A 72,089-nucleotide genomic window follows, 5' to 3' on the forward strand; every position below is an offset into this window, starting at 1 on the left:
TTGGCTTAGGTAATAGGACATATTCTGTCCTCTTCCATTTTTATTACTTTTTTCGTTTCTTCTGCTTTCTTTCTTTTTTTTTGTACTGTCTACTTTTCTTTAGCCGGGGGTTTAAATTTTCAAAACGAAAAATATGGTACGTTTTATCTCGTTAAATGCTCAAGGGTTGAACAGTCCTCAAAAAAGATCTTTATTACTCAAATTAATAAAAAAGGAAAAAATCGATATATGTTTCCTACAAGAAACGCATTGGTCTAATTCTTGTAATGTTCCTTTAAAAAGTAAAAATATATCATATACAATTGCTTCCTCTTTACAATATAAAAAAAAGAGAGGTGTCGCTATAATTATTTCTACTGACATAAAATATGAAATTTTATATCAAGATACTGATGTGATCTATATGACACCTGGAGAGTGTTTAACCCAACTGCCAACGAATTTACCCATTTTTCCGCGCCTCATGCCTCGTATGCGCGCATAGATCTGATGTTAGGAAATTGCTCCCTAGTGAACAAAATAAAAAAAATCTTGATTAAAGATATAATATGGTCAGATCATAACGCTATTATCTGTGAGACATTATCTAACTATTCCAAGAAAGTCCCACGAGATTGGAGAATAAATAATATGATACTAGATAAGCATCAACATGTAGAATCCCTACGGAAACTAATCAAACTCTATTTTCAGGAGAATGATGATGAATCGATATCTCGTGTAACTCTCTGGTGTGCTTTTAAAAGTGTTATTCGAGGATATTTAATCAAAATTGGAAAAATAGAAAATAGAAAAAGAGGTCCAGAGTTACCTACTCTCTATATAAATCTATATGACCTCACTAAACTGAATAAAATATCCCCAACAAAATTTAGATCTACTAAGATCCAGCAATTAAAAAGAAAAATAAGAGACTTGGAATTCAATAAGATTAGTACAAATCTAGAAAAATTAAAACAACAGTGGTATTTTAAGAATAACAGAGTGGATAAATCGCTAACCAATAGGCTTAAGAAAAAACAAGCTAAAAACCGTATCTATAAAATTATTGAAAATAACAGCATATGTACTTCTCCAGAAAGTATAGGACGGGCATTTAATCAATATTACGCCTCCTTATATAATATAAATAATAAAACCCAACAGGAGGAAATTATAAAATATTTAAAAACTCTGCCCATACCTAAATTGAATGAGGTCCAACTGTCTCAATTAAATAAACCTATAGAAGAATCTGAAGTGTTAAAGATTATACATAAGATTAAAAACGGCAAAAGCCCAGGCCCGGATGGATTTAGTGGCCTTTTCTATAAAAAATTCAACTGTGAGACTGTTACATACTTAACTGCTTTATTCAATGAATTAATGGATAAAGGCCATGCTCCAGAAGAATTGCTAAGAGCCAATATCATACCCATACTAAAACAAAATAAAACACCAGAAGAGATAATTAATTATAGGCCGATTTCACTTATCAATGAAGATATGAAACTATTCGCAGGAATTCTAGCAGAGAGACTGAAGCAAGTAATTTCTTTATTAATACATCCTGATCAAATAGGATTTGTCCCCAATAGACTTGCCTATAACAATATTAGACGCATAATCGATACTATAGATCTTGCTAATGTTGAAAAAAGACAGATCTGTTTGTTAGCGCTAGACGCAGAAAAAGCGTTCGATCGTATTAATTGGAACTTTATGTTCCAGACCTTGCAGTCATATGGAATGGGGGGCAATTTCCTGTCATCAATAAAGGCCTTATATTCAAACCCTACGGCTAGGATTGTAGCACATGATATTAAATCTGAATGGTTTCACATTAATAATGGAACACGACAGGGATGTCCATTATCCCCAATGTTGTATATATTAACCATGGAGATTCTAGCAATTATAATAAGGGAAAATGAAAAAATTAAAGGCATTACATTAGGACAAGAAGAATTAAAAATGTGCCTATATGCAGATGATGTTCTCCTTACAATAGAAAATCCATCAAAGTCTATTAGAGAACTAATGATAATTATAAATAAATATTCAGAAATTTCCAATTATAAACTTAATATAGGAAAATCAGAAATTCTTTTCATAAATACTTGTGCTCAAATTAAACAATCAATACTACAGGAATTTAAACTTAAAGGCGTAGTACAAGAGTTCACTTATTTAGGTCTCAAAATAACAGCGAAAGTACAGGATATGATGGAAAGAAACTTTCTCTCCTGTTTTCAAGAGACCAATTACCTGCTGAAAAATTGGAAAAATAATATATTATCATGGGTTGGCAGAATAAATGTAATAAATTCTTATATTCTACCTAAATGGACTTACATCTTCAGACATTTTCCTCTAAAAATGCCAGCCCCATGGCTGAGTTTGATACAAACCTCTTTTAATGGATTTATTAACAACGGTAGAAAATCAAGATTGGGAATTAAACTCCTATCACAAAAAATGAATAAAGGGGGTTTGAGCTATCCTAGGATTGTGCGCGCATACGAGGCATGTATGGTAATACATATATACAATTTACAATTAGAATCTAATAGGAACCAACCATGGTTTAAGATCGAGCAACACCTTTCTGGAATTAGGAATTTATCATCTTGTGTGTGGGAATTTCAATCTAAGTTTAAGATAAAGACCCACACAATAAATAATATTATAATTAAAGATACCATAAAGGAATGGTTTAAAATCAAGAAAAAACTGGGGCTTAAAGACAAAATTCTGGATACAGCGCAGCTAGATATTGTAGAACTTAATTTAGCAGATATATCTCTGTTAAAATGGAAAAGGTCGGGCATTGAAAATCTTAAGGATATTCTGATTGATAATCTTGTAAAACCATATGATCAATTAGTCGACCAATTCTGTTTACCATCTACAGAAGTTTTTCCCTATTTAAGGATAAAAAATTTCCTTAGATATGCACTTTATAACAATGATGCAAACATTCATTCAAAATTAGGCCACATTTTCAACCGAAAAGAATCCAAGAAAATTTTGACAAAGATACATGAGGTAATAGAAAAGATAGACGGAGTAGACCACTCTAACACCATTTCTAAATGGTCTAAAGCGACACGGACACAGATTACAAAGAAAAATTGGCAAAATGCAATATCTTTAACTCATAATATTATACATTCTATTTCAATTAGAGAAAATTATTTTAAAGTTCTAAATTACTGGTATTGGATTCCGTCTAAGTTATGCCTAATGTTCCCTGGAGCATCAGAGATATGTTGGAGATGCAATAGGGAAAAAGGCGATTACATACATATATGGTGGTCATGTGGGGTGGTCAGTCAGCTGTGGGACATGGTCTTTGATCTTCTTACAAAATTGGCAGTAGATAAGATAAATACCGTATTGGCTCGAATATAGGCCGCACTTTTTTCCCCCACTTTAAGTTTTTAAAGTGGGGGTGCGGCCTATATTCGGGGTCTAGCGCCCGCCACCCGGGACATGCAGTCCCGGGCGCCGGGCAGGCAGCGGGGTTAAGATACAGATCCCCCGCAGCGGTGCAGGGGACCCGTATCCTACTCCCCGATACGCTCAGACAGCCTCCCCTGCCAGCACTTCCCACGGGGGGGGTGCCGGCACGGGAGGTTATCTAAGCGTTTTACCTCTGCCCACCCCCGACTTACCGGAGCAGACTCCCGGGTGTCTTGCGGGGCCGGCGGGAGACATCTACGCAATACGCGCATGCAACTTCCGGTATCGGTACCGGAAGTTGCATACGCGTATTGCGTAGATGTCCCTCGCCGGCCCCGCAAGACACCCGGGAGTCTGCTCCGGTAAGTCGAGGAGGGGGGGCAGAGGAGGACAGCGGCAGCGTATCGCGGGGAGGGAGGACAGCGGCAGCGTATCGCGGGGAGGGAGGACAGCGGCAGCGTATCGCGGGGAGGGAGGACAGCGGCAGCTTATCGCGGGGAGGGAGGACAGCGGCAGCGTATCTCGGGGAGGGAGGACAGCGGCAGCGTATCTCGGGGGGGGACAGTGGCAGCATATCTCGGGGGGGAGGAGGACAGTGGCAGCATATCTCGGGGGGGGACAGTGGCAGCATATCTCGGGGGGGGGAGACAGAGTGGCAGCATGTTTTTTTTGGTGCTTTTTTAAAGAAAAAAAACTTTTTCTTTAAAAAAGCACCAAACTTTTAGGGTGCGGCCTATATACGGGGGCGGCCTATATCCGAGCCAATACGGTAAGTCCCCTGATGTTGCTCTTCTTCATCTATTTCCATCCCCTCTTTCAATTGATAATAAAATTTTATTAATACACTCTTTTTCGGCAGCTAAAATTTTGATTGCCAGGTTTTGGAAACATAATCATTTCTTTCAATGGTCGCAACTGAAGAAACAATTATTATACCAACTACAAATGGAAAAAGGGCTAGGATGGGTTAGTCAGACTCACCTTAGAAGAGTAGTAATTTATGAGGACTGGATTTCAAAACTAAATAATGTTTAAGCATACCTACAATAATTATAACACCCCCGGCTTCTTTCTCTTTCTCTTTTTTTTTTTTTTTTTTTCTTTTTCTTTTTTGTTTTCTTTGCTAGATTATTAGACATAATTGCTTGTTTGATAATAAGTATTGATACTGCTGCTGAAAAATATTTGTATTTATGAATTATGGCATGTCCCCCTTCCTTATTTCTCTTCTGTTATCCCTTATTTTGCTTAAAAAAATCTTAAATAAACATTTGAAATAAAAAAAAAAAAAAAAAAAAAATAGAAACAGCTGGGTTTACTAACAAAGGTGCAAGCAGAGTTGACTCAGAAACTATACACTTGTAATTCTGGTGTTCATTAAATACTGTCAAGATGCAGTCCACCTTTGCCAGTTGCAAAATTATTTCCCATCAACACCTCAGTGCTACAATATAACTACGAAGGTGACAAACATTGAAGGAGAAAATGCTTTGAAAAAAAAATCCATGTTCAAATACCATACGCAAAACCAGATAGGCCCAATGGGCCCAATTAGTTAACCAGTCGCTATTGACAGGAACAGACAGGGAGGTGAAAATTGGTGTGGGCACTGTAGAACTAGAAGCAGATAAAGGACATATGTACCTACATGTTGGATACACGTAGCTACAAGCTATACTTCACTGTTTGCTTTTGCAGCATATAAGACCACACACATCCAGCAGGTAGCCACACACTAAAGCATTGTATTGGCAGCATCACTGGCCATAAAGGTAAGTGGGGGGCTACTCATCACAGCCCACCAGGTATTTTCCCAGTTTGACCTATGGCCAGTATGGGCCTGGACAGGAGTAGTTTCAGAAGATTGGAAGCTTGCAAATGTAGTACTGATCTACTAAAATGGTTTTCGGGAAGTCTCTGCCAACTATAGACTAGTAAGTCCTATGTCTGTAAACTGGGAAGCTATGCTAATGGAAATAAATGTTTGTTGCTGAGATATTTTGTGAAACTGATCTAACTGGTTTCTTTTGATTGGGTAATTAAAATATACCAGACGGTCTTCTATGTCCCTCATAGAAGACTGATAAAGATATTTCAGTAGATGTTAAAATTGCTGAGTAGATAAGTCAATGGTGAGAGGTATACTTAGAACATTTGACACACAGGGCTGATTTTTTTAACAACTCCCCCATATATGAAGAATGGCATGTGATCCCCCTAGGTGCTGTCAGCACTTGAGCAGCAAGACCAGGAATAGGCATGGACATGGTTCTTACTGGACAATTTTACTGGACTTCCTGAATGACAGTATAATTTTTTTTAATTTAAAACAATACTAAATAACTCCTAGGTTAAAAATGTGATCAAATGATTAATTTTATTCCCTTTAAGCCAACAATCGAAGTAGTAATAGATAGACTATCAAGATACACACATACACACTTGTCCTTATACACGCACATATTCATCCTTGTCCTTACATATGCTCACTTGCCCTTACATAGACACGCTTATCATATCTCTCTTCTCTCTCCCTGTATCTTCCCATTCTCTTCTTTGCTTTCTACGCTTGTGGTCCCCATGGGTGTGCATGGCTTCATGACATATGACATCATATTCTGGCGCTCAGAATCAATAGCCCACGCACACTGAAACAAAGGTCTATAGAAACAAAGCTTAGGCTCCCTTAACCTTGGGCCAGTTAGAAGGAGATGAATGATCTCTCCCCCGCTCCTTCGTGGGGGGGGGGGCTACAATCAGAGCAAAAGAAACACATAATTTTACAACAGATAAGAATCGTTTGGCCTATCTAGCCTGCCCATTTCTCCCTCATGCAAGGACAAACCTTAATACGTAGAGATCTTAGAAAAGAAGAGAGGGGATGTGTGCAATAGAAACATTTTAATACTTAAAGGGATTTAACAAAGTACAGGAGGCAAGCTGATTTGAAAGGAGGAGCAATGTTAGAACAAGAGGTCATGATCTAAAACAAGAGGGTCAGAGGTTTAGATGTAATGTAAGGAAGTTCTAATTTTAGAGGGTAGTCGATAAATGGAACAGTCTGCCAGCAGAAGTGGTGGAGGCAAATACAGTGAGGGAATTTAAACAGGCATGGGACAGACATAAACTTTCCCCAATATGGGACCTGACCAAAGACTGATTTAACTAGACTTGGGTGCTGATGAAGTCTTCATATTCTACGAATATTCCCAGTTCCCGTGTTCGTTTTGGGCAAATATTCATATACATTCTTTGCATCCATTTTTCTCTTAGTTTTGTGCCGGTTTTCTAGCCTATCTTAAGTCTTCCGTAGTATAGCAGGGGTTAATACGAGAATCCGTAAGAGTGACTCTTTTGGTCGCCGGCAGGGGGCTTGTCTGGCATCAATCAATGAAGAGGAGCTGCCCTTTCCCATTCACACTAAAGCTGATTACCCTCATGATGTTTGCGTCATCACACATGCAATGTTTCAGTAATTAGATACAGAGCAAGCACCTTGATGTCAACAAGCGGATATATGAAATATCAGCATTATTTGTGCCGGCATCAGCATTCGTGTAGGAGGTTTTGAGAAAAGTAGAAAACAATTTATTATTAATTCAATCATGTCTAACGCTACAAGTTGGTTTCAATACACAACCTCATTATCTCATAATAAAATACCTATTTATTGAAGAATCTTCAATATATTGTTTATTTGTCCTCAACTAGCACCTGCAATAAAACTAATATATGTTTACTACTATATTTTTTTGTTAGAAATATTGATAAGGCTAACCATGAATGCAGCTATAGCTAACATTTTGCCAAGGGTTAATGGTTTACTGTAGAGTAATAAACATTTTATTTATTTGACTTAGATTTCTGGGGGTGAGTGTAGTAAGTTTTATGGTGTAATTTTATTAAGTGTAACCCCTCCGAGGATTACTTTAATTGCTGCTGTGTCACCGACTCACCTGCAGTTCTGGTGGAGTGACCAGCAGATGGCGAACTGCAAAGCACGTGGCTGAGGTTATAAAAGGGGCCATCGAGAGGAGTGCAGTGCCGGGAAGGTGAAGGACGGTTGTGTCACAGTGGTTGAGTCCTGGTTAGAATTCCCATGCATTTATATATTTGATCTATACCTCCAATCCTGAGCTAGCTTACATATGATTTTTCAGTTGATCTGTACCTGCAAGTTTGGGTTTATGTGTTCTTCAGTTGCCCTATACATGCAATGTTTCCATGGGTTAATTATTTAATCTAGAACTGCAAATAAAGTGTGGACATTCTTTTGTAACAGGAAAATAATGTGCACACGATTTCTGTGCACAGAGCCGGCCTTAGGTGTTCTGGCGCCCTGTGCGGACTACTCGTCTGGCGCCCCCCCCATCCCAAAAAAAGAAAGGAATCAAAACTTGTAACAAAACCCCAATCACTATATACTGCGCCAAACATTGATGTGGTGTAGGCCTACCACTTCATTGTCTGGCTTAGTAGTAGGGATGCACCGAAACGAATTCTGGACTGAAACCAAAAGTGCAGCATTTACCTGGCCGAAACCGAATATGACCCCCCCACACACACACCATAACACATAACAAAACAATTAAATAACAATATTTATATATATATATATATATATATATATATATATATATATATATATATATATATATATATATAATTAACAGCAATCACATTCTTATCATGCCTGCAGATTCCAGGATGTACTCGTAGACTACTTGGCATGATAGGAGTATGATTGCCCTATGTACCCCGTCTCACTCCATTCTCCCTATCTACCCCCTCCTAACTATCTACCCTCTCCCTCTTTGAAGTTCACTTACCTTTCAGAAGTCCTGCGGTGAGGGTGCAAGGCCTCTGCCTCCCAGCTCTGCCACTGTATGGAACAGTATAGAGTGATGGGAGTTATGATGTACTTTAGAGCATAATTATATAATGAAAAATACATTGGAAATGGTACAGCATAACACCCATCACTCTCACACCCTTACCAATCCACACACATACACCAATCCACACATATATACCAATCCACACATATATACCAATCCACACACACATACACCAATCCACACACATACACCAATCCACACACATACACCAATCCACACATATACACCAATCCACACATATACACCAATCCACACATATATACCAATCCACACATATATACCAATCCACACATATACACCAATCCACACATATATACCAATCCACACATATATACCAATCCACACACACATACACCAATCCATACACATACACCAATCCACACATATACACCAGTCCACACATATACACCAATCCACTCCACACATATACACCAATCCACACACATACACCAATCCACACATATACACCAATCCACACATATACACCAATCCACACATATACACCAGTCCACACATATATATACCAATCCACACACATACCAATCCACACATATACACCAATCTAATCCACACATATACACCAATCCACATATATACACCAATCCACACACACATACCAATCCACACATATACACCAATCCACACATATACCAATCCACACATATACACCAATCCACACATATATACCAATCCACACATATACACCAATCCACACGCATACCAATCCACACGTATACACCAATCCACACGTATACACCAATCCACACATATATACCAATCCACACGCATACCAATCCACACGCATACCAATCCACACATATACACCAATCCACACATATATACCAATCCACACATATACACCAATCCACACATATACACCAATCCACACATATACACCAATCCACACATATATACCAATCCACACATATATACCAATCCACACATATACACCAAACCACACATATACATCAATCCACACATACACCAATCCACACATATAAACCAAACCACACATATACACCAAACCACACATATACACCAATCCACACATACACCAATCCACACATATAAACCAAACCACACATATACACCAAACCACACATATATACTAATCCACACATATACACCAATCCACACATATATACCAAACCACACATATATACTAATCCACACATATACCAAACCACACATATATACCAAACCACACATATATACTAATCCACACATATACCAAACCACACATATATACCAAACCACACATATATACTAATCCACACATATACCAAACCACACATATATACCAAACCACACATATATACTAATCCACACATATACACCAATCCACTCTCACTGTCACTCTATGCTTTCCTACCTTTCCTCTTTCAGTTTCTTTGCCTCCTCTTCGCTCTTCGTCTTAGTTCTTCTGTCTTCTCTTCTTCCGGGTCAGAGGGCACGGAGACCGGTGGGCGCGGCTTCAGTGCTGTGCGCCGGGATCTGACAGCAAACCCCGGCGCACAGCAGCTGTTGCCGCGGGGATCACAAGGGAGCGGTATCGGAGGTCTGTTAAAGACCTCCGATACTGCTCCCTTGCGAGCCTGCTCCTCCAGCGGCGGACATTACTGTCCGTCTCTGGAGGGGTGCCGGGTGCCCCCATACTGGCGGCAGCGGACCCCGCGGCGGCAGGGGCGTCGGACCCCGCGGCGGCAGTGGCGTCGGACCGCGCTGCGGCGGCGGCGGCGGACCCCGCGGCGGCGCCCCCTGGAGTGTGGCGCCCTGTGCGGTCGCACAGGTCGCACACCCCAAAGGCCGGCCCTGGTCATCTGTTATCTACAGCCAACTTCGAAAAATAAAATAAGTGCAGAGAAAAAAGGTCCAAAACGGAGGAGGATATTAATTAAAAACACAAACTTAGAACTTTGATTTCAATACATAAAAAAAATGTTATCCACAATGCTCCCAGTGAATGAAATGGGGTTTAATCCTACATGACCCAATAGGAAATATTACAACAATATATCAAAACAATTTTAAAGATTCATTTGAGTTTTCAGTTAAATATAATTAGCTGTACAAGTGCAACATAGATTCCTCATAAAGCCATATTTTCTGAAATTCACGTTAATCAATATTTTGTTCTTTAATTTACATGCCATCATTATTTTCAATTCTTGTGTTTTACAATAGCTTTTTATAATATTTCCCTTGAAAATGTTACAGGACAATAAGATATAATATCATACATATCATAGCTTAACAGAGGCTGAGTTTTTTCTTTTTCCTGAAGAAGGCTAAAATTAGACAAAGCTCAAAATGAATTGAGTTTAATTAATTTTCTGATGCAAAATGACAAGATAGTATTTAATAAAATTATTCAATTGCTACTATATGACATTTTTTCTCATGAAAACGTCAATTCTATCAACTCCAGCTCGCTGTACAATTTAACTGTTTTGTGTGGGGGCGACACAGTAAATCTTTATCATTTGTTTCTATCGCTGGCAATCTGTCAAATTAGGTCAGGCACATAAATGTAGTTTCTAAATGTTGTTTGTTTATTTTTAATGAGTTTGAGGTCAAGGACTGATTAAGACCTGAGTCTTACATGAGGAAAAATGGACAGACTGGATGGTTCTTATCTGTCAAATTCTATGTTTCTAAGTTGTCATAATTCAAAAAGTCATACAATGTAGATAACTTACAAAAAAATGTTAGGGCATTGCCACATTGTCTTCTGCCAAAGGCATATTGTGGATTAACTAAAATGCAGTAGGATTTTTTTGTATTAAATGTATTTTCATAGCCCTATACAATTGAAGCAGGGGATAAATCATTTGCTTGCTTGTGGCTTTCATGTCCTAATACTATCATTACATAGGTAGAGCATTAGCTCAGAAGACAGCGCCGAGTCAAGTTTTCCACCATCTAACCATTTGGTAGACTAGGTAACCTGACGTGGGACTCCTTTCAGATACTGTCTCATTAAACGAGTAAAGAACAAACATAAAGTATTTAATAATAAAAGAAAAAATGCATATTCAATTAACGTGAATACTTGAATATGTGTTCTTTAAAATGAAAAAATTAAAAGACTTCCCTAAGCTCCCTCATAGTCTGATGATTCTCACTACTGATTGGCTGCATATGTGTCTTGTTAGAACCAACAAGCATCCTTTACAGTTTTTTATAAAGAGAGACATATACTGTTCAGGCTTTCTAGATGAGATCACAGATATAGGAGCTGCAATATTTTCTTCAGTCACACATTATTCCATGGATGAAAACAAACCTGAGAAGGTTTTTTTTTTCTATCGCACATATAATAAAATAACCTGCAAATTACTTTTACTGTTCACTGCAGCTTACATTTTGAATTTAGTAAAAAGATAATTTGACAATTTCGTAAATAGTTTGCTATTCAGATTCCTCATAAATGATAAAGTTCATATATTTGTATTTTTTAAAATGTATTCCATGAGTTCCATCATATTATTTCAGTGACGGCTAAAATGATCCTCAGTATAGACTGCTTGGTGTCATGTATGTACTGTCAGCGATTTGTGAGATTCTTTCTCACTGTCCTTTCTGATGTAACTCTCTGTTGCTTGGTAAGTTTTATCATCCATTTGGACAGACAAAAAGAGAAAAACCCTGTGCAGAAATCTTTGTAGGAAGCCCAAAATTATGAAAATGATGCACAGCTGTTTTTATAAATTGTTGTCATCTGGGAGTTGCATTATTACAGCCGCTGATTACTGGCAGTTGTTAGGAAATACAGATGGTCATGTCAGTTTAATTGGACAATTTCCTAATAATTAATATAATAATGGAGCATGAATTCCATATGAATTATGTCTTCAGAGGAACGTGCTCTTCTGCAAATTATGGAATGATTCCTACATAATACATAATATTTGAAATACTGTTCCCAAAAGAAAAAAATATATAGGAATAAGAAAACACCATCAAAGGCTTACTACAGTATAGCTTTGTGTTGGATGTCACAACGTGACGTAAATTGAGTTTACTTTTGAGGAACCCTGAAGCATAGCATTTTTTTATATATTCTAGGTAAACTGTAGACAAATCCAAATGTTTGAACATCATTTCGTGATTCAGTCCTTTTGTTTGGGAGAAATATACAGTATTGTTCGCAACTGGGAGATGCATCGCTCTACTAAAAGGGGTCATTTTGTACAACAATAAAAAAAGTCACCCAAATGTGTGGTTGTGAGGGCATAAGCCTGGGATTTATGTTTTTATGCTGACATACTATGCACAGCTACGTTATCCAAGACAAATAGCATGTTTTTTTGTATCTCAAGCCATGCTGGGTGGGAAACGTTGATGTACAGCAACCATTGGCAGGATGCTCATAAAATAAACCAAGTTGTCAGCTTCTTTTGGCCTACAAGCCACAAGACCACCTACTAGATTCAGTGGCATTACTCAATACTGGGAAGTACCCCCAGAAAAAGAGTACCCTCTTTATCACTTCATGGTTCTTTTGGAGATATCAAGATTTACAGAAGACTCCAGTCATAATCTATACACGCAACCGAACAGTATGTCCAACGGGTAGCTTTTGTGATTTCTACATAAGCTGTATGTACGCCAAGCATTAAGGAAATTACAGTTCCAAACGGTTTGAGCCATGGACACGTGGCATGAATATTTAAAATGCCCCAAAAATCTCTTATTACCAACTATAATATTCTAAAAATATTTTGTGGAGAAAAATGAATAGCATAAAGTGTGGAAAATTATGTTTATACTGAGACGTAAGTACAAAACAGCTGGTGCACACAAAGCCTTCCCAAACATGCCTATTAAATTGTACAGTTCCAAGTAGACCAAAATTCACTCATAACTATAAATAAATACTGTAACACCTACTTGGGGAACTAATAAGAAAGAAACAATATACTGTTCACCCACTCAGTGTATATTTTATTTGAAATAGTATGCATGGAAAATCATGTACTTCTGGAATCTCATTTGTGTCTTGATTGTCAGTTCTGGTATACATGTATAGAAATAATAAAATATGATCTTCTCCCTGTGCAATGTAACAATGAGCATTGTATTCTTCAAAGGAACGGCACACCACGTAACATCCTTTCATTTGTCTACATACCGGCAGGTTTAATAGTGTACCTTGGGATGATGCTTGGAGCATTTGTGTGGGGTGGTCTGGCAGATAAACTCGGAAGAAAAAAATGTCTTGTCATCTCACTCATCATCAATGCAGCCTTTTCATCCATCTCCTCCTTTGTGCAAGGTTATGGACTGTTTCTCTTCTGCCGCCTTATATCTGGGTTTGGGTAAGTATTTAGCTTGTAAGCCAATGACATTACATATGACATCACATACTTTATAACCTTTAGCATGTGTTGCTTATTAGACAACCACAAGAACTATATTTACTAAATAGACATTTGTGATTTGTGTAAGTCAACATTTTTATGTGATGCCCTACTTTTAATGCCCTGTTTACCCACTGTACAGTACTGTGCAATATAAAGTAATATTAATACATATTAAACATATTTACTTATTTAATATGCTAGTATGCTATTTCTTATTTGCAACGTTATTCATTAAAATATTAACAATGTTTCTTATAACATTAATAAAATGCGATTTTTGTTCATTTTGGTTATGTGTAGCAACACACCTAAACCCATGAGCATTTCCCCTGTGGTTTATAGCTCTTTGCTTGTTTTGTTTTTGTGCAGCATTGGGGGGTCCCTTCCCATCGTGTTTGCCTATTTCTCAGAATTTTTAGCTCGCGAGAAAAGGGGGGAACACTTGAGTTGGCTCTGTATGTTTTGGATGATTGGAGGAATCTATGCATCAGCAATGGCTTGGAGCATCATCCCACACTATGGTAAGACACTTTTAAGCTCTCAGATGTTATCCTGTTAACTTCAGAATTGTTAACTCCAATGCTATAGGTCCCGTACTGTATTAATCTAAGAAGAATGGATTAGTCCAAAATTGCTTAAGTGTTGAGAACCAAGAATGCCAAAAGAATAAATGAATTGGTAGAATGTAATCACTGTAGAGAGAATGAGAACCACACAAAAGTTGTATCCCAGACACAAACAAATTAGAGGATGTGGAAGAACAATATGGCCACCTGCTTCAAATACATATAGATCAAGATTGGCTAGCAGCAATATTTGACAAAAAGCCACCCTTGCCTGCAGGTGAATATAGTATCAGTAGGTTGTTTGAGGAGGTCAAGGATTTATTGGTGAGTAAGAAGATGTGGTGCAAGCAAATGGCTTGCATGCTTGTTAGGACCCCAGTAGCAGAGGGCTTCCATATATTCAGCATCTAAATTTATTACTTAGTGGTTAAGGTGGGCCAGGACTGGACTGAGGATTAAAATTGTCCAAAGTGTGGTACAGAAGAAAAACTGCTTCACAACTGAGATTGAAGAAATATAACTAACCAGTACAAAAACAGGGTATAGCTAGTGTGAGCTTCCCACTACAAGTAGACATTGACCTGACATTATGTGATTCTTAAAATCATTGTCTCACAGTTTTTCTTTAGTCCCATAATCAGAGAATAACTGGGTTATTTTGGAGGGTCTCTAATTGATTCTATCCTACCTGTTTATAGGATGAAAGGCAGATTGTACTCTAAAAGGTCATATTTTATTTGCATAGTTACTCAGGCAAGCATCATGGTCTGAAACGGGTTGAATCTCAGCCATGAGCTGTTAATTACCTAATACTACATTAGACTATCCCATCCAGATATTGTATATATGCCCAACTTGGATCACATCTGAAAAAGAAAGTTGACCCTTTAGCTATATCAGGGATGTATTATATTTAGTACTGTCATTTTGAGAGATTTTCTACACATAGATACATGAAGTAGTCTCCTCAACACATTCCATGAGCATTGCACAAAATATATTTAGCCAATTAATCCCACTTAAACATATTTCAAACTGGGAAAATGAGAAACAGATTTGGCTCATACTCATTAAAACTGGAAATAAAGTCGGTTTGTATTTGTATGGTTTATTTTATGTTTGTTCTCACAGGCTTCTGTGCACGTCAGAGCTAATATTTATAGAAAGTTAAACTGTGACATAAATCTTGAGTCTATATATGATAGCTAAAGCCAAAAGCATTGGCTACACACACTGTGCCATAAATCATATACTTTTTTTTAGGATGGGGCTTCAGTATGGGGACAAACTACCATTTCCACAGCTGGAGAGTGTTTGTCATTATTTGTGTCCTTCCGTGTACAGCTTCTATCATTGCAATGAAGTTTATGCCAGAAAGTCCACGCTTCCTACTTGAGGTGAGAACAATCCCTTAAATTACCCAATATTTAGATTATAAAATGAAGTTTTGCAACAGGCATATGGTAAAAAGATATGGTGATCCAAGGCACATGTACTGTAAACTTCTACAAAATATGCTCTATTTCAATACAGACTTAGTAGAAGTCAGCATGGTTTTGTGAAAGTCTTTTCAAACACACCTAATAGCATTCTATGAAGATGTCAATAAAAACAATATTCTAGGAGTGGCTGTTAATGGAAAATGTTCAAACTGGACCCAGGTATTTAGTGGAGTAGCTCAGGGGTCTGTCCTGGGCCCTCTTCTTTTTCATTTGTTTATTAATGATCTCCAATATTGCTTTGAGAGCCATGTCTAAGTGTTTGATGAAGACACAAAATTAGGTAGGATAATACAGAATAACTTTGATGTTGCTTCTCTACATGAGTATTTAGAAAGAGTGGGAGACTGGGCAGGCACATGGTAAATTAAGTTCCATACAGACAGAGTTATGTATTATAGGAAAAATAATAATCCAACATAAATGGTATCTTTCTTGAAAAAACTACTAAGAAGAAGGATTTAGGAATAATAGTAGAGAACAGGCTTAGCAACAATTCACAATGCTAGTCAGCAGCTGCAAAGGCTAATAAGAAATTGGCATGTATACAACAGAGTATTCATTCACAGGAGGAACATATCAGTGGTAAGACCTTTCATTAAATATGCAGCTTTATTCAGGGCAACTGTCATTTAAAAGGACATTATGGAGCTAGCTACAAAATTCCAAAATTAATAAGGGGATTGGAAGATCTTAGTTTTGAAGAGAAACTAAAAAGGTTTTAGAGGGAGTATTCTAACGTTGTATAAATACGTGTGAAGCCATATAAAGATGTCTCCAGTGACCTATTCATTAACAGAAATGTACAAAGAGCAAGAGGTAATCCTCTGAGACTGAGAGTGAATATTTCAGACAATAAAGGAAGGGGTTCTTTACAGTAAGGGCAATAAAGGTATGGAATTGACTGTTAAGACTATCAAATACAATGGATGCCTGCATAAATCATTTATAGAGTAATATAGTATATAGTAATATTTAAACCTTAAATAATAAATATTCATATTTGCTTTTTTGCCTTCTTTTGGATCAGAAGCAGGAAGGATAGGTAGAAGGGTTGAACCTTATTAGAAACTATAGGAACTATATTAGTCCAATCCAAGCCATACCAGAACAGTCCTAAAGTCAGCAGTGAAATTGAAGCATACAGCGAGTGAAATGTCAAGTGAGGAATAAAGTGGTTGCCTCTCATTTTACGGTAGGTTTAAGTGTTCAAGTGCCACAGCTATCTCCAACATGTTATAATCAATATTACAAAGGCACTTGTAATTAACAGCAAGATGTGTGGTTCAGATATAACAGTAGCATTTTTATTTGGACTAATATACAGATGGGTAAGCATGATGAAGCTTGGATGATACTCAAGAAGATTCATGATACCAACATGCGGGCAAAAGGAGAACCAGAAAAAGTCTTCACAGTAAGTACTTTATTTCACCGTCACATCTACTGGTAACCTAAGAGCATGGTCTGCTATATTTTCATTGTTTTAGCAGATTGTATTTAATTAACTTTCTTCAAACCAGTTTTGCAAAAACTTAATATTACCTCTTTGTGCTGTAGTATGTTGTTTTTTTGTGTGGGCATCATATATATATATATATATTCCGTTCTCACCCTATTGGGAATTTGAGGGTTCTGCAAGGTATCTTAGCTGTTCGTAGCAATGAACTCTTCTAGACGGAGTGTTCTGATGTGGTTCCTGGAATCTTAGGAGTCACAGCCCGAGTGCTCATATGATCACTGGAACCACTTTGGCCTTCACTCTCCCCATCTTCTCAAGTTCTTCTTTCAGGTCCTAGTAGTTCTCCAGGATCTCCTACTTCTTCTTCCTGATGTTGCTGTCACTTGGCACTGCTGTCTTATGGTCCTTGTCTACCACTACGATGTCAGGTTGATTGGCCAGTAACCGTTTGTCCGTCTGGATCTAGAAGCCCCACCGGATCTTAGCCTTGCTATTCTCCACAAGCTTCTGTGGAATCACCTATTTGCACTTGGGAGGGTTTAGCCCATGTTCCATGCAGATGTTCCTGTACACAATTCCAGCTACCTGGTTGTGCTGTTCAGTGTACGCTGTTCCTGTGAGCATCTTACACCCACCACTATGCGTTGGACTGTCTCAGAAGCCTCTCTACACAGTCTGCACCTTGGGTCCTATCTGGTGCGGTAGATGCCTGTCTCAATGGATCTAGTGCTTAGTGCCTGCTCTTGTGCTGCTATTATCAATGCCTCAGTGCTGTTTTTGAGTCACTGCCTCAGTGCTGTCTTGTTCAGCCACTGGTATGATTTACCTATGTCAGCAACCTCAGCTATTTTCTGATGGTACATCACATGCAGGGTCTTGGCGTGACATGGTATTTCCTCTACTTAATCTTCCTTCCACATCTCTTGCTGGTTCAGGCATTCTCTCAGCAGCTCATGTTTGAGTGCCACCTTACTGATGTACTCTCAGACACACTGGGTTTCATCCATGACAGTGGTGTTGAGACTTACCAGACCCTGCCCACCTTCTTTTCAGGGGTTTACAGTCTCTGAGAGGTGGAAACATCTGTACATTGTGAGGAGCTTCCAGGACTTCACATCGGCAGCTTCCATGTCCTCCTTTGGCCAGCTCACTAGGCTGGCAGGGTATCTGATGACTGGCAGAGTGAATGTGGTGATGGCAAGAATCTTGTTCTTATAATTGAGTTGGCTCTTTAGGATCTACCTTATCCTTTGATGTTACTTGAATGTTGCTTCCATCCTTGCCTCCTTATCGTGGTCCCCATTTGACTGTTGGATGCCAAGGTAATTGTAGCTGGTCTGTATGATTCATATGCACTCTGCTGGTGGTTTCATCCCATCAGTCTTAAGTATCTTCCCTCTTTTTACTACAACATGTTGAGTGTAAATTCGTGTCAGGTTGATGTCTTCCATGTAGATGAGGTGGCTGATGGTAGTTCCACTCTTGAACCGTATCCAGTCCTTGTGATTTGCTGGCTGAGGGGGTTCAAGACTATAGAGAACAGCAGGCGGGACAGTGCATCACCTTGGTATTTGCTGCACTTGATGGTCATTGGGGAATTGTGCTAGCTGTCATGAGTTGGCTTCCAGTGTTATCTTCCAGACTCAAATTGAGTTGTTGATGAAGGTCCTTAGTGTCCCTTTGACTTTGTATTCACAAAGTGTCCCTTTGACCAGGCATTCACAGATTAATGTGTGTGGAATTAAGTTGTAGGCTTTCTTGTAGTCAATTCAGACTGTGCTCAGGTTAAAACTCTTCCAAATGGGGCGCACATCCACATAGGGGAAACAGAGATTTTTGAAAAAAATAGTGTGACTCTGTATGCAAATGAGGCTTAGCAGTATTGCAAGTAAGTAGTGCACTCACATTTCCAAGGACATCAATGCGCTCATCATAAAATATTCTTTAATTCTTTGTAGCTAAAAAATATAAAAACACAGCAGCAATGGCACAGTATCACTTGGTCATGTGGATAAGGTAAAATATTGCACTTACAACAGAAGAAATGTACAAAAGCGTGTACAAGGTAATCAGCTTTTAAACCAGGCACAGGAAAGTCCACCGTCCAGCAGCAAGAACTTCCCAATATATCCCTCTCTCTCAACGCGTTTCACCGGACAACCGGCTTCCTCAGGAGATGAATCAGGATTTTCTTTTGCAGCTTGCCCGAAGATCTAACATAGACCACCTTCCTTATGACTCAACAAATCCAGAGGGGTCACGTTAGTCTGTGTAGAATTTGAGTCTTGGGTGACTGCTCTGTCCATGGGCAACTGGTGCTTGGAGCCTCTAGTGTTGTTCTCATTAGCCTTCTGAGCTGTGCTTATGTATTGGCCCATATGGTCCTGTAGCTTGGTGGCTATGATGCCTGATAGGACTTTCCATGTTGTGGGGAGGCAGGTTATTGGACGGTAGTTGGAGGATGTTGTCTTTCATAATCAGCGCTGTCCTTACTTGTGTGTCCTTCCCAGTCTGGGTGGGAGCCTGTTGCTAGCAGGTGCACTGCCAGGTGTTGACATACTGCTGTCAGTTTCTTCAGCCAGCAGGTATGGTCATGTCAGGGTCCGAGCCCCGGACCATGACAAGGCCACCAGATCCCGCGACGTATCCCCCGAGTGGAGCTCAGTGCTCATTTACTGTCCCAAGTGTAGCGCCCACTTGTGAATTTCTTCTGTCTACAGTTACCGATCCTGGCTATTCCATTGACCTTGCTGCCTTCTATTGTCCCGACCCTGGTCTACTTAACGGCTTTCCCCATCTCCTGTGTACCGACCTTGGCTTTGTTATTTGACCACGCTGCTCTCCGTGAGCCTGAACCTGGCTTGTATACTGGACTATGCTACTCTCTGTAAACCTGAACCCGGCTTGTTTACTGGTCTACGCTGCTCTCCGTTTACCAAACCCAGCTCCGTATACGGTCCTCACTGCTTTCAGTTCCTGTTGCATCTCGCCTGGTGTGTTTTTTCTGCATACTGGACTCCTCTCTCTCCCCAAGCCTTACAGGTCATTTCTGGGCCAGGTGCTGTCCAGCTGTTCATGTTATTGATGCTGCTTCTAACACAACAACTTTGAGGACAAAATGTTCACTTGCTGCCTAATATATCCCACCAACTGACAGGTGCCATGATAAAAAGATTATCAGTGTTATTCACTTCACCTGTCAGTGGTCTTGGCTGATTGCTGTATATGATCACTATGATAATATATTTGACAGAAATAAATGACCTATTAGGATATTTCTGGATTGGGACCCTTTGAAAGAACTCATTAGAGCTGACATTACTGTAACATATGATATGACTACTAAGCAAAGTAGTTGCTTATGAAAGTTGTTTTGAAGAACATTCCCTAGAGTGGGCTACACCTTAGGGCACCTCCAATGTTCAAATATTAACATGCTGAAAATCACTACCGACTGGCTGGCAATAGAGTTAAGGATATGACAATGCTGGATGAAAAACACCCCTTGAACTTCTTGTTTCCGAGCAAACTTTATTTAACTTCAAATAATCAAACCAAAAGCACATACCAGAGTAAATGCATTGTGTAGCACTTGCATATGTTTGGATGACTGCCTCTGTTTCCCTTCTGAGTAAAAATGTGTTTCACATTGTGTGTCTAGTTGGGAAATCCATCCCTATGCCCTGCTGTCTTAGCACTGACAAATTTCACTGACATGCTAGAACAAGGCGGGTGGCGTCCCAAGTTCACGGTACAACTTGCTACTTGGGCTGACCCTAGGATTCTAAAGCAATTTTCACAAAAAATAAATATGGATAACTTTAAAACAGTACATTTAATAAAATAAATAAAAAAAAACAGCACAAACAATAGCAGTTTTCATGGCTTGATTACATTTTATCTCATATGCAATGCTTCCCTTAAATGTATTTGTTACTTTAAAAGTTTAAGAATAACCTTTTCCTTAAACAATCATACTTGCACAAAAAAAACAGACATAGAAAAAATGTGTAACACAGATTGGGCATAAATAAGTGGATCCTTTTTATTTTCATTTGAACAGGTTTCCCATATCAAGACACCAAAACAAATGGATGAATTTATAGAAATTCAGAGTTCCACTGGAACATGGTTTCAGCGTTGGTTTGTCAGGATCATGACTCTCGTTAAGCAGGTAGAGTAACACATGCTAATCATTATCAGAAAAGCTGTTGGGCAAATTATTCTCTTCTGTGGGTCATACAAACATTGGCATTTATTTGGCCTGTAATGAAACCTTGACCATAAAGTTCATTTATGACCCTAGATTTGGTAAAAAATCCAAAACTGCTTCCTAATGTAAACCAAGTATACTTTTGCTTGCAATGTCCTGTAAACAGATTGATACAATTTCCATCTCTTTTCTTTTTAGGTATGGGAGAACATGTTGTTTTGTTTCACTGGACAGTTTCGGAGGAACACTGTATTTTTGGCTGTGGTTTGGTTTACAATGTCATTAAGGTAACCCGATTTACCTTTTTTGTAAGTATTAATGTTTCCACTTATGTTACAGGCAAAATAATGATACAAGTTGTCTCTTGTTCTTAACAGTTACTATGGTCTTACTGTGTGGTTCCCCGACACAATCCGTTACCTACAAGACGAGGCCTATGCAAGCAAGGTGAAGATATTTCACGGTGAAAAAGTAAATAACTTTGAATTTAACTTCACTCTGGAGAATCAAATACACAAGGATGGAACTTATGAAAATGACAAGTAAGTGAACTTCAACTTCAGAAAAACAGTGTTCTACTCAGATTTAGTTTTACAAGAAGAATTTATACTTGGGTAAAAAAGGCATTTTAGAATTTGCTCTATGGTTACACCTTAAACTTAACATTGGCAGGATCATGACAGGTCAAAGTTTGTGTCTAAACTACCCCTTTTTAGGGGTGCTTTGGGTGGCAAAGAGGTTTGTGTCCCCTCTGCTCCTATTATACCCATATCATTGATAAACGTTTCTTATAAAGCCTTTTAATTAATGTATTCATCCTTTTTAATATATATGTATGCTTTTATGTAATATGGATTTTTATTGTTGACATCTGGTCCTTGGGCTGCAGAATTTTCCACAAACATTCCATGCCGGCTAAGAAATGCATTTCTCCCGCATTGATATATTTGCGAAATCTCAGCAATACACCAAGTATTGGTGTATTACCAAGTATACTGCTGGTTGTAATACAAAAATATACAGAGTGCCTACCCTATAGTCACAGATAATATTTTTTTATTACCGTATTTGCCTGAATATAGGCAGCACTTTTTCCCCCCGCTTTAAGTCTTTAAAGTGGGGGTACGGCCTATATTCGGGGCCTAGCGCAGGAATGCGCAATTCGTATCGCCCAACGACTGGGACATGCAGTTCCAGGAGCTGGGAAGGCAAGGGAGGTTGTCTAAGCGCATCGTGCAGACGTTCACCGGCTGCGGCGATGTGCATAAACAACCGCCGCTGCTGGCACATCTGCTCGATGTGCTTTAACAATATCCTTTGCCGGGATCCCTTGTGAATTAAAAATGTCCCCTAATTTTCAGCCGAACGGAAGGAAGGGCAGGAAACATACTTCATTGCCTGAAAACGAATGGGCATAAGACTAACTGAAAAAATTGGTTTTTGGCCCATTTGCACTAGTCTACAAATGATTTATGATTTTTTTTATTTTCTAAAATAGTGGCGTACTTTAGTACCATATAGTTCGAAATAGTTGGTTATATTTTTTAATCATCAAAAGAAAAATACAAAATAACATTGTCCGACCTGTATAAATAAACACAAAAATTCCCCCAAGGAATATTACTCACAGAGGAGGGAGCATGACATGCGCACATAGCATCAAGGGTCAAACATATAGTAAAAAAAAACTTACAGGTGAAGAACTAATGGATACATATTTATTCTTGTAAAACAAAAAAATACATAAAATGCAGTGCTCACAAAGTGGAGCGGTGAGCAGACTTTTCATAGCCTCACAAACATAGCCAGAAAAAGTAGTAGTATAATAGTCCCTTCAGATTTCTCAAAAGCCGCTGGTAACCCTCTGTAGGCTGTGCTGTTACTCCTCTTCCTCGATGTAATCACCAACACGTTTCGCCTGCCAATCAGGCTTCTACAAAGCGCTGACATGCATAGTATTCATTCTCTCTCTCCCATGATATTTCTTATATAATGATTATATCATTATATTATGTAAAGTATAGGCATCAGAATAAAAGAACCTTTGAAACTGCAGGTGAAATCTCCTTATTCTGAAAAGAAGACTGACTGTAAGAAGGCGCATGCTTTTGGACCGGCTCTTCTGGGGGTCTGATCCAGGCTGCCATTATTATTTGGATTCCGATTTATATATTTGTAGATCAGGAATCCGAGCGGGCAGCAGCAAATACAAAATGACACAAGTGTCACTGATGCTAAAATAGCAATCCATTTCACATCCAGTTCATTTTGGCTGTTCTTTGGAGGTGTGCTTGGTACCCTCTTCAACTTGCCGTAATCATCATGCCGATTAGCAGGCAGAGGAGCAGGACAGACTTCTGCAACCAGCAGAAATACGAACAAAACTACCAGCTTCATCTTCCTTCTTCTATCAATCCAACAAAGTGGTGGCCTGAGCCTGTGTCCTGCACACATACACCCAGCTTGCTTTTATTGCTTCACAGAGCTATGAGGTAACAACTGCTGTTAAAGCTGTGATCTTTGCAACTTAGCAGACATGCACAAAATATACTGTTTATTTTTTATAATATAATTTTTCACCGCCGCTGCTGGCACATCTGCTCGATGTGCTTTAACAATATCCTTTGCCGGGATCCCTTGTGAATTAAAAGTGTCCCCTAATTTTCAGCCGAACGGAAGGAAGGGGAGGAAACATACTTCATTGCCTGAAAACGAATGGGCATAAGACTAACTGAAAAAATTGGTTTTTGGCCCATTTGCACTAGTCTACAAATGATTTATGATTTTTTTTATTTTCTAAAATAGTGGAGTACTTTAGTACCATATAGTTCGAAATAGTTGGTTATATTTTTTAATCATCAAAAGAAAAATACAAAATAACATTGTCCGACCTGTATAAATAAACACAAAAATTCCCCCAAGGAATATTACTCACAGAGGAGGGAGCATGACATGCGCACATAGCATCAAGGGTCAAACATATAGTAAAAAAAAACTTACAGGTGAAGAACTAATGGATACATATTTATTCTTGTAAAACAAAAAAATACATAAAATGCAATGCTCACAAAGTGGAGCGGTGAGCAGACTTTTCAGAGCCTCACAAACATAGCCAGAAAAAGTAGTAGTATAATAGTCCCTTCAGATTTCTCAAAAGCCGCTGGTAACCCTCTGTAGGCTGTGCTGTTACTCCTCTTCCTCGATGTAATCACCAACACGTTTCGCCTGCCAATCAGGCTTCTACAAAGCGCTGACATGCATAGTATTCATTCTCTCTCTCCCATGATATTTCTTATATAATGATTATATCATTATATTATGTAAAGTATAGGCATCAGAATAAAAGAACCTTTGAAACTGCAGGTGAAATCTCCTTATTCTGAAAAGAAGACTGACTGTAAGAAGGCGCATGCTTTTGGACCGGCTCTTCTGGGGGTCTGATCCAGGCTGCCATTATTATTTGGATTCCGATTTATATATTTGTAGATCAGGAATCCGAGCGGGCAGCAGCAAATACAAAATGACACAAGTGTCACTGATGCTAAAATAGCAATCCATTTCACATCCAGTTCATTTTGGCTGTTCTTTGGAGGTGTGCTTGGTACCCTCTTCAACTTGCCGTAATCATCATGCCGATTAGCAGGCAGAGGAGCAGGACAGACTTCTGCAACCAGCAGAAATACGAACAAAACTACCAGCTTCATCTTCCTTCTTCCATCAATCCAACAAAGTGGTGGCCTGAGCCTGTGTCCTGCACACATACACCCAGCTTGCTTTTATTGCTTCACAGAGCTATGAGGTAACAACTGCTGTTAAAGCTGTACTCTTTGCAATTTAGCAGACATGCACAAAATATACTGTTTATTTTTTATAATATAATTTGGTGTTTGTTTTGTAACTACTTATAGGATTTTGAATGCATTCATCAGTATAATATTACAGCAGATTCAAAGAAGGCATATAAAAGTAATGATGCAACCGCAACATGGTGGGAATATAGTGAAGGCCCCAGTTAGTGTGAAGCATGCTTCTATCACCACGGCTACCAATAAGTTGTTCCTGCTGAATTGGTTTATGTGGTGATAAGGTAATTTTCCAAACTTTACACAATTATTTGGGAAGGTGACAAGGAAATGGACATCATGTAGCATTAATAAATTCGTCAACTAAACAGGCTGTAATTTGTGCTCTGTTTGTCAATCAGTGGCATTGTGAGATATTTAATTTAAAGCTTATATACCGTTGTATAAAGTGTATATAGAGTGAGGACAGTATATATAGAGGCTATGGATACTATGCACGTCAGCACATTGAACAGGCCTGATTGGCAGCCGAAACACGTGAGTGTGATTACAGCGATTATCCATAAACTGGAGGAGTAACCGAAACACGTCCAAGACATTACAAGCCCCGTTTACTAATTCATTTCTGGCTATGTTTGTGAGCCTCTGAAAGGTGTGCTTACCACTCCAATTTGTAAGCCTTACATTTTCATTTTTTTGTTTAGGAATAATAAATATATATCTTATTTTGGATTTGCCTTGAGTTCTTCACCTGCAAACTTTTTACTATATGTTTGATATGTATGTTATATTGGTCACCCTATATTGATTTTTTATTTTTACAATTTGTACGTTAACAATCCTCCTTGCCGGCACTTCCCACGGCGGAAGTGCCGGCAGCGGAAGTTGTATACACGTATTGCGTAGATGTCCCCCGCCGGCCCGTCAAGACCCCGGGAGTCTGCACTGGTAAGTCTGGGGGGGGGGCACATCTTGGGGGCAGAGTGGCAGCATATATCGGGGGGCACATCTTGGGGGCAGAGTGGCAGCATATCTCGGGGGAGGGCAGAGTGGCAGCATATCTCAGGGGAGGGCATAGTGGCAGCATATCTATTCCACTAAGTGGTTTTTTTTATTAAGAAAATGTTTTCTTTAAAAAAGCACCTAACTTTTAGGGTGCAGACTATTTTCGGGTGCGCCTATAATCAAGCCAATACAGTAATTATCCAACAGCGACACCTGGTGGAGAGTAGCAGAAAGTTAAAATTAAGCACTTGATTACAAAAGAAGCTAAATAAAAAAAAAAAGTAAAGGTTTCATTTGCAGGGGCTTAATTATATCAAAATATACTATGAGTCAGTGGGATAATCATGTACAACGCAGAAAGCACAATAACTGGATCCATAAATTACCTAAAATATGTATTGATCAATAAATAACTTAACACACACAAACTTTTGGATAGAAAAGGCTGTGATATTTTATTGGGAATAACAGTTAGTAAGCATATATTAACCTATCATTACCAGTTTACATTAACATAAATAAATGATTCACCGGAACCAACCATACTAAAAAAACAAATTACCCCAGTCAACTATCTGTTGAGGACTCCTGCAATCCAATAAAATGACCACAACATAAAATAATAATTAATTAGGGGGAGAGCATACCTTACTCCCCTCTTTTGCAGCTTATAGCTCTTGACTTGGCAAAAGTCCGTCTCTGCACCCTTATTAAAAATTCACCTTGTTTTGCTGCTGTGCTGCCAATACTCAACATCCTACCTGTGAGATGACCTCTAATCTGCCCAGTACCTTAATGTTACTGCTTGGGTGCAGGACTAACACTGTGCCCTGTTCCTAATCTGCCTGTCCCACAGTGGCATAGCCTCTAATTCGCCCAGCACATTAATTTTACTGCTCAGTTGATGAACTAACCTCGTGTACCCTCCTAATCTGCTTGTTCTCTAAACACTGCACCTATTAAAAGCCACTAGGTGATTCTGGTGACTTTCAATGACATTGGACCTACTGGGGATGGTGCCAGAAGTTCTAAGCATAGTGAATAATATTTTTTGAATGGAGATAGAAAAACATACACCTTTCACTGTAACTTGTAGGGTTGTACCCAATTCCTCGAAACTATAAAAAGTAAGTGAAATGAACTAGTCATTTTTTTAGAGAGACCCCTGCTTTATATTTTAGAGACCCATTGTGCAGTTAGCAATTTCTTCAGGGATCCATATTGCTCATCTGTGCTCCTTGTACTTTGGATGGCTCTTGTTCTCAATCCTACTGAAAAAAACAAAACAAGAACCAGATACTTCCAGAAATAATTTGTTCAACCAGCATTTCTGATGACATTTTGAAATGGCATTTTTAGATAATGATATAAAATTATTTTTCAGGTTTGTCAAGATGAAACTTAAATACGTCACATTTGAAGACTCAACCTTTAATGAATGCTATTTTGAAGACGTGACTTCCAGTGGCACTTACTTTAAAAACTGTGTCATAGAGTCTACTGTTTTTTATAACACAGGTAACCAAACGAGGCATTTCCAACGTTATTCTGAAGAAAAAATGCCTTCTAGTTTAATCTGACATTTGAATAAAACAACTTTGAACTAAATATAATAATTATACTTTTTTACAATGTCTTCACCAAGTTCCATTATAAATGTATTGAAACCTGTGGGGTTTCAACTTTGATCGCGGTAGCTATGGCCAAGAATAATCATGTAAGATTTTCTCATAGACATATGTGTTTCGAGCACCACTATTTATGGCATAAGATCATTGGAAGCAATAGTAAATAATACAGCTGATTAAGATTGAAGTAACATTTTTCCACTTGATGTTACCATTTACCAATTACAACGTTTATGCCATTCCCTCAAAATAAAATAAAACGAATGTTATAAAGTACAACTTTTTTTTGCCAAATTGTACAATTTTATATACATACTACACATATGCCATTATGATGAGGATAAGCAGTTCTTCTTTATCGGGCAATATGTATATACCTTTGGAGAAGCCATCTTACTTTCTGGCCCTGAAGATTAGCATGTTTATTCCTCCATATTAAGTAATTCCTTCCCTATGCTGGAAGCTGATGGGTCTTGGCATCGGTAGAAAGTGGGGATGAAAAAGAAGATTTCCTAAAAGGAAAATAATTTGATACCATCTGCCCATGTGCTTTCAGCCAAATATTTCCAAAGGAATTCCATTAATTAAAAAAAAAGTTATGTTATCATATAATTAACATTTGTTACGGTGTCTTCTTTCAGATCTCTACAAGGACAAGTTTATTGACTGCACATTTATAAACAGCTCCTTCTATAGTGAGAAAAAGGGATGCCACATCGACTTTGAAGAAGATAACGATTTCCTAATTTACCTGGTCAGTTTTCTTGGTAGTTTATCGGTGTTACCTGGTAATATCATCTCAGCTCTTCTTATGGATAAAATTGGAAGGATACGAATGATTGGTAAGTACAACTGTTTCTTTGTAACTGAATAAAGTGAATCATTTCAAATGATGTTTAAAACTACAGAAACATGATTTTCAGCATCCTGATTGTCTGTCTGTGGTAAGTTTTATTTTGTCTTTTAATGTAATATAATCCTCTCAGGTGCGTGTCTGTATCTATATGACTTTTCGTTTGACACTAGTTTATTTGAATCGGCGCGGCCAACGTTTCTGACCACCTCCAGTCCTTTCTCAAGATATATATATATTATGGCAAACCACTACTAAGACTGAAGTGGTGTCTGAGATTTTACTATAAGTGTATAGTCTTCTAGGATAGGAATATATGCTTGTTGTTTTAGCATTTACATAAACAAAATAAACAAATAATAAAACAAATCTTTGGGTAACTTGTCTGCTTACCAATTTAAATAAATAAAGGTCTGGCAGTGTCTTCCACCTGCTCTGCTCACAAATTACTCCTCCGGGTCTAGGGTTAGCCTGCTCTTTATAGCCCTTAATAAACCCTAATCAATTAACTGGACTTTTCATTACACATACACCCTGTTAGTGGGATGGAGAACGGGTCCAGCCCAGTCTTCTAGATACGTCACCCCAGGACCCAAAATACACAGAATAAGACATAGCAAATATTATACTATACTCTCCCTGGGGCCGTACTTTCCCCCTATACAGTGCAGGAACTGTAACACTCAGGGTCCGAAATACACACCGTTTAGGACCACACCTCTCACTCTGTCACCGTATATCTATCTATCTATATATATATATATATATATATATATATAGATAGATAGATAGATAGATAGATATGCTGTTTCACTATTGTTCTTTGATAGTTTAGTGTCTCATTGAAACATATAGGAATATAAGACATTTGGTATTGTAAAACATGATAATACCTGTGGGCCTAGGTTTCTTTTTCAATTTTAACACTGACAGGTTAACTGCTAAAATGTATTTTCATACCATCTGTTAAAACTGCATAGTTACTGTTCTTCTGTGCCCTGTTTGTAGCTGGGTCCATGCTGATATCGGCGGTTTGCTGCTTCTTCCTGTTTTTTGGTAACAGCGAGTCAGCAATGATTGGCTGGCAGTGCCTCTTTTGTGGTACCAGTATTGCTGCATGGAATGCCTTGGATGTAATCACTGTTGAGCTGTACCCTACAAATAAAAGGTAACATACCCGGTTATTTTGGTGTCTCTATTATATTGCAATATTATATTGCAAACAATATGCTCAAAGCTGGACTGGGATGAAATATAGTCCTGGGTATTTAAATCACACCAGCCCATGGGTAAAGTGGTTGAATGCTCCAATTGAAAAAATAGTCCCTCAGTGCAATAGTTCCTGGGCATTTGCTCTATATGACCTATGGCCAGTTTAAGCAGGTAAACTTGAAGGGTTAGTCAGGAACACAACACTGTTTGGTTATCTGTCTGTGGATACATTTTGCTTCTTCTTTGTGATATGTTTATTTCAACCACTGCGTAGCTTCTCTTTGACATATACCAAATACCAAGTAGGGGAGCAGACCTGTATTAAAACATTTTTTAAAATATTTCTTCCACAGAGCAACTGCCTTTGGAATCTTGAATGGTCTCTGCAAGTTAGCTGCTATCTTTGGAAACTCAATTTTTGCTTCATTTGTTGGGATCACAAAGGTGGTCCCTATTCTTCTTGCATCCACTGCTCTTGTAGGAGGAGGCCTTTTATCCCTTCGTCTGCCTGAGACTCGAGAACTGGTCCTCATGTGAAAAACTGGAATGGTCATTGACATTTACTATGTGTGGATTTCTTGCAATGAACAGGTGACCTGTTGGTACTCATTGACAGAGAATGACCTCTGGCTAGAGCCAAGTGATTCATACCAACTACTAAAGTATTCACAAAAAATACATATTTGTGAGGATGAAATTTAGAAAGTACACCATCCCCGTATAAAGTATCATAATGTTGGTGTTCTCCTGAGCAACATATAAGCAGAAAATAGGAGGAGAAAAAAAACTGACAACAGTTTGTTTCATCAAACAGGACCACATCACTCCAACAGCTAAAACTCTATGACATGATCCCATTCTTAAAAAAAAAAAAAAAAAAATGATACTATTTGCAATTAGCTAAATGTCATCTGTGAACTAATTCCTCATTCTCTGGATTGTGGCAAAAATACAAATGATTAATAATTAAATTATCAATCACCTTATCCTTATGAAGTAGATCAATTTAGGATGTACTTTTTTCCAATAAGATTTAAACATGTCAGCCGAATACTCTGTTAAGCATAGTTTCAAAATCTTATGTTAAGATAACCAAGAAGATTATTTTATTGTTTACATCCCAGACACCCCCAAAAATATGTTATTTTGATACTGGAATTGGAAAGATATATGAGCAACAGGGAGTGAATGTGATAATGTCATATTTTGCAGCAAACCCTTACCCCAGACAAAAACTGAAAAGGTATGGATCTGGGCACCCGCCTAGTGTGCCTTACGGTAATTCCCATTTTCTGCTACTTCACATATTTTATCTCATAGCCTTCTACAAACACCTTCAAAGCTGCAGAGGGGTTAAGGTTTAGAGGAAGTGCATTGCTCGCTACAAAGGAAATCTTTCTTACAAAACAAAAATGATAACTTATTGTTAAAATAATTAGAAAAATTTTTATTAACCATAAAATTTATTTAAAAATGCATAATGTAACTATTTCCTTTCCAAATATCTCATAGGTTATTCTGTTGGCAGAAAACCAACTTAAGCACAATGAGGCTGCACCAACCGTTCACAATGAAAACTTGTTTCACAAATGTAATATTACACTAAAATAGAAAAAAGCATGCTCACAAGACATAGGTAGTTTACTAAGTGTATATAAAGGAGAAAGTCACTTAGGAACACAGAGAAACAATATCAGGAACATCTCGTTGATGTGTTATGTGGCTCTTATAAACATACTGTGGTCACAATCCAATGATATTGTCCGAATACATACTAGCATAAATACCCCAAACTTCCTCTAATCTTCTTGTTAAAGATCTTTAAGTTCATTAAAAATTGAGTGATCTTTCTTCAGTGGTCCCGTTCTGTATTTCTACCCCGTGGACTCTTGAGAAATACTCTTTTGTTTTAATGTGATATAAAATGATATTTCTCTTTGGATACATTTTGAATTTGTAGCTCCTCAATTCAATCTTCAGGTATAATCTCTATGTATACAGATCAATTTGTTTTGTGTTTCTTGTTTTCTTTTTGTGTGCCCCTTGTGCCTACAGCACAGTTAGATTCTTTTGGTTACTTATTTATATTTCCTCTGTATTCCAACATGATGAAATATGACTGATTTGTAAGTACAATAGACATATATTTGGTTTTGCTACATCTTTCAAATATTCATTCATTTAATGTGATTCTGGAAAACCAGCCTCTACTCCATTTGTCAGCAGGAAGCTTGGAGCTGACATGGCACTCTCCAATGGGAAGACAGGTTTAATTTAAACACAGTCAATTCTGATTTAGCAGGATCCTGTTCTGCAAAAAAGGAAAACAAGATTCTTAGTCGTAATGGAAACCTTTATTAAAATAAAAAGATAATCTAAGCGTATCTTTCTGCTAATCGCAAAGAGACAGATACAAAGACAGTTATGTACCAAAAAAATACATAATTTCTGAAAAATGCAAATATTACAAAAAGTTATATTTACAGTTGTTTTTTGTAAAGTATCAGTAAGAGAATGCGCTAGAATTTTTTTTTTTTCTTCTAGAATATGAACCCGCTGAGGGATAACATGTTTTGGAAGACTACATTGATAATAAGGAAGTCTTTCTTATTTTAAGATTTTTTTTACAGCACTAGGGGTGATTTTTATCAGATACTTTACAAATGTTTTTGTCTCTCAAGTCAAAGTAGAAGCACAAAATATACTTCCTGATACACTGCCAACGTTTAAAACTTTACCTTTTCACTTCCAGTTGGCCAAAAAATACCCATTAGATCGGCTAACTTACAGTACTAAAAAGTTTACATTTTTCAAATAGTATTCCTACAGATCTGCTTGTAAAACCATAATGTTTAAATAATATGTAGAGAAAATAATAAAGTTTGTTTGAGTGAAACCCCCCCAATTTATTTACTAAATGTAATACATCTCTATTTGGGCAGCATATAAACTATATCCTACTCATAATCACTTATAGAATGCACATGTAGGAGGGGATTGTCTTGTCCCTATAGACTTCCAGTTTGTTTTACCAAAATATAATTATATATAGTATAATATATATAATATAATATAAGACGTTGTCATTAAAGTATGTTTTATACAATTGTATGATACATCAATTTTCATTGATCTAGAATTGATCCAGGGGGTCGATTCAATGCTCTAGACTAAAGTTAGTCATAGTTGGAAAATACAAAATGTTTGTTCTGTATATGAGTGTGCAGAGCAATTCAGTGCTCCTGACTACATTTACAACAATGAGCAGTCTCAGTCAAAGTTCACATAGGCCAGAAACGAACATATCACAAAATCGCCTATGAGAGTGGCAAAACCACTTAACCACCAGTGAGATGAAAAAAAAGATTTTAAAAAAAACCACCTTGATTACAGCAGTTGGCTAAGTTCCCAGTCATTTTTGGAACTCTGTCAGCTCTATAACTTCTATGTGGCAAATTTAAGAGTTGGCTAAGTTTCTACAGAATGTTGTTTACAACAGTTGGCTAAATTCCCAGAATAAGTGTAAAAACTTAGCCAACTTTTAAATTTGTTACTATAGAGCTGTCTGGGAACTTAGTAAACCTGTAATCAAGGTAGTTTTGTATCTTTCCTTTCAGCTCATTGGTGGTTAAGTGGTTTTAACTCTCACAGTGCCTGTTTTGGTTGAATGTCCTTACTGTCTACTTTTGTTTGACTGCGCATGTGCATATTGTTTTATCGTTTTGTGTATGGTGTCTACGTTTACTTTAGAAAGGTCTGGTGGAGGTAAGATGAAAAATGCTATGTTCTGAAATGTATGTGCAAAAATGAATCCGTTTTAGTCCTCAAAAAAAACACACCTATTTGAATAGTTTTCAGGACAGTACATTCAATGGTATGATTGGAGCTTTTTCTGTGTATTTGGAGTGTTAAATGTTCGGTCATTGTTTGCTGTTAGCTCGGGTCATCAAATTGCTTACTTCTGTGTTTTTACAACTTTTGTTGAAAATTTCACTTTAGTCAGGACACTTAAATGACCCCCAGGTTCCCATAAAGTTCTTATTGGAATTACCCCCAGCTACCTGATGAGTCCCTCAGCTTCAGTCTGTGGTCTGTTTTTTGTTACAGAGATCTGTAGGTCAGAGCTTGGTTGATTCCCATATATTCCCATTTATAGTTGCAGCACATTGAAATAACACTAAAAATATATCTACCAAGGAAGACGTGGATTGAGATTTTTATTTAATAAATACAACTGTCAAAGCATGATTTGTATTCACATTTAACCTATATAAAGGCAAATGTTATGCAAACGCAATCCTATGTGTTATTTGTGGTAGATAATGTACAAACACCTTATTAACCTTGGTCAAAAAAGTTGAAAATTGCATACTATACAATCAAAATACACTTCTTTTTCTGAAAAGTATGTTATTATATTTATTGTCATATCTTAATAAATTCTTTGTATTCCTATATGACCAATATTGAACAAATTATAAGAGTTTTGATTCTTTTATCACTCAGCACCTTGATGTTCTAAACTTTTGGCAAATTGTGGATCCATATGCACATAGAAATACCGCACAAGTGTTGTGACCCTCAGCGCCCACAGAGCCATGACCCCAGTTACTTTCAACCTATGACTTACCAGCTGGAAAAGCCCGGTCTGCCTAACATTACCGATTATTTGCTGAGCAATCTACCCTTATTGTGTATCTTTTTTAGTAAAGGGATTTGAAAAGAAAATACAAGGGCGGAGGAACACTTATTTCTGGGTATAAAATATGGTTATACATGTTATTGGCAGTGGCGTCTCCAGCTTTCATATTTAGGGGGGGCACATGCGGAGCCAGGGACCAAAGTAGGGGGGCCAATTATAAAACGGTACATATACACTATATATATATATATACACTATATATATACCCTGCTGCCGATATATATTAATATTTGACCCTGCTACCAGTATATATTAATATTAGCCCTGTGGTAAAGTGTATGGGAGAGTGGTTGATGGGATATATATATCTCACCTGGTTACCTCAGCCAGGCATGGTAGCAAACCTAGGTGCTCTCAGGTGAGGCTTCCTAAGCTCGTTACTGGGGAGGAAGCCTTAAAAGAGAGGGCTGTTAGGTTTGCAGAGAGAGGGAGAAACTGAATGAAGGAGCAGCTACAGCCAGCGCTGCAGCCCACCAGGTATGAAGCTTTACCCCATACAAAACTGGTTACTTTGCTTTGCGTCAGACCTTAGGCTGCTAGAGAGGTATCCTGCTGTTTAGTTAGAGCCGGACAGGCTTATAGTTTGTTTTGTTTACAAGGTGCTCTGTGACTACAACGTCTAAATAAACACGCTTTTACGTTGGAAACCTGTGTGAAACTGTCATTGCTGCCCCATGCGTGAGCTGTCCCCTACTGCCAATATATATTATTAGTCCCTGCAGCCAATATATATAAAATTAGCCCCTGCAGCCAATAGATATTAATATTAGCCCCTGCTGCCGATATATATAAAAATACTAGACCCTGCTGCCAATATGAATATAAATACTAGACCCTGCTGCCAATAAATATTAATATTAGCCCCTGCTGCCAACATATGTTAATATCTCCATCTCCCTCCCTATCTATCCTATCTATCCCCTCTCCCTCCCAATCTATCCCCTCTCCCTCCCAATCTATCCTATCTACCCCCTCTCCCTCCCAATCTATCCTATCTATCCCCTCTCCCTCCCAATCTATCCTAACTACCCCCTCTCCCTCCCAATCTATCCTATCTACCCCCTCTCCCCCTCCCAATCTATCCCTATCTACCTCTTCTCACTTCCTATCTACCTCTTTTCACTCTCTAACCCCCTCCTAACTTTCTACCCCCCCCCCCTTGAAGTTCACTTACCTTGGGCTTGTAGAAGTCCAGCGGCGGGATCGCGAGGTCTCTGTCTTCCTGGTTCTGCCGCAGTGTGCGCGGCTTCATTGCAGAGCGCCGGATATGGCATCATATACCGGCGCTCGGCTTGAAATGCCGGCACTGCGACCAAGGCAGAGGCCTCGCGGTCGCGGAGAAGAGTGAGAGGCGCTGAACGGTCGCTGAGAACTTATTCCTCAGCGACTGATCGGCGCCTCTCTCTCTCCTCCGGATCTATTAAAAAAAAAAAAGACGGCGTTTCAATTGGGGGGGCACACCGGGGGGCACAGCATGATGTAGGGGGGCCATGGCCCCCTCTGGCCCCCCCCTGCCGACGCCACTGGTTATTGGCATTATTATCACTACTGTGGCGTATGGGAATTCTATGTTAATAATGAAAACTATTGGTGTGTTTGATAATGCTTAAATGGTTTCAAGAGAGTTAACAATGTGTCATTTATAAAAGTGTAAAGTGAGTGCATAATTTACCGAAGCAGTTTACTCTGGGATTAGTTTTCAGATGGTCGTATACCAAGAGGTGGTATATTAATATCAGTGAAACAGCTGGGTTTACTAACAAAGGTGCAAGCAGAGTTGACTCAGAAACTATACACTTGTAATTCTGGTGTTCATTAAATACTGTCAAGATGCAGTCCACCTTTGCCAGTTGCAAAATTATTTCCCATCAACACCTCAGCACCACAATATAACTACGAAGGTGACAAATATTGAAGGAGAAAATGCTTTGGAAAAAAAAATCCATGTTCAAATACCATACGCAAAACCAGATAGGCCCAATGGGCCCAATTAGTTAACCAGTCGCTATTGACAGGAACAGACAGGGAGGTGAAGATTGGTGTGGGCACTTTAGAAGTAGAAGCAGATAAAGGACATATATACCTACATGTTGGATACACGTAGCTACAAGCTATACTTCACTATTTGCTTTTGCAGCATATAAGACCACACGCATCCGGCAGGTAGCCACACACTAAAGCATTGTATTGGCAGCATCACTGGCCATAAAGGTAAGTGGGGGGCTACTCATCACAGCCCACCAGGTATTTTCCCAGTTTGACCTATGGCCAGTATGGGCCTGGACAGGAGTAGTTTCAGAAGATTGGAAGCTTGCAAATGTAGTACTGCTCTACTAAAATGGTTTTCAGGAAGTCTCTGCCAACTATAGACCAATATGTCCTATGTCTGTAAACTGGGAAGCTATGCTACTGGAAAGAAATGTTTGTTGCTGAGATATTTTGTGAAACTGATCTAACTGGTTTCTTTTGATTGGGTAATTAAAATATACCAGACGGTCTTCTATGTCCCTCATAGAAGACTGATAAAGATATTTCAGTAGATGTTAAAATTGCTGAGTAGATACGTCAATGCTGAGAGGTATACTTAGAACATTTGACACACAGGGCTGATTTTTTTAACAACTCCCCCATATATGAAGAATGGCATGTGACCCCCCTAGGTGCTGTCAGCATTTGAGCAGCAAGACCAGGAATAGGCATGGACATGGTTCTTACTGGACAATTTTACTGGACTCCCTGAATGACAGTATAATTTTTTTTAATTTAAAACAATACTAAATAACTCCTAGGTTAAAAATGTGATCAAATGAATAATTTTATTCCCTTTAAGCCAACAATCGAAGTAGTAATAGATAGACTATCAAGATACACACATACACACTTGTCCTTATACACGCACATATTCATCCTTGTCCTTACATATGCTCACTTGCCCTTACATAGACACGCTTATCATATCTCTCTTCTCTCTCTCTGTCTATCCTTTTCTCTCTTCTTTCTCCCTGTATCTTCCCATTCTCTGTTTTGCTTTCTACGCTTGTGGTCCCCATGGGTGTGCATGGCTTCATGTCATATGACATCATATTCTGGCGCTCAGAATCAATAGCCCACGCACACTGAAACAAAGGTCTATAGGAACAAAGCTTAGGCTCCCTTAACCTTGGGCCAGTTAGAAGGAGATGAATGATCTCTCCCCTGCTCCTCCGGGGGGGGGGGGGTGTACAATCAGAGCAAGAGAAACACATAATTTTACAACAGATAAGAATCGTTTGGCCTATCTAGCCTGCCCATTTCTCCCTCATGCAAGGACAAACCTTAATACGTATAGATCTTAGAAAAGAAGAGAGGGGATGTGTGCAATAGAAACATTTTAATACTTAAAGGGATTTAACAAAATTTAGGAGGCAAGCTGATTTGAAAGGAGGAGCAATGTTAGAACAAGAGGTCATGGTCTAAAACAAGAGGGTCAGAGGTTTAGATGTAATGTAAGGAAGTTTTACTTTTAGAGGGTAGTCGATAAATGGAACAGCCTGCCAGCAGAAGTGGTGGAGGCTAATACAGTGAGGTACAGACATAAACTTTCCCCATTATGGGACCTGACCAAAGACTGATAGGGGTTTAAACTAGACTTGGGTGCTGACAAAGTCTTCATATTCTACGAATATTCCCGTGTTCGTTTTGGGCAAATATTCATATACGTTCTTTGCATCCATTTTTCTCTTAGTTTTGTGCTGGTTTTCTAGCCTAGCTTAAGTCTTCCATAGTATAGCATGGGTTAATACGAGAATCCGTAAGAGTGACTCTTTTGGTCACCGGCAGGGGGCTTGTCTGGCATCAATCAATGAAGAGCAGCTGCCCTTTCCCATTCACACTAAAGCTGATTACCCTCATGATGTTTGCGTCATCACACATGCAATGTTTCAGTAATTAGATACAGAGCAAGCACCTTGATGTCAACAAGCGGATATATGAAATATCAGCATTATTTGTGCCGGCATCAGCATTCGTGTAGGAGGTTTTGAGAAAAGTAGAAAACAATTTATTATTAATTCAATCATGTCTAACGCTACAAGTTGGTTTCAATACACAACCTCATTATCTCATAATAAAATACCTATTTATTGAAGAATCTTCCATTTATTGTTTATTTGTCCTCAACTAGCACCTGCAATAAAACTAATATATGTTTACTAATATATTTTTTTGTTAGAAATATTGATAAGGCTAACCATGAATGCAGCTATAGCTAACATTTTGCCAAGGGTTAATGGTTTACTGTAGAGTGATGAATATTTTATTTATTTGACTTAGATTGCTGGGGGTGAGTGTAGTAAGTTTTATGATGTAATCTTATTAAGTGTAACCCCCCCGAGGATTACTTGAATTGCTGCTGTGTCACCGACTCACCTGCAGTTCTGGTCGAGTGACCAGCAGATGGCGAACTGCAAAGCACGTGGCTGAGGTTATAAAAGGGGCCATTGAGAGTTTTGGAGTACAGTGCCGGAAGGTGAAGGACGGTTGTGTCACAGTGGTTGAGTCCTGGTTAGAATTCCCATGCATTTATATATTTGATCTATACCTACAATCCTGAGCTTTTCTCAGCTTGCTTCACGCATATGAGAGACCTTGCCACAGTAGAAGTCCAACCAAAAAAGAACCAGGGGTAACGTTGATTCAATGGGTAAATTGTGGACACGAATAGATATAGATGGACATATACTAGCTATATCCCCGAAATGTCAGGTGAATGAAATTGTCCAGAAGTTTTTTGAACTTTTTTTTAACCTTTTAAGAACCATTCGGCTCAACCAGTCTGCCTATTTTTCCTGATGTAAAGATTCAGACCTTAACTAGTCCTTGGCCAAATCTTAGGTTTAGGATCTCTTTATGTCTATACCTTGCATGTTCTCTCACGGTTTTAGCCTCTACAACTTATACAGTAAAGTAAAACTTCCTTAGATTCCAAGTAGACCCCTGCCCTTCTAGTTTTGTACTAACATTTCTCCTCCATTACCAGTAAACAATTGCCAATGACATATTTTCAGTATATAAAAAGGTAAAAAAAAGCACTGCACCCAAATACTTTTAGGGTGCCAAGGATGTCCCTTAGTGCCTTGAAAATTATGAGGAATATTTGAACATAAGAGCTTATGATTTTGACCCACAATAATGGCAAATGTAAATATCACAGGTTTGTTGGAATACGTTCACAATAATGCTTTTTAGAATACCGATTGTGCGATACTGTTCCAGTAACGCACAGGAAGTGTGTCAGATCTCTCAGAATGAGATTTATAGCCAACTTTGGCTGAAGTCTTTAGGCGTCAATCCTATTACCGTACTTGCCGGCGTATAACACGCACCGGCGTATAACACGCACCCTCCCCAGGACCGGAAGTGAGGGAGACGTCGCTGCAAATCGTGCAGCTCTAGGATTTATCAGCATATAACACGCAGGTAGGGTTTCAGCTTCGTATTTAGGTTTAAAAAGTGCGTGTTATACGCCGATAAATATGGTACTTCCTAGGGAGCCACAACCATTTTTCTGGGAATATGCTGCAAGAGAGACAGCTTTCCTTTATGATTTAGGTACTTGGATTACTGAGAATCGAGCAAATGATGAGGTTTTGTTCACTATGAAGGTCTTGATTAGGAAATATATATAAATGTATATTTAAATTGAACACACATTTCAATATTTCTTCAATATTCTATTTACAAAGTGGCTTATCATTGTGATGTCTGCAGTGAATTAATATTGCTATCCAAAGTTTAACATCTGTTTTCTAATTAAACATTTTATATTTTGATTAAACTAATTAACCCATTACTGCAACCATGTGACTATGCTTAAAACATACAAGGACAATTGTACCATTCCATGGATACCAGTAGAGGGCATGTAAATCACACTCTAAGTTTGAAATCTGCAAATTTCACATTTTTGTTTTGTTTTGAGAGAAATAAAAAGGCTTTGGTGTAATTTTTGTTCATCAGTATCGCATAATTCAGATAATTAGGAATAAAAAGGCATTTAATACGTAATAAGCATAGAATCACTATTACAATAATCAAATTAATTTGGGGCTGTTTCTAAATGAACATTAAGTATTTCTATTTATTATTAGTGAGAGGTAAATTTCTATCATATAACATAATTAGTTGAGATGTATTCATCCATTATACTTATTAGGCCCTGCTAAATAATCAGATACGTTCAAGGTTATGTGCCTGCTCTTCTTCATCTCAATAGACCAGTGGGTCAGAGGAATGGCTGCAAACCGCTGAATTAGAATGCAGAACTTGCTTTCCCAAATATTTTCTGTTATATAGGAAATTCAGTTCATCATAACTATAATGGGTTTTCAGTACATTGTTTTCTTCCATTTGAACTCATTATCTCTTCATGGGCAGGCAGCTTTATTATGAGGTCTATCTATTCGCTAACAGAATTAGAAGTATCCTGTAATGCAGCAGTATAGGATGCTGACAGAATAAACAAAAAATAAGAGCCTATTATCAGCAACATGTCTGCATATGAAATGAATGGTATTGAAGAATAGTAGCATTTTGGTTTATTCCCTGAAAATATTTCCTGTTTATAAATTATTTTATTATTTTAAGTAATCAATACCGTGCTTATTTCACAAATGATGGATCCAGGATATGTATAATGTATTAAATAAAGTATATGATCAGGAGACTTTAAAGCTACTTATATAACAGTCTACCTTTCAAGTAGCATTCCATGACCAACTGTGTCAAAACCTTATAAACAATCCAACATGACATGCTCAAATGAATGGAAAGCAGGCTGAGATTGATTCAATCCCATACGTCCCAACATTTCAAAATAATCTCGATATATGCCACTCTGCCCCATGATATGTCTTTTAACCGCCTATATGCCACTCTGCCTCCAGAAATGCCTTATACCCCTAAAATGTAAATTGTGACTTTATGGATATAAATTTAAAGAGAGTTTCACCTACTCTGCTTAAATGTAATGTTTTGGAAACACTATGCAGGATTAGGAACATCATTACTAGTACTGCAAATTGCTCAAAACCGATAACTTATTTGTCAAATTTTAGACTCATATAATTACCGTACTTCATATTTTCCCTATGAACATTGAATTGCCATGTAACACATAGACAGGCATTGATAGGACCTGGAAAGTGAAAAGACTCCTCAAACATTTCTGTAGGTATGTAATTAAATCTTTAGAGAAACTCACTAAGCAGACTTGTAATCTTAACATACTAGAATTAATGTTTTGTCTAAATGGAACAGCACCTTTAATTTGATTAGACAAGCGATAAAACGTTGAAAAATGTAAAAAAAAGAAACATAAAATTTGACAGCAGATAAGAACCATTTAGCTCATCTGGTCTGTCCATTATACCTGAAGTAAAGACTCCGACCTTAACCAGTCCTTGGTCTTGTCTTAGATTTGGGATAGCTTTATGCCCACGCAGGTTTACATTTCCTCACTGATTTGACCTCAATTATGTATACCTTTTAGTGTTTTGAATGTTCGTCAGTTTATTGAAACTAAATGCTGAATGCAGAGAGCATTGTTCTGATTGACAGCTGAGGAAGAGGGGGATCCATGCGGAAAATGAGTTTTGTTAAGATCAACTGACATGACTTATTTGATGTTAAAATGACCTGGTTTGACAGACATGTCCATTTCGAAATCCCATGACTGTAATTATTTCTATACTTAAAGGCTGTGCCACTTGATGCACAATAAAAGCATTTTTCTTTCTTTTTGTAAATCTGCTGTTAACTATTTCTTGTCTGCCCATTCTTTTTCTCTCTTTACACACTGAATATGTAATGTCATTAAGGTGCCTGAAACGGCCAGCAAATGCCCCTGAATTAGCCATACTTCTGAATGTGACTGAATATAATGTGCATGGGATAGGCATATGGCTATTTGAATTTAAGACACGACCAAGGACTGATTAAAGTCGGAGTCTTTGCATCAGGAAAACGGAAAAAGATTAGATGGGCCAAATTGTTCTTTATTTGCCATCAAATTCCAGGTTTCTACGGTTCTGTGTCAAGTCATTGCCATCTGGGAAACTTTAGTCAAATGCTTACACAAAGAGAGTTATTATCTCTCTTTTGGACATGGCTAGGAATGTTCAGCGATGTTTCCCCGGAGGTATTTTAATCCTACTCCATACCCGACCCTGATGAATCAAAAATGGAGCAAGCAGTAGGCAGAACTGTGGGCACTGGATGGCCCTGGGGGCCTCTAATCAGCAGTAATATTCAAATCCTCTGTGAAAATTTCACACGTATGCTTGATTCATAATTAGGCAATTCTTTACATACATAAAAAGTAGTTTTAGTCACTAAGTGGGTCGATAGTAAAATTGTCTTTTCTTTGAAATTACCTGCATTCCCAGAGCTCTTGGAACTCTTACTTTTTTGTTAGTGGAATGCAGACACACACACACTTTCTATGCTAAGACAGATTTATTTACTGCCCAATGTGGTTAATGGGCTAGTTGGCCCCAAAATAGTGTATAATTATTGTCAAACTGTTTTTTACATCTGTTTAGTGTAGGTGTACTGGGCACTAAGCACGCATGTTGCTGTGGAGAAAAAGTAGCAGGTAGATAGAATCTGATTGCCTGATAGGACAGCATATCGAGCAAGTCATTTTGCAAAGTTAGGTAGGACACACCATTTTCTGAGCAAAGCTCCAGGTATGCTATATAGCCCAACATCGGGACTAGCACATAATATGGTCAGCAGCCAGGTCAACACTAGGAAAGTCACCAGCGTCCAAGAAAGAGAAAGAAGCAAACAGGAAAAAGTACCAAAATTGCTCACATTTGCACATGAATAAAATAACACTCAGCTTCCATCCACTCAACTTCAGCACGTTTGAGTTGATGCAAGTAACATGAGGCTTCAAGAACCCCTGAGTTGCAACGTCTTCAGAAGGAGAAGTGGAAATAAGAGTCTCCCTCCATTACAATAAGCACAACTATTAAAATAACAATGGTTTAAAAAGACAAATAAGAAAACAAAAAAGGTTTTAAAATGACAAAAAAAACCAGGAAGGTAATAAAGAGGATGGGGGGTGTAATATAATCAAATTCAAAAGAAAAAAGTTAACCTATTGGAGCCCTCAATGCTTCCCCTTACAAGTATTTACATACACCAGTAGTATTTGCAGTATTTGTATACAGGTGAGATCAGCCATGACCATACCTGGGAATTGTTTCTCCAGGTGAAATACTTTTGGTCATCGCTGCAGGATAGCCTGTCTTGAGGCTGCCATATGTTTATACATGTGGAAGCGAAAAGAGGATCTGAATAGACTGAGGCACAGATCTCCTATTCAGACTCCCACTGTATGCCAGTGAGCGCTGTGCCAGTCATATCCAGCGCAGAGCTGACTGACGCACAGAACAAGACTGCACCTCTGAATTGTCCGAGAATGGGGAGGTGAAGGGAGAAATAAGTTTGCATGAATATGGGGCCTGCTAAGGGAAGGGTATGAAGATGATGGGGAAATCCTACAAAAGAACAATTTATAAGGGCTACGGTTTGGTTGGTTGGAAAATTGCAAGAAATGGGAGAAATTTAACAGCTGCCATCAATACCTGAATATGTGTATACATTTTGATTGTGTTTGAGATGTTTCAATGGATGTTGAGGTGCAAAACCAAGAACTAGGCCCACTCATCCCTGAAAAGAAAATGTATTGGACGAGAAGGCCTGGCTCGCAATCTTCATTCCAGTTCATTGAGATAAGGGCGCTGTGCGGGCCAGTAAAGTTCTTCCACACTAAACTCGTCCAACCATCTCCTTATGGATCTTGCTTTGTAGATAGGGGCATAGTCTTGCTGGAATAGAAAAGGGTCTTCCCACAAAGTTGGAAGCATTCCATTGTACAAAATGTCTTGGTATGCTGAAGGCCTAAGATTTCCCTTCACTGGAAGTAAGGGGCCCAACCGCTGAAAAACAGCCCCATACCATTATCTCACTTGCACCAAACTTTACAGTTGGCACAATGCAGTTAGGCAGGTAACATTCTCATGGCATCGGCCAAACCCAGACTCCCCATCAGACTGCCAAACAGAGAAGCATAATTCGTCACTCCACAGAACACAGAGTTCAGTGGCAGCGTGCTTTACACCAGTGCTCCTCAAGGCATACCTAATAGCCCAGGATTTAGGTATTACTCAGGTGTGTTGCAAGGTGTTGCAATTTTTTTTTTAAAAAAAGAACACCTTAAACACCTTAGACACACCTGAGTAATACCTAATTCTGTTATGTGTACCTTGAGGAGAGAGTTGAGGGTTGTTGTATAGGTCTAACAGATATACTTTGCAGTTTACAAAATAATAAAGGGGGAAGTACAATATGTGTAGTCAAATAAGAATAGTAGTCATAGAGACATAAATTCAGTGAGGAGGTTCCTGCATCGTAGAGCTCAAACTCTTCCCTAAATGGTGCATAACTAGATAAGTAGCGATAAACAGCTCACAAAACCAAACAAAAAGTTTTGATAGAGCCCTGTTCTCTAGCCATGCCTCCAATCCCTTGTTGTGGGCTATTCTTCAGAGTTCTCATATCCTTATTATTTAGTTATTGCTCTTATGTCTCTCTCAACCCTTCACACAACTGAAGAATACATTTTCTACCAAAGTGTTGTAACTTTGGACACAGGTTGGAAGTGAATGGGTAAAACATAGACATATAATTCCCAATTGTGCTACAGGATATTCAGAGCTGATTAATTATACAAAGGAAATAACCGCTGTGGTACTGAGAGGGAGTTAGAACGTCTTTGAAATTAATGATATTTCATAAAGCAATTGGAACAAAATGCATTGTCTTGTGCTAGCGATTATTTAATTGCTCTTTGTATGAAGCTCTAGCTCACCCACACAGATCTTATTGGAGGAGAAATTATTTGATCACGTAAAGGTCTACAATATGATGTAGTAAGACCTTGACTTTCTGTCCTCCTCCGACTTGGATGATATCTATAAGAAATAATGATTGTACCCTTTATATGTATATTCTACATTTGATGTTTCAAGGTAACAGGGTGACACACATTAAGGGAAACCAGTATATGTAGATGTCTAAATGAAGGTGGTCGGTTAAGACTCTTTAAACGGCCATGAGGACTTATGGTCTAAATTTCCATCCTGTAGTTGGCTACAGTAATCAGAAACAGGGAATGTGGCTGCCTTGTAAATCTTACAATTCAGTTATATTTACAAAAAGTAACGAGGCAGATGACTGCCATTACCCCACCTAGTTTAGCATGTCCCAGTATGATGCCTATTTGGCTGTGATAGTTATTCTAGCTCCAGAATCAGAACGCCACACTACCAATATGTGTTCTGCTTGCTTGGCATAAAATAATGCACCCTTTAAGTTGTCATGCATCACATTTCTCAGACTCCCGGAGCTTCCATTATAGACCATCTGATGCTGCTGAAGAGTGACCCTCTTGGTGTAGATAAAATAAATATGCATAAAAAAAAAAAATCACACACACCGTTTTATATTTCCACCATAGTGTGAACTATGGTTATTGTCACATGCATTAGCTGTTACAACAGGTGCCGTCTGTTCTGTCAGCAAGTGATATTTTTTGTTAAGCATGATAAATGCGCATGCAATGTAAGCAACAGCAACCCTGATCTTATGCTTTCATGCTCGGTCTTGAACAATAATAGTGTCGGCTTGGGAAAAAAAAAAAGGCTAACATCTTATAAATTCTGTGCCAACTTTCTATTTCCAAAAGTTTGTTCATATGAATATGTCGCATTTTCAACCAATATCATAAATCATTTATAGAGCTCTAAAAAATGAAATGATTTCTACGACTGAAGTAAAATCCATGCAGTGTGTTCAGTGCTTCGGAAACATGTTGCTGTTACTAGTATAATGTGTACACCAGTGAGATAAACCTGAATGCATTTCCATTCTTGAGGTTTTCAAATATTAATCGAAGCCGGTGAATTGCAGAATATTTAGTGCCTTATTTCACAGGAGCTTAAGGCAAACTATTAACCTTTTGTTTTTTAACTCATAAGATGTTACGCGGCTATGACCACAAATGTCAAAAACGTGTTAGTTTAGTGAAATGGCCAAGAATCTAAAAAATACATGAACAAAAAATATCATTTATTTTTAACACAAAAAAATCTTTTAGTCATGTTCTACAGCAAATATTCCTTAGATGCTTATAAAGATTTTTGAACAATAATTAAAATGTAATATGTCAAATGATTTTTTTTTTAAATTGTTATACATACACACAAACTAGCACACAGTTTCAAGGTTATAGATCCATACTTGGGTGCATCTTCAAACCAATGACGATACAAACAGCACACCGTGGATATTACAATAGAAGCTCAATGTTTTATGCCCTCTCCATAGCTTTTATCAAGAGGGAGAGGGGACAAAATATCAAGTTTCCATTCTGATACCCACAATGTGGTAATAAATTGTCTCCTGTTTCCAGTACAAATCCTGGGTGTGCTCTTTGAGTTTGTTTTGTATACGTGTGTATGTATATATATATATATATATATATATATATATATATAATCCAAAGTTGCCCTGCACGCAGCTTTAAGGTTGTAGATCCTTGGGTGCATCTTTAAAGCAATATACTGTATACACACATATCAAATAAAAGATAAGTTTATAAGAGCAAAAAGTTTTAATTTGAGTTCCAATAGAACGCTTACAAACTAAACATTGGACAAACAACAAAGGTAAGCCAGTAGAGAAGTTAGCCAAAATGCTAGTGCAATTCAACATAACAGGATACTCTTAATTCAAACTTGATGACACTTGACTTGGTTGGACAGCAAGCAGACTAGATGAATTGCTATTCAAGTTTTTCCGTTTGATCAGATTCCCTTTTGTGAATACTAACTTCGGTCAACTGACAATAATGTTTTGTTCCTAGGTACATATTTTGATTAGGGTAAGTGTACATTTTTGCAAAGCTATTATTCTGTTTTTATGTATTTTTGCTTTAAGCTTATTCTGGATATTTTTAGAAAACATGGGCTGGTACATCTAGCACACTTATTTGCCCAACCTTACTCAATATGTCCATAAAATGTATTTTACTTTGCTAGAGTTACTGTTGTGTATTTCAAATGCGTTATATCTCTGTCTCGTAGTTTATGACCCATGGATTAAGTTGACCTTGGTCTACCACCGGTCATGAAACAAGTGTGGTGCTTTCACAAAGCAGATTCAGAGTGATGATACTTCTAACAAATCTGCTGTATCTCCCTAAAGGAAAAACTTTATATTATATATATATATATATATATATAATTATATTTATAAATATATATAATTATAAAAAAAAGTTACAGACGGTATCAACACAGCTGACAGTATACACACCTTAACTTCTTAAGAAAAATCACATACTCGTCTAATGATGCACTTATATAAACATTCTAAGCATGGATATGGAATTATGACATAAACATCACTGGAAGGTTAGCCTACGCAGACAAATATTTCTACTCTATTGAAAGACTACTGTATACTTGTATGTAATGTATATTTAAATATGCATGTAGTCTAAAATCATTTTCCATGCTTAAGATGGCAATTGCTATGAAATGCAATAGAAAGCAGAGCGAAGGAAAATATTTTCTTATGCCTTTTTTAAACACTCTTTTCAAATGTTTCAAGTGCAGCAGCGTGCACTGAGGTTTCAGAGGGTAGGTCAGTCATACTGTTTTGAGATCCATTTGGACAGATTGCAGAGACAAAATGGAGACCTGAAATTCCACAGTAGTTGCCTCAAAAGCTCATTTTTCTAACTTAGCATAGAGACCATGTTGTCACAGACCATTGGCTTACATGGTGGCGATGTTCTGTTAAGGAAGAAGAAACTAGAATGCCATAAGATAAATTACTAAGAAAACGTCCACGATTTCTTTGAGAGTGTAATTTAGAAATTATTGAAAAGTGTCAGGGGTATTGCACAAACCATTACATTTTCATCAAAATATTGTTTAAAATTAAAATGTTTGACTTTAAAGAGTGGAAATGTGTGTCCAAAAGTTATTCCCAAGGTCAGGCTCTGGATCCTGACCAATCGACAACAACTGAATCTTTGACGCTTTTCCGATTTATTATAGACTTTTAGACCTGTATATTAACCTTGCTAATTTTTTGGAAGCACCATGGACTTGATAATTGTGAAAGTCATACTTGTTACCCCTGTGCACTCATTTTTGTCAGTACCTTAGCATATAAACATTTAACAAAAAAATATAGTAAAACAACGTGTAAAAAATAATCATAACTCAACTGTCAAATTGCAGTCATTGAACCTTTGTTGACTAGACCCAATTGCCTTGGAATAGTTTGCAGATGGAATATAGTCTTGTTTGCTACAAAATGGAGGACTGGCTTTATAATTCTTTTAAAATCTACTTTAGTTTTCAGTGACTGATTCATTAATTGCAGACCTCACACACATCTGTTTAGAGGTATCTGTTCTGGAACTCTTTTTTTCCCTTATTTTGTCTTCCATTTAAGGAGAGATAATCATTTCATTAGTAACAGTATTTCGAGCCTCTCATGTTTTTTTGATGTTTTGCTTTTGGCTAGACTGCTTATGACATGCCAGACAATTCCTTTCATGCCTAAATTTAAGCTGTGTTTGGTTATTAACTTTATCTTCATAGATATGGATGGCTGGTTTATAGCACTCTCACTGAGTCAATTTGCTGCAGTTCATTCTGTGAATTGCATTATTTTTTCGTTCTCAGTGCAGTATCATATTTGTGGTAATACGTATTACACTGAAACTATTTCAGGTGCTTGAGGAGTATGTATGTACCTTAGTGAGACTGGGAGAGGATTGGGAGAAAACATTAAACTATAAATAGACAGGAAAAAAAAAAAACATTAAGGAAGATATACGTGAGAGGAGAAGGAAACCAGTAGAGAAGTTACTGAGGGATGAAACAAACAGAAAGAGATTGCAAAACAAAGAAAAAAGTAGACCTACTGAAAAGGATGGAAAAGTGGAAAATTTTCGAGAGGCAAAAAGAAGCCTAAAAAAATATATACAAACTAGGGGAGCATACAACCTAAAAAGCATAAAAATGCATACATATTCAGATTCCCAGCTTGCTGCTAGAATAAAAATGACCAATAAGTACAGAAAACATAAATACTGGGGATTCAACAATACACAATACAATATATATATATATATATATATATATATATATATATATATATATATATATATATATATAATAATGGTAGCAGTAGATAACAGACCTGCATGTACCAGCACAACATGAGAAGTCTACAATTCCTATGGTGTTCAGCCAGTAATGCCGGACTGTATATCATGTGAGCTGCAGTCAACAACAAAGTTAATGTGTGTTCTCTAGGCCACCACACCCCGGTCTAACTACAATTACCATGAGGTTCAGCTAGCAACATGGCTGTTGAATATTATTGTAGATGCAGTCAACAAAAGTTTTCGCACTGTAGAGTTAGTGTAGCCGCCACCCCCACGCCTAATCTACAGTTACCACTAACTATTCCCAGGATAATCAACTAGCAATGTTGCTGCTCAGCATCATGAGGCTTGCAGTCAAGAAAAAAGAATGTTGTGTAGTATAGCTATTTAGAGTTTTTTTTTAAAAAAAAATACATAAAGGCTTGGAAGAAAAATAGGCAAAGTCCTGTTATTAAATCTCTCGCGATGTTCAGCCAACCAAATGGATGGCTGAGATTCATGAGATGTGCGTTCCGCAGCAGCTGCAGCATTTTGTGGCTAATCGCAGTAAATACAGGATCTCCCTGCAAGTCAAGATGTAGCAGAATTAGAGCAATTATTGCCAAAAATTAAAAATGTCAGAGTGCAAAGAATCCCTTTGGTTCCTTTAATGTAACTTTATTTCAGAATGAATTGGTATTAAAAATATTATCACAATTTCAAACAAATCCTGCAAAGGAATTTGCTCCACTGGAATTTAATAAACAACATTTTCAAAAATATATCTCTGATTGCTAGAGGTCTTAGAAATAGTAACTATATTTCCTGACACAATTTCACAGACGCCCTAGAGATTTGGATAACAGTTGGTGGTGCCCTGCCAAGTCTTAAGGATACTGGCATCCTACATCAAAAATCGTTGCCAGTTGTCAGAGGGTGTGAACTTGGAGACTGATAGGCTTGAGTGCACTTGAAAGAGTGTGTGTGTGTGTGTTCAAAAACAGACTGGCACGTTAGCAGAATAATATGAAAGACATTTTAATAGCTAAAATGCAATTTTCCTCATGTTACTATTGATGCATTATACACCGATCAGCCCACTAGGGGTCCTTTCTAAACAATTTGGAATCGGCATGGGGAGACAGGAGCGTATCGGGGGTCATTTGACATCACGTGACCCAGCGGTGAAACTGAGGCTGCTCGCACACTGTGTAAGAAGCTGGATAACAAGCTGCATGAGCGGTGAGAGGTAAGCGGGGGGGGGGGGGCAGGAAGGAGTAATGGTAGGTACTCCACTTAATACCACTTAATACAGGCTGAGAAACATCCATTCACAACAACCCTCTGCATTCTATCTTTTAGCCAATTTACAATCCAAATACAGACATTTGCCCCTAAGCCTATTTCTGTCAATTTGTAGAGTAACCTTTTATGCGGAACCGTATCAAATGCCTTAGCAAAGTCCAGATAAATCACATCTGTGGCCACAGCCAGATCTATATTTTTACTAACTCCTTCATAGATTGCTAATAAGTTGGTTTGACAAGACTTGTCTTTCACAAATCCATGTTGACTTCTACTAATTGGATTCTGGATCAAGATATGTTCTTGAATATATACCTTTAGCAGCCCTTTAAATAATTTCCCCACTACCGATGTTATGCTTACTGGCCTGTCTATTGCCTGGTTGAGATTTTGATCCCTTTTTAAATATGTGATCTATACATATAGATCTATCTATCTATCTATCTATCTATCTATCTATCTATCTATCTATCTATCTATCTATCTATCTATCTATCTATCTATAAGCATGGAGGTGTACTTGTGTGTATGTGTGTGAGCATGGATGTGTAAGTGGGGTGAGATGGAGTGTGTGTAATTTGTGTGTTTACATATGTTATATGTTGGAAGAGGAGGGAGCAATGTACCTGCAAATCAGGAGAAGACTGTGAGAGTCTAGCATGACTCTCTCCTCACACCACACACTGAGAGTACAATACTATGCAAATCGCATAGTAAATAAATAGTGTGGGTTGTCATTGGGGCCCCTTTAGGTGTTCAGACACCCTGGGCAGACGGTGCCGTTGTGCCCCTTCCTCCATCCCAGAGTCCCTTTGTCCTCCCTTTTCACTCTGCCACTCCTGTGCCACTGTGATAGCAACTTCTCTTTTACTGCCCAGGGGAAGCAGGAACGCAGAAGGGTCACATACCATAATGTAACGTAAAAGAAAGTTTCAATACTAAAATTATGATTTCTAAAATATTTCAAGGCAACACTACGTATTATGCAAAAATATGTATCTTATTGTAAACACTGTTGAGTATACTTACAGGAAAACAGCAGGCAAGTGGCTAAGAAAGGTAAGGCAAAAGGTAGTGGGAGGAAGGTCGAGTTAAGCTGTCAGTTGAGAGGAGTCCTTGAAGAAGTAGGATTTGTTTTTTAAGGACTGGAGACAAGGGGCAAGTCCATTAAAGTATGAGAAACATTAAGACATTGTCTACTTCCACCCAGGTGGTTTGTACTGTTAAGACAGAAAACAGTAACAGTTTGGGCTACATACAGTAGTTCACTGTATATAGGTAACTAACTAACTAACATAAAATACCCATATTGACACTATTTTTTTTATTACAAAGGTTTCTATGTATTGTGTTTGGCATAGACTGGATTGTACCTTCTTCACCTTTGTTTACTACGTGCCCTTTTTGGGCTAGAGAAGAAAAAAAAAAAATGAAAGCACTTTCCTGACAATGAAGCTGCTGCTCTGCAGTTGCAGGTCCCCCCCTCCTGCATGATGTGACTTATTGCCACTGATTGACCGTCCTAGTCACTTATTTGCTTATGATTGGTTAGAGTGGTGTTGGGACTGATTGGTAAATTTAAATATGGTACTTCTAGAAGATTGTAAAGCTATTATACTTTTTTATGATACTAAATTCTATAGTAGTTGTACTATAATTGAAAATACTTGTAAATAACCAGAAGCACACCTGCACTGTAACATTAGTAGCTTAACATCTCAATGCAGAAATGCCAATATTAATGAACCCTTAGAGGGTGCTTAGTCATAATATATGTGTAGCTCCCAGCACTGACAGCTTGTGCACTAAGAATATCTATCCTAAACAGTTTATATGCTCAATTATTTGAAGGTGTTTTACAAGCCCCTATTTAAACAAATTCAGATCTGGCCAGCGAAGAGACTCCTATGTTACTAAATCAATTTTTCATGCTCTCTAGAAAGAGTTTTCATTTAACTTGTTTTGTTTGTTCAATTATTTGAGCGCTACCTTGAATCAAAATACATATTACTTCTGCATACCTCCCGATATCTGGAGATAAATCTGCCATTTATAAAGACCCACAACTTGATCATGACTAGTAGAATTCTTATCTTTGATTCGATCTTCAGGCCATACTCATTTGATGCATTCATGCACATAACCACACAACATGTTAAAATAATGGCCACAGCATTTCGTCATAATAAATAAAGTAAGAGGGCTTTGCCGGCACGTTGCATATATCAAGATTAATTTTATGAGAGAAACACTACTATGCACTACACGCTCTCCAAAGAATATTTTGGCAACTCGTACCACCATGTGAGGGCAGCACCATGCCCTCACATCCACCAACGAGTCTTAGGAGTGCGTCTACCCATGAGAGGACACGGCCCCAAGCTCTAAACCATAAGTCACAATCCCTAGAAGTCTAACCGCCCATCCTGGCTGTGCCGTGCCATGAAGAGAGGGCGATACATGCCATGATCTAGCATTGGGCTATAGTAGTATTTCTGTAAATCAATCCGCCATGTAGAAATAGTTGAACGTTTCCTTTCATGAATTTGACCATCTCCATAATTCATTTCCAGGTGTCTAACACGCTCTGCACATTTTTTCCTTGACTTTGTTTTGCTGTTATAGTCATTATTATTTTTCCTTGGTGTCCTCATAATATTATTATAAGAGGAACTGTATTTATGGCACCCATATTTTCATATTCACAGTTGGAAGGTTTGTGGCATTATGAGCTTTTGTGTTCTGTGGCTTGGGCTCCATGCAGAAAATGGATATTCAATTCAGTAGTGGATCTTCATTAGCTGAAAGTAAGAAGCTCTTGGCATGTTGTCAGAAAGCACGGAAGAGTAATTAAAAGCATTGCACTTTATCCTGGTTTATTCCAAGAAGCTGAGCCTGCATCCACTCCAAAACACTTTGATGATCAATTCATTTCTAGCATACAAAATATTCATCACAGGAATGTCAGTTTGTGTTTTTTTTATAGTGAATATCCAAAAGAGCCTGTTGGCTATACCATATATTGCTTTATACCATATTATTTTTCATGGTCAGTTATTCTTTGAGACAAATATTTTCAGGTGCATCACTTGCTGAAAGGGCCTATACTAACATGCATGCCACCATGGTAGAATAACAAATCTTGTTTTGAGGCATATATTTTACTTCTGGCTGTCATGGGCAGAACCCTAGGTGCATAAGTGGAACACTGAAGTGGTTGACCTCATCTACAACAACACCAGTTCCTTGAAGGTTAAGCCCTTGGGTATGTGTAGCTATCTTGGGTTAGTGTGGAAGTACAAAGAGAAATCCAAAAACAATACAAGGTCACGCCATGGCCAGATTAAGGAGTTTTGGGCCACTGGAGCAATTACACCGGAAGGGTCCATCCTCTGGATTTACTGTTTCTAGCAAGCTCATTTTCCTACCCTCTCTGCCTCTTGCAGTCATCGTTCATTGCTATTTTTCCCAATTTTTTTTTAGACCTCACTTGCTAACAACTTTCGCTCAACTTTCCCTCTTTTATCCTGCTTGTCTGCCTTATACATTATTTACCCTATTTCTAACTTCTATTTTGTTTCCCCTACACATACATATAGACAGTTATGTGAAAAAGAAAGTACACCCTCTTGGAATTCTATGGTTTTACATATCAGGACATAATAACAATGATCTGTTCCTTGGCAGGTCTAAAAATTAGGTAAATACAACCTCAGATGATCAACACATATGACATATTACACAATGTCATGATTCTTTCAACAAAAATAAAGCGAAAATGGAGAAGTCATGTGTGAAAACCAAGTACACATTAAGATTCAGTAGCTTGTAGAATCACCTTTAGCATCAATAACTTGAAGTTAGGGTTTTCTGTATGAGTTTTTTAGTCTCTAGGAATTTGGGCCCACTCTTCTTTACAACGTTGCTTCATTTCTTTAAGGCGGGCATTTGTTTACGCAATTCTTTTATTTTTCAGCCATAGCTGTCGGACAGATGGCCTCACATTTGACACATTTGACCAATAATTTGGTATACAGAGGAGCGGTCAACTCAATGACTGCGATGTTTTTCTGGTCATGTGGCTGCAAAACAAGCATCACTCCCCAAGTCATCACACGCCGCCACCATGCTTGATAGTTGGTATGAGATGTTTGTGCTGATATGCTGTTTTGTTTTTGCCAAATGTGGCGCTGTATTTTTGGCCAAATATCTCCCCTTTGGTCTTGTCTGTCCAAAAGACATTTTTCCAGAAGACTTGTGGTTTTTCGGATGCAACTTTGTAAACCTAAACCGTGCTGCCATGTTTTTTTTAGCGAGAAGAGGCTTTCTCCTGGCAACCCTTCCAAACAAATTATACTTTAGTCTTTTTCTAATTGTACTGTCATGAACTGTAACCTTTATCATGCTGAGGACTGTAGAGTCTGAGATGTAACTCTTGTTTTTTTTTTCAATTGCTCTGAGCATTGCACAATCTTATCTTGGGCTAAATTTGCTGGGAAGATTGGCAACTCTCTTAAATGTTTTCCACTTTTGAATAATCTTTCTCACTGTAGAATTAAGGACTTTAAATTAGTTTCCAATGGGTGAAAAGGAAAAGAATCAAGGTGGTGGTGGTCAGAATTAATGGTCTCATCAATGCTGAGAGGTACTATATCCAGCTTAAAGAGGTACAAGGAGTCCTGGAAGTAAGGGTATAACCCCCACAAAGGCCTGATCTTAATATCAAGTCTCTCTGGGATTAAGTGAAGAGAAAGAAGCATTAGTATACCTAGAAGTATTGGTGCTGTTTTCAGTGTAAAAGGGTAGTCACACCAAATATTTGATTTTTCTTCTGCTCACCTACTTTTTCATTTCGTTAAATGATAACAATAAACTATTAACATGTCTATTTTTGGATTCATTTTAAAGCCTGAAGCTCTAGCCCTATGAAACAATTTTCCTACTAAAAGGCTTGTATGACCCAATATTTTTGTCAGACTGTGTTAAAAAGAAGTTGAGCTAGTTGAGGACGTTTCTGGAAAGGATCTCATTATTTAGTAAAACTAATAAGCAGTGGCATATTTGCACAGTGCTGTACATGTACATATACACAAACACACAGTACTTACTGCATCCTCCACTTTCCTCCTGTTCCTTGTGGCCTGTAGCTCCTTCATTGTGCTGCATACCTGGAAATTTCTCCATGCGCAGTGTCGGTGAAGGAGGATGGTTGCTACACATTGCCACACACCGCAACGTGGGACAGATAAGACGTATGGACCTGTCGAAATTACCAGAAACAGGTCTACATAACTACAACTGTAGTCTCAGTTCAAGATGGGTTTAGAATCAAGTAGAACAAAACTAATGTAAAAAAAAAAAAAAAAACTCAGCTAGTATCATAGTTCTTAAAGGAAATGCTAACTTTAGTATACCTGCTTTTAGTTTTTTATCTTAATGGGAACATGACTGTGTCCAAGGGTATAATTATACATCTATTATGAAGAGGTTTATTGATAATAAAGACATCTGGCAGTACAGACCTATTTACAATTTCAGAAGAACACATTTCAAACCCCAAAAGACAACCCTAAAATAACCATGCTTCTGGTTTTGTTTGTTCTCCTGCTTAAGTATGCAATAGCTTTTTCTGCAATAGCTATGCAACAAAAGCAAACAAACCTCTCTTCCTCTGAAATATTCTCCGATTTTAAAACCAAGGTTTGAAAGTAGGAGATGCAGATTTTGCTAAATAAGTTGTCTCAAAGAGTGTGAATACAAGCCTTTCTTCTACAAAGGCAATGCTGTGGGCTGCATGGAAGAGATAAGGTTTTTAAAGTGCTTTTTGATGGCAGCAGTTAGAAAATATAATCACAAAGAGCTATTTGATTAAGTCTTCCATTTGCCTGTTGTTAAAATTCTCTGAGGGCACCGCTCCATGCCTCCCAAAGCTGTTTTGTGCATGATGATCAATGTACATGGTATATTAAAAATATAACCTGAAAGAGTCATCACCACTATAAAATATTATTTACAGCCATTATGTTGAATGACAAGAATATCCACAGGCTCAAGGACAGTTAGTGGAAGCATATCAAAGACATTTTTATTGCCTATATCAGAAAAAAAAACACACCCTTCTTCCCTTATCATTCAAAAAATGGTTTATTTTCTTCTTCACTGTTCGGCTTAATATCACACGACGGGAGTAGATGGTTTCATGTTTTTCACAGGACTAAACAGGCAGTTGATTCGTTTTACGAACAAGCCAGTGAGTGAGCTAATTCCGAAACACAAAAACGTACAGGTCAAACTGTATACCATTATGTAAAGTGTTGGAGGTGCTATAATGTTAGTTAAGAAGGGCTAATTTCTCCTGTGCTTTGTGTGATTTGACTTTTGTGTTTATGCATTTGTGTCTGTATGGCAGACTGTGTTAAAAAGAGATTTAGCTAGTTGAGAACATTTTTGCAATGGAACATGTTATTCGGTTACGTACTAACAAACAGTGAAATCTTATTCTACAATTAAATATTTATGGATATGTTATTTGAACTTTATTGTATATACAACATATCAACATATTTGTATGTTTTCTAACAAAAAAAACACAACTATGTATTATTCAGCCATTCCAATTAAATGATCATTTAAAAGTACCACCATCAAACATCTTGGTGCCAGTACAAACATAAACAGGGCCCCCTTGCCCCATCCCACTCCATGCTTGCAATGGGACCAAAATGCCCTAAAGCTCTCAATAGAACCACCAGGTCTTAAAGCTTGAAATGGGATCATCAGGCCCCGAAGTTCTTAGAAGGGCTACAAAACCCCAAAGAGCCATCTGGGTGAGCCACAAGGGCCAATGTGTGGGCCCATGATAAATCAGGGAGGCAGGACCCCAGGGCCTCTGTGGGTTCAATACACAGGTCCTGGTTGTTCCCCCTGAGAGCAGTTCCCTGATTTTGATATTAACATTACTTTTAAAAACTGGTCTGTACGTTTAATTAACAAAGACTGTGGACATTTTGGAAGCTCATTTGGAACAAGTGCACAAAGCTTATTTTTCGTCCAAGGATGTTTTGCCAGTGGATTGAACCTTTCGATGAAAAGTCCTTGTTTAGCAGAGTATTAAAACACAATCTTTTCAAAATTAACCAAGTGACTAGTAGCAAAATAATGCACTAGATTTTTTGTTTTGGAGCCATGAAATGCCTCGCTAAACCTTCCGCACTGTTCCAAATGCTGAAGAGCACAGATGGTACTAGTGTTTGGCAAGATTTTCTTTTGTTGACCATAAAATTGTTTAAAAGAGGTTCCAAGCTGGAAGTATACCATCTAGTTAGCTCTGGAATGGAAAGTATCATTTATAATATTGAAAATTACTTTTTTTTTTTTTTTTTTAGAAACAGCAATTTACATGAAAACCTATATTTTAATCTAATCTATTTTTACAACCCACTTGTTTCTGTTTATTTTCTGTGTTTTACATGTGTATAGTTTTTCTTCTTCTTCTATGTATGTATTTATATTATTATTATTATTGCACATGCTGTAGTGTTTGTATGTGTGTGTAGCAGGACTGTACTTAAAGTAAAAACCGTATTGGCTTGGATATAGGTCGCACCCGAATATAGGCCGCACCCTAAGAGTTAGGTGCTTTTCTAAGGAAAAATTTTTCTTAGTTAAAAAAAAACGTAGAATAGATCTGCTGCCACTCTGCCCCCCCGAGATACGCTGCCACTCTGCCCTCCCCCCCTGATATACGCTGCCACTTTGCCCCCAAGATGTGTCCCCCCCCCACGACTTACCAAAGAAGACTCCCGTGTGTCTTGCGGAGCCGGCAGGGGACACTAACGCAATACGCGTAGACAACTTCCGGTGCCGGCACTTCCACCGGCACGGGAGATTGTCTAAGCGCATCGTGTAGACGTTCACCGGCTGCGGCGATGCACGTAAACGACCTCTGCTGCCGGCACGTCTGCACGATGTGCTTTAACAATCTCCCTTGCCGGGACTCCTCCCGTGGGAATTCCCGGCAAGGGAGATTGTTAAAGCACACCGAGCAGACGTGCGGCCTATATTCGGGCCAATACGGTATGTCTAGGGTACTTTAGCTGTAAATCCATCCTTTGATGCATCTGTCTGGAAACTTTTGTGTATGTGTGTGCACACGATACATACATGATAACTGGCGCTTTAACTGGCTTAATTGTCTAGTTACTTGTAAGTTAAATTTAATAACCCCTGACTATTGGAACTGTTTTCCCTGTCCTAACAGACAACCTTAAACATCTTAAATACAGTATGCAGGCTATGCTCAAAGTTGCATAAAATATGATACACTGATAATAAAATATTAAAATAAATTACATTAATGACTCAAAATAACAAAATTAGAAATGTTAAGCCTTTATAAAAATAAACTTTTTTCCATTTAGTAATTTTAAGAAAACGTGTTCTGTGTGCTTTATATGTGGTAACAGTTCAACATTCTGAATGAGCACAGATGGTGTTAGAAAATGGTATAGTTATCATGACTCTTTTAATTATGTCATGGCCCATTAGCCTTTGTTATGAACGTATGGGACTGCGGAATTGCTATGGAACAAATAAGTATCCCCCTTTTTTTATTCTTATAGCCCTCTACCTCTTAATTTAATATGAGACTAATGAGTACTGTTTTTCTTTGTTAAAGAAATGAAAATGTTGTTTTTACTTATATGTAACATTTCTCATTGTCATAGCTGCTGCTTGTTTAGATGTTATAGCCTATCCTGTGCTTCTGTTTACTAGAAAATGGACAACTGGAGTGTGTACAATCCCTGGTGGTTATACCTAACCAAAGGTGACACTGGCACAATTTCTCTGTTTGTGTTTTAGAATAACTTTTCACCAAGTAATAGCAAAATCTTCAAACTGCTATGGAAACAGAGGCTCACAACATAGTATAATCATCAAAAATAATACATTTATTTAGTGAGAAACACGAAACATGGTTTATTTTTTTAAACCATAAGGTATACTTTAATATACATTTGTCTTAAATATTACTGTTTGGGAGAAAACACATTTTTATAGGAAATAAATGCAACTTTTACACTCAGCACTGCAAGTAAGACATCTTATTACATGCCTCAGCAAGCAGAGAAGAAGCCAAGTATAGATTTTTCTATTAAATTCTTAAAATCACAGAAGAGTTGATTAGTTTTACCTGTAATCCCTTAGGATATTCCTACTGAAGCTTCTTTTAAATCAGCATTGTTTGAATAAAAAGTACTGCACATCCTTTATTGCTATACAACAAAACAAGATAAACAAAGTCACTGCTAAAATAACTCACACTCCATTTACATTGCTGTATATGAGAAAGTTTGAACTCATTATTTATATATTTTGTTATTAATGGAAATCTAATAATGTAGCTAAGTAGTTCATTCAGCTTGATAATGAAAAATATAAGATTCTCCAGTAAATTGGGTTTACTCTTAATTTGAATAATTACATAACCCATTTGTAACAATTGTTCCAAACCTCACATCCCAAACAGAATGTTGTGTAATAATTCATTATAAGGGATCTAAGAATGATCTAGGTGGAGTTTAGCAAGCTTCCCAGGGCTTCAACCAAAGGATATAAATTACAGAAATAGCACTAGGTTTGAGCGGCATAGAACGTCCGCACAATATCCCGTCACACAGACTGAATGTGAAAGTTTCCTAGTAACCACTCCATCAAACTACAGGAGCTGCTTTGGGTCCTGATGCACCAGTTGTTTTCTTCTTGAACAGTATATAGAGCATAAACACAATGCGGGTGGTTTATAATAGAGTTGCCCAAATTTAAAGTGCGCCATCATTGTAAATGTTGGATTTCTGTGCCATTAACTGCTGTAGATACCTCCATAACTGTTTGTATGCAACAAACACATCATAGTATAACCTGGTGGTATTGTTATTTAGGCCCAAATACATAAAGGCAAACGTCGTCCATAGTTGGTTTCTATTCTTGTGGTCACAAAAAAGTATAGAAAAATAAAACGTGAAAAATAAGTAGTAAATCTGTCTATATTCCAAGCATTCCCGAACAGGTGTTGTTGGCAGCCAACAGGTTGTCTCAGCAGCTGTTGTGAATCTCCAGCTACTGTTATATGTCACCAGTGTCTGTGGCCATGGGAGCTTTAACATGGGAGTAAATATACAACAGGTTTAGAACTACCTGATGGCCAAACATAAATCAGTTACTATAAATGTCACAAAATAAGGTACTGTACACCATGTTTAGCTATCAACTTGGCCGTTTCCCGATGAAATCATAACAGGGGATTAATTATTTGGAAACCTATTAACTCATTGTACTGGTCTTAAAGGTGCCATAAAAGTAATGCCCTGAGACAAATCAGTTTAAGCGTTCCTTTATCACAGACAGAAATCCATCTGCCCTTGTGTGTTTGTTTCCATGAACAAACAACTTCAGCAGTTCTGTAGAGCCAGTCCCTAAGGACATTGAACACAATGAGAACAAAGTGCTCTCTGCCAGCCAGGCAACCAGTGCACTGCTGAACAACCATGAAATTATGATACTCAAAGATGTTTCTGCAGCATGACAGCATAATGCAAGCTTTCCAGTCTTGACCTGCATTGTTAATGACATTCAACAGGGCTGGAGCGATAAATCAATTATGAATCATAAACACAATTACACTTGGTAATTGTCATGAAACTGAGACACTGAATCATTGATGGGCGGGTAGCAGTTTGTTTGTATTGACAAGGAAAGAAAATGCCCATCTGATCAGATATACTGGCCTGAGAAACACAGGTTGGCATACTTGTTTCATTGATATATTAGATTAGAGGTTGTAGGCGTATTAGTCCATTGGTGTCAATATCAAATAACAGATGGAATAAGTATCTTGTGATAATACCTTTTTTATTGGACTAACAGAATTTTGGAATGACGCGCTTTCGGGAGCTCTTCTCCCTTTCTCAAGTCTAAAACATTTCTGAGCAAAACGACACATAGAATTCAATGTTGTGTGGCAGGGGAGGGGGGGCTTACTACCCAGATCTGATAAGGGAGGGTGAGATGTTGTAAAACTGTTAGTCCAATAAAAAAGGTATTATCACAAGATACTTATTCCATCTGTTATTTGTGTGTATATATATATATATATATATATATATATATATATATATAATAAACACGCAGTATATGTATCTATACAGACATGTGAGAGAAAGAACACCTTCTTTGAATTCTGTGATTTTACATATCAGGAAACAATAACAATCACCTGTTCCTTAGCAGGTCTCAAAAATAGGTAAATAAAACCTCAGATGAACAACAACAGATGACATATTACACGGTGTAAAATGGAGTAAGTAATGTGTGAAAAACTAGGCACACCTTATGATACAATATCTTGTAGAACTACCTTTAGCAGCAATAACTTGCGTAAAGGTTTTCTGTATCACTCTCTCACATAGTTGTGGAGGAATTTTGGCCCACTCTTTTTACAACATTGCTTCAGTTCCTTGAGCTTTGTGGGCATTTTTTTATGCCCAGCTATCTTAAGGTCCCACTACAGCATTTGAATCAACTTGAGGTCTGGACTTTGAAAGGGCCGTTGCAACACCTTGATTCTTTTCAGCCATTCTGTTATAGAGTTGCTGGTGTGCTTGGGATCATGGTCCCGTTGCATTAGCCTATTTCTGTTAAGCTTTAGTCACATTTGACTCTAGAATATTTTGGTATACATTGTCAACTAATTGACTGCAAGGGTCCTAAGGTTATACATGTGAAAATGGGCCAAAAATATTTTGGACGTTTCGGGGATGAATGGAAAATGGCCTTCAGATCTCGATACGGTCATTTTGAGTATTTGGTCATGCCATTCGGACTTTGCAAAGCACCTGCTACTGAGCGTGTAGCCAAGCATTTCAAGGATTATGGCAGCTGTAGCTTATACCAGTTCATTGGTCTAAGTTATGGTAGTAGCAATGGTATCTATAGCATACTGGCGATGGTGCTCCTCCACTGAGCCTTGCTAATTGATCTTCAGGGTTGACTGAAGCTAGTTTATCTATGATCTTATGGCTCATCTCATGTGTTCTCTAATGGCAGGGGTGGTAGTGAAGTTTCAGCTTCTGGTGTCAGCCTCACAGTTTGTTGTTCTTTTTGGTCTCCTTGCATATGTGGGACTCCTTACATCTGGGTTATACCATGAAGTTGGTCAATCTTATGGTGTGAGAGTAACTTCCTCATCACTATGTTGAAGCGTTGGGGTACTAGCTGTTTCTCACTTGGTGTAGACCTTCTATACATCCATAGTTATCTCACATGCTTCATATAGCCCCTTTCATTGAGTCTGCTGCGGTAGTAGCACCCCATTAGTTCCAGGTTTTCTTGTTTTGTCCATGTATGGTCTGTTCCAGTAACCCACTTGTCATCAGATTGCCCTTAAAGTGGACCTTGTAACCCTGGTCTGTTACATCAGAGACGACCATTACTCTATCCAGTTGCATATATATATATATGTATATGTGTTACCCTCTAACACCCAAAATGGAAGACATGTGTATCAGAAAAATCAAAGCCGGGGAAAGGAGTGCTGGATGCAATCAGTGGTTGTCTTGTGAGTTTGTTTTCTTTTCATATACGGGTGTATAGGAGTAAGGACTAAAGGATTTGCAATGTGTCACCCACACAAAATGAGCATTATGAGCAAAATGAACTACATACTCACTGTCATTGTTACTTTTGGAATGCAGAAGAGAAGAAAATATGAACAATCTGATGTAGTTCTCTTACAAAGTGTAGGAGTTTGATTATATGTGCAAGAATAAACATATTCATGTTAAGAGAGCAAAAACACTTCCTTGTCAACTTGTTATGTGTGTTTGAAAAATTAGACATGTAAACCTCAATGTACATTGGTAAGTGTAATGAATATGCAAAAAAAAAAAAGAATATGTGAGTCAACCGACAATTACCAGTTTATGTATGTTAGTAGACTGATTCTCATATTAATTTGCTCTGTCCTCATCTAAGAACCCATCACTAGGTCATTAATGAAAATGAATTCCAAACAGCGTCTCAGGGACATCAAACACAGTACTTGTAATCTTAATCTATAATAACATTAATGGCATTTTTCTTGATTTAAGGCTGCTTTTGTGTGCAATTTTTACTGCTGAACTGTAACTATCATTATCACATATGTTGCAATTCACTTAATGAGTCTCCCAGTTCTAACAAAATGAACTGCAGGATGTTCCTTTACATTTATTCTGTAAATGGACTGGTATAAAAATTTTGTAAAGCTGATTTATTCAACACAAAACGAACATTATATATTTTATTTATATATTCTGTCTTTCTTTTTTTACTCTTAGATCATTCATAAGGTCCTCTGAGGTGTATAATTTACTTCTGGCCTAGCCAATATGACAAAAACAGAGAGGACTTGGTGATTATGTTTCAGGTTTACAGTTTTTATGTAATGTTTGGTATCTGTGCTCCTTGTCTAACATCTGTAGTTTAAAACACGCTGCCAAAATGAACTCTCAATGGTTGTACCCCCCTTGGTGGCAGGCCTATATTTATCATGTATGCATATCTTAATTGTATTTTGTAGTTTAGTTATACAACCAGACTAGATACCCGTAAGTAAACAGACAGCATGCATACCTATATTCGCCTTGGAGGGCTCAGCTTTCTGCTCCATATACCAGGGCTGGACCGGGACTGGCACTTTAAGGCCACAGGCCAACAAAGGATGCACATGAGTCATTTCCATATCCAGGTAGCAGCAGCACACTGCAGGAATGTGACTCTGTCACTACAAACAAGGATGTAAGTGAGCTGCATGGATCAGAGAGTCAATGTGTGTATGTATTATATATATGTAAGTGTATATTGTTAGAGCGGATTTGTGTGTGTAAGTGTATGGTTTTAGATTGTGTGTGGATGTATGTTTAACTCTATGGTATTAGAGTGTTGGTGGGTGTACGTGGATGCATTTATGCACCTAGGGCATAAAAACCCAAGGGCAGAGTATATAATATTTGATACTCTCCTAACCTCAATGTGTGAGGAAAGGGATTTAGGGGTGGTTATTTCAGAGGACTTAAAGGTAGGTAGACAATGCAATAGACCAGCAGGTAATGCTAGCAGGAGGCTTGGTTGTATAGGGAGAGGATTTAACAATACTAAGAGCGAAGTGCTCATGCCGTTGTACAGATCACTGGTGAGACCTCACTTGGCGTATTGTGTACAGTACTGGAGACCGTATCTGAAGAAGGATATAGATATGATGGAGAAAGTTCAGAGAAGGGCTACTAAAATGGTTCATGGATTACAGGATGAAAATTACCAGTAAAGGTTAAAGGATCTTAACATGTATAGCCTGGAAGGAAGAAGTGACAGGGGGATATGATAGAAACATTTAAATACTTAAAGGGAGTCAACATGATAAAGGAAGAGAGCTTATTTAAAAGAAGAAATACTACCACAAAAAGAGGACATAGTCTTAAGCTAGAGTGGCAAATGTTTAAAAGTAACATCAGGAAATATTACTTTACTGAAAGGGTAGTGGATGCATACACAAGCGGCAAATGTTAATACAGTGAAGGTTTAAACAAGCATGGGATAGGAATAAGGCTAAGCTCGATGTAAGATAATGCCAGGTCCTTAGGAAAGTATTCAGAGGTTGTGCAGACTAGATGGGCCAAATGGTTCTTATCTGCTGTCACTTTCTATGTATCTATGTGTACATGCATGGTGTTAGAGTGGCTGTGTGTCTGTATTTATGAATGTATAGTGTTGGAGGGGCTGTGGTGTGTGTATATGTATGTGTATGGCGTTCAAGTGTGTTTATGGATATATGTGTAAAGTGTTAGTGGGTATGTGTATATGTATGTGTGATTAAGGTGTAGAGCTGCCTCTGGCCATCATGATACCCACAATATCCTTATTCACAGATACTGTAGTGCTAGTAAAAATTAATATTAACAATAACATTAAAACTGACAATTACATTAAGACATACTGGTACAGAAGGAAAAGAGATCTTACTTAGAATCTATTAAGAGGGTGAGGGACTGCTTAGGTGGAAACATGATTGTAAAGAGGGTGCTGTGAGGAAGTCAGCGACATGGAGGTATCAAAGGTGGGGCACTGATGATTTCTTTTCAGGATGCAGGTTGTGGGTGTTAGAAGAATTGTGTGTATGCTTCTATATAAAGGTAAAAAATAGGTTACTGTAAGCCCAGTTACTATGGAGTTGCCATAAATCAGATGGGATTTCACAAAGGAAAGAACAGTATTTCACTAGTGTCTTGTGTGAAATAATTCAAGAGATATTCCACAAGTAAAAGTGGTGCCATTAAGTGAACAACTGGAAATGAGGGTTAATGGATGTGGGCTATTGTGAATTGTGAAATTCTCAACAGTGATTAAGCTATCAGAAATTATGGACAGAGGAGAGAATAACCTGAAACTCAGTCTTGAAGATGTTGAGTTTCAAGTAGTTGGTTTCAATCTAAGATGCAATATTTAGCTAGAGGAGAGAGATACGATGAATTAGCTTATCATCTGCACTAGAATAAAAAAAAGAAGGGATTAGTTGTCCAGGAGAGAAGGTATAGCTAGACAAGAACAAGAGAGGAACAATGGTCCCAAAACTGAGCCCTGAGATGGTAGCTTTTGTTTTAGAAATTAAGTATAGTTGGAGTATCATTGTACAAGGGCATGGTTAGTAATGGGAGTTGGTACAAGGAATGACTTGAATTAATTGTGTCTATCCCTACAGCATTGTAGGCCTTGATGCAAATTAGCTAAATCTGTGTATAACATTCTATTCAACTACAACATAACAATTTCTTCAAGTATTATATGCTGACAAGCTTTCACGTTTTTCCCTTTTAGCTCTCGATGAAGCAAATTCAGAAAAATAATCACTCGCGACATGCAGAGATATTTTATGTGCACATGTGTGAGACTGTAGGAACAAGTTATAAAAATAACAATGGGATTATTATTAAAATAACCTGCCTGGTGTCCTGAACATATTTATCACAAAAAACGGTAATAACATAAAAGCACAAATAAATGCCCTGTTTATTGCAAATTGTGTATTTTACTCATATGAACAAGGTTAAATTTTCTGCCTTTTAGCATTAAAGCTTTTAGCATTACCATAATTTTAGTGTGGTATAACAATTTTATTCATGAGCTTCCCATTAAGCGAACCCAACATGAAATGCAGCAGATGCACTTTGCATAGATTTGATTTTGTTTCTTAATCTCTAGAGAAGTAAGCCTATGCACCACTAGGTACCTTTAAAGGAAAGGGTTTAGTAACATCTCTGGCAGAAGTAGTGTTTCAATAATACAATTCTCCATAACACAGAATAAACAGACTGATCCTGACTTACTACTGACTTTCTTAAGTAGGTCTGGGCTAAATGGAAAGTGGAAAAAATTTCACTCACACTCACGTTCTCTCAATGTCTCTCTTTCTTCTGCACCTTTTGTGGATGCTTTCTGGGGAAGCCTGGACAACGGACTGGAGCAGGACCCTCTCTACCAAATGTATCAGTTTGTCTTGGTCTATCAGTTCGAGTTTTATCATACCCTTTGAATGGGTTTGTTGTAGGAAGTGCTCCGTAAATTGTTGGCGCCATATAAATAAAAGATAATATTATTTTTATTATTAATAACAATAATCACCAAACACATTCATTTTATGGACGTGATAAGTATTGTAGCTAGGAGGGCAGAATTTGCATGTGCCTTGTTGACCTGTTGATAGCTATTTATGTAATTACTCTATTCAAAAATATGACACTATATTGTATTTATACATTTTTATCTCTAGTTACAATTCTCCTGTTTATGTATACACATTTTTGTGAATTTTCAGGCTGTAGAACATAAGGATATATTGGCACCACTAAACAAAAAGTTTCAAGAAAAGGGCAAAGAAGAGTCCCAAAGAAAGACTCTCCTAAAGATAGACACTTGGGATGTATTCTCTCAGGGCGATAATCTCCAATATCAATCCCTTTTCAAACCAATATTTTTAAATGTCAGTTGCTGCATTGAACTAAACAAATTCAACTGATAAAACTATCCAATTTTGCGCTGTACTGTTGTGTCTGTGTCTATCCTCTCCAGCATAATCAAGGTTAAGTGTTTCATACTCAGCCCAAACTTCAAATACCCAAATGTCACTTCAAATAATTTAGTTTTCAGACCTCAGGCATGGCGCTTCCAAAGAAAGGTAATAACTCTTTGGTGTCAGCTAAAAAAGACATTTCATTTCCAACATGTTCTCTTAAAAAAAAAAATCACTCTATGCACAAAAGATCGTCAATAATTCTTTTTTTTAAAGTTCTGCATCAAAAATTAACCAAAATTTTGCATCCCCAAACTGTGAACGGGTCCAAGTATCTTCATTGATATTAACTTTGTAATCCTGTTTGATTCCTGTATATAGAAGAATGTGCCCATATACAGAACATTGTTCATGTGCATTTAGTATTTATTATAGTGGATAATTATAACTAAAAGTACAATTATAATTGGTTTTGTCCAATAATTGTATTGTATGCATTTGAGGAGTCAAATAAGGTAAGACTAATTGTAGCCAAATTGTAGCTAAATACCATACACTTTATATGTGTTGCAACCACTACAAAGCGCACATTGTAATATTTAGGGCAAGGCAGTTATGTATTTATGAGGTTTGCTGCCTCCCCTCCCGCATTGTGCAAATGACAGTTTTAATGCCTGAAGGGAAATGCAAACACCAGAAAAGGGCCGAAACGCTGGCAATGCATACAAAAATAACAACAATTTTAATGCTAGTGGACGTTCCCTTTTTCTTCCCATGGTGCATGTAATGATTGCAACTCCTTAGTGCAAGGTGGGGAATATCAAAGGAGAATGTGAATATGAAAAGTCTTTACTGATCTATAAACAAGCTGGTTTGAGCAGGGCCCTCCTCACCTGTTGTCTCTCTAAGCCAAATTGTTATGTTATATACTACTTCTTACATCCTGTCTACCCATTGTACAGCACTATGGAATTTGAGGGCGCTATATATATAGCATAAATGATAATAATAATAATAATAATAATAATAATACTAATAATATACAGATAGTACACAATTGGGACAATAAAGACAGCACAGCCTAAAATGTTTCATGCCCAGTGGTGCTTAGCCATAGATATAAAATAACTGCACAAATAAAAACTCTATCCTATTAAACGAAAACTGTAGTGAAAAAGGTTTCTTTATATCCCTTAAACACTAACATTACGCCGATCAGCCAAAACATTATTATCGCCTGCCTAATATTGTGTAGGTACCCCTTTTGATGCCAAAACAGCTCTTACCCATCAAGGCATGGATTCCACTAGACCTCTGAAGATGTGCTGTGGTATCTTGCACCAAGACAGCAGATCCTTTAAGTCCTGCAAGTTGCGAGGTGGAGCCTCAATCGATGCATCCTGGTGCCATGTGTCCTCCGGGGAAGCATCACACAGGCACCTGGCCATCCATGTGATGTAAAAGAAACCAGGCCAGGCCACCTTCTTACATTGCTCTGTGGTTTAGTTCTTATGCCCACATGTCCATTGTAGGTGCTTTTGGCAGTGGACCGGGCTCGGCATGAGCATTCTGACTGTTCTGCAGCTACGCAGCCCCATGTGCAACAAACTCTCAATAGAATGAGAACCTACTCTCATTTCCTACTTAGTGGGCACACAAAGGAGTTTATACTGCTACCAAAACCTTATTAATGTGCAACAGCAGAGATACTCTGTGACCTTTGTACTGAACAGCTAAGGAAGCACATAAAAAAACACAATTACTGACAATAATATAATATGAGATCATTGTTGCACTATCTTGCATAGTCTTTCATTAAATGCAATTTTGCCTGGCTTAGGTCAACGAAAAAAAGATAACTTTTGTAAAAAAAAAAAAAAATGTCAGACTGGTCTTTTCAGGTTAAAATAAACCATCTTATTTATATTGAGTTAATGTAAGATTGTGTTATCAAAGTAATTTTACCGTTTGTACATAGTAGTAGTAGTAGTATTTATCCAGGTGTCCGTAGAGCAGCCTTACTACTTTTAAAGCAATTGGTAGTCTAGGTGGGTTATGCCATGGTGCCTTTACTGTATTTGTGCCAAGGGGTTTCTCGTTTGTATATTCAGCTCTAGACATTGTCTGTTTATGTCTATAATGAGGAAAATCAATTCATATTAAAATTATATACATAAATTATGTATGTCAGTTTTTTCCTTTAATATATGGTTAAATGAACCCGGAAAATACCTTAATCAAGCCAAAAAGTCATTGGGTGTTACAAGTATATGTGTAAGTATTTCTTTTTTTGTCTTTATTACATAACAACAATCAGCAAAAATATTTCACTGACTGCAATGTTGATAAGACAGAAACACGTGCAAAGAAAAATACTTACACATATACTTGTAATACTATAATATAACTTTTTTGTGTGTGTCTTGGGACACCTTTCAAACTTAGCATCAGACTCACTTTTTGTATATAACATCTAATACTTTGGTGTAAGATTTAATTGGACCTGTATATGCTATCACATAGAATGACTACAATATTTATATTTTGATGTTTGGTTTTTCAATATTTTAGCTGTTAAATATTACATTTTGCATATATTCCATGTAGAATAGATGCTTATCTTCTGGTAAATACTTAACTGATATGCATTACGGTAATTTAATATTATTATTATACCTCTATACTTTGGCAAAAAGTTTCATGAATTTTATTAAGAAGACTTCAGTGTTGAATGCTGTGCAAAATGTCCCATGTTTCTTGCATAATTCTCAATAAGGGCCCTTAAAATTGTCTCACCATCCTGCAGTGACAAACTGCTGTAATTAGAATACCACTATTATTAATTCTATGTGACCTAATAATGTCATGGCCTGCGCCTGCACTATTAATCATGGTCTCAGCCTTAGCATTTCTCTGGCTTGCTCAAACCAAATTCAAAATGTTTTTACTTTCTACTCGATGAAAACTTGTTTCCCCATTCACAGGATGTGAACATGAACCCTGAGTCCTAACAGTTTGAGATCTGCCACATTGAGCCATGACGAGGTTATAATATAGTAATCAGGACAACATGTTTAAATAACCAGTTAAAACACAACATTTATTTGGTTCTAATAGAATTGGGGTTCCAAAAATTCATATTGAGATAATGTTTACACAATAATAACATACACCATATGTCAGGTAACTGATCCAAGAAAATTTATGGTGGAGGTAGTGTTGATGAAGCATCTTCAAGCCTTTTGATGTATGGTTCTAATATAACAAAATGTGATACTTTAACCCCTTAATGACAAAGCCTGTACAGTACGGGCTCAAAAATGCATTGTTTTCAATGGGTTTAGGGACCGCCCATTGTCCTTAAAGGGTTAAGCCTAAATATCAGACCTTTCCTTTGTTTTTATTGAGATTCCGTATCCACCAGGATACACACAAATATGTATATTAAGTGGGGAATGCAGCAAGTGATTTATATAAAACGATTATTAACCCATGTGAATATAAATATAAATAATAGCCATCATAAAAAGGGCAAGTGTTCCAGGACAGCACGATTGCGTATATTTCCTGTCCTTGGGGACAAAATACCTAGAAAGATTGTGGTACTTAAATCGTCTGAGCTTTTACAGTCGTGTGAAAAAGAAAGTACACCCTCCTTGAATTCTATGGTTTTACAAATCAGGACATAACAATCATCTGTTCCTTAGCAGGTCTAAAAATTAGGCAAATACAACCCCTAATAGACAGCAACACAT

At 37.8% G+C, this 72,089-nt stretch overlaps 1 protein-coding gene across 1 annotated transcript; it reads left to right on the plus strand.

Moving 5' to 3' along the window:
• The first annotated feature begins 13,302 nt into the window (after positions 1 to 13,302).
• Positions 13,303 to 30,535, plus strand: LOC128490085 (synaptic vesicle glycoprotein 2B-like). Its single transcript, XM_053461811.1, has 11 exons — positions 13,303 to 13,663; positions 14,078 to 14,229; positions 15,538 to 15,671; positions 17,101 to 17,190; positions 21,299 to 21,409; positions 21,647 to 21,735; positions 21,826 to 21,990; positions 27,641 to 27,774; positions 28,526 to 28,726; positions 29,746 to 29,905; positions 30,303 to 30,535. The coding sequence occupies exons 1-11, from the start codon at positions 13,308 to 13,310 to the stop codon at positions 30,484 to 30,486; spliced, it is 1,776 nt and encodes a 591-aa protein (XP_053317786.1). The 5' UTR covers positions 13,303 to 13,307; the 3' UTR covers positions 30,487 to 30,535.
• Positions 30,536 to 72,089: the final 41,554 nt, after the last annotated feature.

The sequence above is a fragment of the Spea bombifrons genome, chromosome 4 (genome assembly GCF_027358695.1).
Source record: "Spea bombifrons isolate aSpeBom1 chromosome 4, aSpeBom1.2.pri, whole genome shotgun sequence".
NCBI lineage: Eukaryota > Metazoa > Chordata > Amphibia > Anura > Pelobatidae > Spea > Spea bombifrons.

Excerpts from the sequence above, each read along its gene's own strand:
- LOC128490085 (XM_053461811.1), top strand. The coding sequence starts at position 13,308 with ATGGAAAATCATGTACTTCTGGAATCTCATTTGTGTCTTGATTGTCAG. Across the intron at positions 15,672-17,100 it reads GTCCACGCTTCCTACTTGAG|ATGGGTAAGCATGATGAAGC; the intron begins GTGAGAACAATC and ends ACTAATATACAG. Across the intron at positions 21,736-21,825 it reads TGGTTTACAATGTCATTAAG|TTACTATGGTCTTACTGTGT; the intron begins GTAACCCGATTT and ends TGTTCTTAACAG.